This window comes from Thunnus thynnus, chromosome 16, assembly GCF_963924715.1.
Source record: "Thunnus thynnus chromosome 16, fThuThy2.1, whole genome shotgun sequence".
NCBI lineage: Eukaryota > Metazoa > Chordata > Actinopteri > Scombriformes > Scombridae > Thunnus > Thunnus thynnus.
The window spans coordinates 27,734,736-27,806,824 of NC_089532.1; the positions used below are offsets into that span (position 1 = coordinate 27,734,736).

At 39.3% G+C, this 72,089-nt stretch overlaps 4 protein-coding genes across 5 annotated transcripts; all 4 read right to left on the bottom strand.

The window, feature by feature from the left end:
• Positions 1–5,425: 5,425 nt before the first annotated feature.
• ak7b (adenylate kinase 7b) lies at positions 5,426–14,791 on the bottom strand. The gene is made up of 18 exons (XM_067614659.1): positions 14,462–14,791; positions 14,133–14,291; positions 13,915–14,023; positions 13,007–13,101; positions 12,756–12,866; positions 12,577–12,660; positions 11,538–11,626; positions 11,170–11,260; positions 10,788–10,865; positions 9,932–10,081; positions 9,637–9,765; positions 9,239–9,344; positions 8,750–8,878; positions 8,598–8,663; positions 8,213–8,410; positions 6,330–6,550; positions 5,662–5,820; positions 5,426–5,555 (listed from the first exon to the last, which is right to left on the bottom strand). The coding sequence occupies exons 1-18, from the start codon at positions 14,552–14,554 to the stop codon at positions 5,517–5,519; spliced, it is 2,106 nt and encodes a 701-aa protein (XP_067470760.1). The 5' UTR covers positions 14,555–14,791; the 3' UTR covers positions 5,426–5,516.
• A 923-nt stretch (positions 14,792–15,714) lies between these two features.
• Positions 15,715–26,998, bottom strand: galcb (galactosylceramidase b). 2 transcript variants are annotated; one of them, XM_067614298.1, is made up of 17 exons: positions 26,810–26,998; positions 26,623–26,691; positions 26,479–26,542; positions 25,430–25,543; positions 24,976–25,115; positions 24,142–24,180; positions 22,005–22,135; positions 21,418–21,573; positions 21,031–21,155; positions 19,865–19,992; positions 19,554–19,643; positions 19,376–19,468; positions 19,154–19,298; positions 18,052–18,232; positions 17,484–17,647; positions 17,316–17,392; positions 15,715–16,538 (listed from the first exon to the last, which is right to left on the bottom strand). In XM_067614298.1, exons 1-17 carry the CDS (start codon positions 26,948–26,950, stop codon positions 16,392–16,394), a joined length of 2,004 nt encoding a protein of 667 aa, XP_067470399.1. In that variant the 5' UTR covers positions 26,951–26,998; the 3' UTR covers positions 15,715–16,391. The 2 variants fall into 2 exon arrangements, with proteins under 2 accessions (XP_067470399.1, XP_067470400.1); XM_067614299.1 differs by lacking the exon at positions 22,005–22,135 and adding an exon at positions 23,802–23,929.
• A 2,354-nt stretch (positions 26,999–29,352) lies between these two features.
• LOC137200222 (GTPase IMAP family member 9-like) lies at positions 29,353–32,046 on the bottom strand. The gene has a single exon (XM_067614875.1). The coding sequence runs from the start codon at positions 31,960–31,962 to the stop codon at positions 31,156–31,158; it is 807 nt and encodes a 268-aa protein (XP_067470976.1). The 5' UTR covers positions 31,963–32,046; the 3' UTR covers positions 29,353–31,155.
• A 798-nt stretch (positions 32,047–32,844) lies between these two features.
• Positions 32,845–37,545, bottom strand: LOC137200221 (GTPase IMAP family member 9-like). The gene is made up of 2 exons (XM_067614874.1): positions 37,480–37,545; positions 32,845–34,907 (listed from the first exon to the last, which is right to left on the bottom strand). The coding sequence occupies exons 1-2, from the start codon at positions 37,499–37,501 to the stop codon at positions 33,940–33,942; spliced, it is 990 nt and encodes a 329-aa protein (XP_067470975.1). The 5' UTR covers positions 37,502–37,545; the 3' UTR covers positions 32,845–33,939.
• Positions 37,546–72,089: the final 34,544 nt, after the last annotated feature.

Consider the following 72,089-nt stretch of genomic DNA (forward strand, 5'->3'; position numbering starts at 1 on the left):
TTTAGATTGCGATCACATGGTACACATTCCTGTATTGATCTGTTTAATTTGTGTACTTGAAGGTGACAGTCCCCTCTGGGTTAGCATGTACTTTATATATGTGTGTGCAATCGCAGAACTGACAAACATCCCAAAACAAAACTGTTGACACCAGAAATCATTTGCAGTTTTGGCATTTTGATTCTTGGTAATGTGGCAGCAGAGTATTTTCAGGTGGAGGCTGTCAAACAACCATACATTCATTTTATCCTAATAACCATCCTTTTCCCTCCTCAGGCTTCTACCTAAAGAAAAGCAAAACGCTGCCACTCCTAACCTTGACACCTGCCACGGCCCGTTTTGATAAATTTACATTAAAAGAGGTGAGGCGTCTGGCGGCGGAGTCTGCCTTCCACCAGCTTTAATCAATGAAAACGTTTTTGTGGGCCTCCGGAGAGTGAGTGGAGCCGAAGATAAATATTGGCAGAAAAGAAAAATGTGTTGTCCTCCCCAATCGAGGGGGACATAATGATATTCAGAAGGAGACCCCCTGCCGAGACGCGAGGCAAACTGTTCCTAAGCAACAAGACACATTTTCCCTCTCGGAGTGCTCAGAATGGGGCTGGTGGCTGGGTTTTTGGGGAGGTGTGTGTTGGTGTGCGTTTGTAGGGGGTGGGGGGGGGGTTCCCCTGACGACTTAAACCTGCAGTTTGATGTGTGTGTCATTCTGTCTGTCTAGAAAAAGTGTGTATTTGTCTATTTGGGTATGAGCTTGTAGTTTAAAGTCTGTGTGTGTGTGTGTGTGTCATCCCTCCATGGATTAAGGGGTGTTAGGGAACAGTGACCAGCATCAGTGAGAGTGGATTCAGTCCAGATGCTGCCACACACTCAGACATACATGGCTTACTGCAGCTGATGGCTTGTATTAGTTATGATGGAAGAACATATATAACATGAGGACAAATGTTAAAGGTTATTACAGCCGTATGATTTCAGTGGTGTTGAATTATGTTCTCTTCATGGCAACAAGTCAATTTATTAATAAACAACAATGCAAGACAACCTTATATTCTCCTAAAGTCCTTATGTGCATTGCTGTTTATTAATAAACTGACTTGTTAAATGCTTAAGAATTCATGAGTTGCTTTAAAGGACGAGTTCACAATTTTTCTGTCTTAAAACATCAGTCAGGTGTCCTTATGAACAGTGAAAGAGGTTTTTCTCACTGTAATCATTCCTCCTGTTCATACTGACTAAAAAGATCCCCTTCAATGTAAGTGCAAGTGTTTTCAATGTAAGTGATGGAGGCCAAAAAACACAGAGTGTCCACACAGTCATTTAGTGCAACAATACATTTAAAAGTTGATCTGAAGCTTATATGAGGCTCCAGCAGTCTGAGTTAGTCATATCAAGTGGATATCTGCCACATTTACAGTCTTTTTAGCATCAAATTCCCTCTTTGTGTTTCCCTGTTGAGCTGCGGTGGAAGTATAGTAACAAAAAGAGACTTTGGCACTAAAAAGACTGTAACATTAAAAGATATCTACTTGGTTTGACTGAAGTTTCATATTAGATTCAGATAAACTTTTATATACATTTTTGTACAGAAGGAGGACTGTGGATTTTGTCCCCCATCACTTCCATTGTAAGTGCATTATGAAGGGATCTTCTAATGGTCAGTATGACAGGAGGAATGATTACAGCAAGAAAAACCTGTTTCAATGTTCATTTGGGAACCTGACTGTTGTTTTAAGACAGAAATTGTGAACCTGTCCTTTAAGGAGTAACTGCTGAATTTTATCTTATCTATAAGGCAAGCCTAAAATGATCTGTAGGCTACACTACAACACACTTATTGGCTTTCTCACAGAGTGAGATGAGATTATTGATATCAATCTTCTCATCTCACTCTTGGAAAGAAAGAGAATAAGTGTATTTTGGAAAACTTTGAAGTATTCCTTAGAGGTTTAAGTGGTTTAATATCTGAGTTAATTTGAGATGTATTCACTCACAGACTACTTACATCTGTGTAGGTAATCTACCTGTAGATGTTGGTAGTCTGTCCTCTAAGCCTGCAAAGTGAGGATATACTGGACCTACTGTAAAACTGAGCTATTTAAATAGATATTCCAACAGTTTAGTGTTGCTTTTTCATAACACTGGAGGTCGCACAAGAGACACATTTTTAAGAATAGTCAAAATCAAATCTGCAAAGGCCAAGATATTCTGTCCTTTAGTCCACAGAATGGGTTAAGTTCCAAAAACACTGAATTCTCATAATACTGTCTTTCGTTAGACATAGTTCATTAAACACCCGCTTCATTCAAACTGCACACTTCCGGTTTGAAACTCGCTGAGCTAAGAAAACTTTGATGGCATCACTTGACAAAGTTCCTCCAGAGCAACAGAAGACATTATACAGCTGTTACCACAGGCCAGTACATCACCAGTATGTGTAAAATCAGAGTGCCCCTAGTTTACAGTATCCTGAAGGATATACACACAGATTAAGGGATGATTAGTGCGCTCAGTTCATACAGGCTGAGCTTGAAGGTTCATTCCTGAGTTGGAGTTGGAGTTAGTCAGTGTAGAAACTTGTGAAGGCTTTTGGACTGTAAGAAAAAAAATCCCAGCAGGACTTTAAGTCCACGACTGAACAGAAAAAGAGCTGAAACTACAGACACTGAAACTTTATTACCCATGTTCTCCCTTAACTGTTCTTTCACCATCCACATTTTCTTTCAGTGTGGTGATAGTTGTACATGTGACCAGAGTTCAGAGGATAGTTGTATTTGTGCATCACATAAAAACTATTTCATCATAGATGATGAGAACACACAGAGGTCCCACAATCATCACCTTCCCAGTCAGTGACTCTCCTGACAGCTAATAGATGATCTAAGACTGACACCTAGTGGTTCAACACTGGTAGTAAACACACAAGACGAAGAAGTCAAGCCTGTTCCAGATCTGGAAATAATATCAAGCCAGAACTATCCAATCATGCAAACCTTTTAAGACTTTCTCTGAAGTCTAAAGGTCAGATGTCATCTGTAGCTTGAGGTGTCCTGACTCTAAACTTTACACTGCTAAATCAGCAGCATGTTTTTGGAATGCTGTTTCGAATGTACTTTTACAGCTCAGACAGACATCTGTGCTGCATTCTTGGCCATTACACTGTCATTATTTTATATGACTTCAGTTTTGTTTGTAGGATCCATGGCTAATAGATTAGACATGTATATTAGGCCTTTTTCATTACAACAAATATTGTCGCTGTCTTATTTACAGCCATGTAATGGTTAGGCTTGTTTTTAATTTAAGTTTTAAGATATAACAGACTGTACCAATGTGTGTCCAAGTTTTAGTTCTGTTACTTTACATCACATAGTTTGTTTACTGCAGCATGAAACATCATCTCTGATTATGTAACTGCTGTCAAAGCTACATTTTGGTTGCCTGGTAACTCAGTTACAGTTGCACATTTTGATTGGAAAAGTCAAATCAACGGACTGTTCAGATAAGTCTGCAAAAAACAAAACAAAACAAAAAAACCTAGAATAAAACATTTTTAACATTAATTTGATCATAGCACGATCAAAATGTGAGCCAAAGGTTTGGTGTGAAATATAGCACTAGGATGCATAACTCTTATACTGCATATGGTGTTATCATTTTCTATTTGTAAAATCAAGCACTGTACAGAATAAGTTATTGGATCATATAAACCAAGTCCCATTACTCATTGAAGGAGGTTAGGTTTCCCCCTGCTGGACATACAGAGGAACACATGTGATTACAAGAAATACAGGCAAACTTTTGTGGGTTTTAGAAGTCAAACGCAGATCAGTAATCCCAACTCAAGGTCCACTTACTTTATTCCAGAGCTTTAAACTCCATGACGCTTCCTTCATCAGCAGATGCAGTTTGATCAGTTGTCATGGAGAAGGATCTGTTGACATGAGAGGTCAGCAGCTGTTTTTCATTTTATCAGCTGTATAGCAGTTTTAGCTGGCTTAAAAAGCAAGTTCATTCTTAATTCAGTAAGACAGTGTAAAACTTGAATTGAGATTGTTTTGTCAAACTATTATGTCCAAAGTAAAGAATGAATCTTGGTGCTTATCTCTGATGAGTGTTTTGGACGATTTGATAGACAGTTTTGAGAGCCTCATGTGAGAAAACACTACTAGCAGATTCCCTTCTATTTAGAATTTTCTCTTTATATGTATGAACATCATGTATGGATAGTCTGCCTTCCTCCACAGGGGAAAACAACCCTGTTTGACTTAAGAAATATACTGAGTACACTTAATCTAAAGGATTCTGGAGTTTAAATACATTACCTAAATCAACTTAAATAAAATGAGGTGGAGGTTCCACATGTTGCCAAGGACGGGGAACAGTGGAGGATGCTGACTGTGACCTTTTGTCCCATAGGAGACAAAGAGGATAAATTCATTAATTCTTAATGCAAGTCTTACCTGCATTGTCTATAATACAACAAATTCTGTCATTCACCTCTGTGACTGTCTCCCATTTAAGTCATGGACCACTTTGCTTTAGCAAGAAGACTTCTGGCATTTAACTCTATATCAAACTATTCCCTCTTGAAAAGATTATACTACTACAAGTTTGTGCAGTTGAAGGTGCAGTCACACTGGATTTCATATACAGTATACAGGTGTAAAGGAAGGCCCACTTCTTTAGGAGGATGAACTCTGGTCACTGAGTGTAAATGACTCCTCACTAAGATATAAAATAAAAATATTGGTCCCATGTTTTTGACTATGAGAATATTGTCTTACCATATTTACTGTCAAAATCTGTGTTTTGCTTTGCCGGAGACTCTCCGTGTCGTGTTTGTACCTGGGACTCACAGATGGTGGATTCAAATTGTCTTGCAGCAGCTTGTGTCCCAATGTTTCCCAAATAAACTCAACTAATTTCCCCATGTGGTGATTAAGTATGTACAATGAAATAATTTGGTGTTCCGTCGCAACCAATTATGTACACTTTGGAGTCGCGAGTGGCAACATGATAGAGACACAAATTAGCTGCCATTTGTAACATTTATCCTTCCTGGAAATCGGAAAGCCAAATCAAAGCAATTATGACCCGAGCGTGTCTACTTTGGAGTTTACCAAGTTCATTATGCAAATTAACTTCCTAATTAGCTTTCGGCTTCATACACACTTTCATCTGCTTTTTTTTTTTTGGGGGGGGGGGGGGGGGGTGCTTTTAAGTAATGGCCGGCACACAAGAGTCCAAACAAAGCTGTGTGTTAATACAACAGGGGCGGAGAATGGGCCACTTACAAATCAGACCTAATCAAAATCTCAGCGTGAACCGAGGGACACTTGGCATCTGACGGATGAAATACTGTCACAAGTCCCAAAGCTGCATGTAACTGAATTCAGTCTCTAATATCCTAAAGAGCACAGGAAAATCAAGAGGAAGAAAGTCTTTTATTTCAGTCTTTTTCATTTGTGTTTCCTGTAAATCATGTATGGTGCGACCACAACAAGTTGTCTCTACTGTCAGTAGTTTAAGGGGTTGTTCTTTATCAAATACTCCGCCTGGAACGAGACAAACCAAAAGAGATGATCAGATATATATTTATGATCACAATCCTGTGGAGTCGGATTGTAAGAATTATGTAATAACCTGTGGTGAATTTATTACCAGGAAGTCCACGGGGTCCTGTGGCCGGGCTGTGCAGCACTCGATCAGGCCCTGGGTCAGAGTGGGCATGACGTGCTCCATCAGGTAGTTCCTCATTGGGACTGACTGAGCCTCCAGCAGCTCCTCCTCCTGCTGCCTCGCCTCCTCTAAACCTTTACACTGACACACACACACACCAGGCAACAAACACATACACAGTTATCTACTCATTAATCTGTCTTAGTACAACTGTGGTCATAGTCCATCATTTTTTAGCTATGATAGTTTTGTTCTTACCACTGCTGAAAAGAAGATGAGTCAAGAAACACAAGCAGTCTATTATATTTTAGAATGGGGACAATCTTCTGCCAGAAAAATTCAGTCGTGAGTGATGCATTCATCCTAGCAACATCATTTCCAGTCAACGCAGAAGCTGTGATAGTGGTTGTTAACATTGTTCATGTTGACTGAAATCATTTGATTCGAAAGTTGTTTCTTCCTCAAGTGGACTCACAGCAGCCTGTACAGCTGTGTCCATCTCATTCACAGTGAAAGCAGTTCACTGTGCTGATCATTACATTCAACATACAAATGATCTTTAACACATTGACACATTGGCTCAATTTCAGAGACCCAACAAAAATGTGACTTCAGGGGATCTTCTGCACCTCCAAACCTCCAGCACTTACCCACTCCTCCCAGCGTGCAGCCCTCTTCCCAGCCTCCTCCACCTCCCTCCGCTCCTCCTCAGCTTTCTCCTGGGCCTCTCTCTTAATCCTCTGCTCAGCCTTCCTCATCTCCTCCTCCTGCACCTCCTGGCTGCTGGGGCCGTAGTTCCTGGGTTGGCCCACCATGTCAAAGATCTTCTGCATCAGTAGCAGGCTGTCAGGTTCATCATCACTGGTGATCTCTGGAGAAGAGACAAGTAATAGAACAAATATATCAGCTATTAGTCAATCTAGGGTAGACTAACTGTTTGTGACATAAATCACAGGCAGGAGTGATGTTTTTGCTTCATCTGCATCCAAGGCATCAACTGACATAAATACCACATGTAAACCAGGTCATCATATAGTTTTACAGTGTTCCTATATACAGTTTTGTTGTATGTACAGTAGGTGGTGTTGGTTCACTGCTGTTTTGATCAAAGTACAGACAGTATATAGTAAGTGATGGAAAGACAAAATGACATGTTCAATGTCCCACTAGCAGCCTCTAGAGGTAGCCATGTTTATTACAGCCTACAATAAAAAAAAAAAGGGTTGAACTGTGTGTTTGCTGTTCTTAGAGCCTAATTTCTATCCTGAGGGTGGAACTACAGCAAATACTTAATTGTTTTATTATTCAAATTTTGAAGTATCGCTCAAACATGGGAAGAGATAAAATATTCAGTCTGTAATGATCTTACAGAATTCAAGATTCACAGTTCCTAAAATGACACTATGATCTATTGCATGCCCTGTTGCCCTCAGCATTATAGGCACTTCATTAATGTAAAATGGCCAAACTCCACCAATAATCATGAGACCAAACCATCTTAGAAGTAATGTGAAGAAGAATTTGGGATTAAATGCCATACCATAGATGGAAAAACCATGGATAAAGGTAACTGCTGACTTAGTAAAATAAATGTAAAAATGTGGTCTTGTGTATTGTGTGTTGTATTTCTTTTTCAAAATTACCTGAAATTATCTTAAAAGTTTATTTCCATTAGGTTTGACAGTTTTACATTCAAAAAATAACTTGACTTTTAAATGACGACCTGCGCAGTCGTTGCCCCGGGTTACCCGGTGTTTTGGACAGATACACCAGGAGAGGATTGCTTTGAACAGACGGTCTTAAATGAGTTATTAGTGGAGAGAGAAGCTTTAACTGATCTACAATTTTTCATGGGACTGTGTGAACTGTTTTGTCAGTATTCAACACACCAGCTAATCTACACTAGAAACTGTACAGAATATTTCACCATAACTGACAAGTTTGATGTGCAGATAAACACGGAGGTTTCTGTGGTTTTTAGTTTGCAACAGTCCGGCTCTGGTTGCACAAAATTTTAATCAGCAGATCTGCCATACGCAACTGTGCCACAGTGTGCAACTTCATTCCAATAGAGACAGCAGATGGAACAGATACCTGCTGCCTTCAGACGGCTGTAAAGGAGAGGCTGTCAGTATATGATGCTAGCTGTTGTGGATGGTGGTGAAAATCACTCATTAATTCAGTCTCACAGGCCATGACATAACCAGAAAAAAGCTTAAAAAATCTTTAAAAAAGGGAAGAATTCACTGTTTTGTTCTCAAATGATAAAACGAAGCATTCTGAACAGCTACAGCTCTGATTCACACCTCTGACTGGTTTCTTCTCCATAACAATGACAGCTGAGGGTTAAGGGTAGTGTATGTACTATCAGCCATGCCAACCTGAGAGAAAAAACATGATTTCTCACGGACAAAGTAGAAAGTAAACCTCTAGTGCTGTTAAATTATCCCAAAGATTCCTGTGATTCCTCAGTAATGCTGAACATGCAGCTCGACCAACGAACATCAGGATGTGGTCATGCTTCATGGATTACCCAGGTACAGAGGGCTGATGTCCAGCTCATCAAAGTAGTAGACAACTGTTTCATCTTCTGTATTTTTCTCTCTGTATCCATCCAGCCGTTGCAGGAAGTGCTCCTGCTCATAGTTGTACTCCTGCACCAGCCTCTCAGGCAGGTTCATCACCCGATCCTTCAGGAAGCCGTCTGACGCATCCAGACACAGCACAAACTCTGTTCCACACACAAGAACACCATTACAAACACTGGAAACTCACAGGATAAGGCCCTCTCACTAATAAATCTTGTGTGGGTTATTGCAACTTGTTTGTGCAGGCTGAAATATTTCTAGCGTTCAACAGTGTTTCCCTCCAAAAAACATAACTGACATTGCACTACAGAGGTGTTCCTGGTGTCACACCTGGCATAATCTTCTTGTTGTATGAGGAAATCTGCGATGTTCCATCTTCTGACTCATGATCTTCAGCTAAAAAAGAAAGAAAAATACACATGTGTATGTATGTATAGCATGTATCCATGTGATTGTGATGCTGTTGCAGTAGGAGCTCTCACCATAGAAGAGTTCTTTAGCTTGTTCATATGTCTTGGGAAAGCCGTCCAGAACAAAACCCTGGTTTCTGCAGGGTTTAGACATCAGCTTGTCCTTCATCACTTTCACCAACAGCTGCTCATCCAACAGTCCTAGTGGACAAATGAGCTGATGAGATGCTGATCCTGGAATGTAGCACTTCACTTTCATAAAGTTAGGGGACTTGTGACAGACTAATAGAAAATCAAAGCGGTCTGAGATATTCTAATCTTTTATTAAAGACAAAAGATGTTACAGTAGCTCCCAAAAAAGTATTTGACTGAAAAAAGGTGACATTTTGACTCCGACTGGGTCTTCATCAGGCAAATGGCCAACATGACAAAGAGCAAGATATCAAGAGTTTTAGAAAACATGTGGACTTCATTACTTGAAGCCGGTTTTATTAGGAGGGAATGAGTTCTACTGTGTTACTGGCAGAAACTAATATTTACAAGGTGAGTGTGGGTCTGTACCTGCGTTCTGCTCCATACTGTCTCTCAGGCTGCCCAGCAGCTCCTGGGCTTCTGCTGCAGAGTTCTCATCCTCTGCATCTGGATCAGCATTCCTCACAGCATCCTCCTAGAAATAAGGACAGAAATGGAATTGTGAGGACATTAAAGGATGTTCTGCATGAAAGACTCTGTAGTGATGAACCCACAGAGAATTATCACTGTAGTTCTACAGAGATTTTTAGCATGTTTTAGCTCATTGTTTTGGTTTCACAAAGAGCTGAAGGTTAGTGACTGGCTGGTGAATGTGGAGAAGCATTTAGCAGCTAATGAGAATACAGAGCTACAAGGATTTCAGATTGTTCTATTGCCCCTAAGAAAAAAAAATTGAAAATTCAGTTTGAAAGAGCAGATCAGCAAACCAGTTTTGAGATGGTCTCAGAGATGGTTTCCTTCAGTCTGATGTGATGGAGCTTGTAGTGTTCACAGATCTCTTTGGACACTGTGCTCTTCCCCACAGCAGGAGGACCCAGGACACACACACGGATGGGCTGGAGAGAACACGCTACATGGATTATTTAATGCAACTAAAAGAGTACTTAAAGATACACTGTATGTGGAGGTAGAAATATTATCATTACATTTTGATTTGGTTGGTCATTTTATTATGATTGAAACAGTTAGCACCAGTGTTTCTGCTTTCTGTCCAGCACCTACCAGCAGTCCTCTGGTCTGTCGGTACTCCTCCACCACCAGCTCTATGTTGTCCAACAGACCAGACTCACACACCCAGCGGATGGAGAACAATTCCTTTAGGTGTACAGCCTCCATACGAAGGTTAATACACATGGAATCAATTTCCATCACCTGTTGAGAGGACATGGTTAGCCTAGCTTAGCATAAGGACTAGTAGCAGAGGGAAACAGTTAGCCTGGCTCTGTCCAAAGAGGGAAAAAAGGCCTTCCAACACCTACAGGTACCATAGTACCAAACCTGGCAACCTCACCATGACAAAAAGACTCTGGCAAGCTTCAAAGTTCCAACATGTAACTCCATTTAAAACTCTGTCATTATTACATTTCTGTTTGTGTCCAGATTTAGCAAACAAGATACTTATTAACAATGTTAATTAACGAGCTTTAGAGGTGCTGCTCAGCATAATTTTTCACTTTGCACAGAGTCAGACTAGCTGCTCCCCCTGCTTCACAATAAGTATCATATTTGTACAATATGTTAGCCCTTTGTACGATATACAATCAGTGATAAAATAATAAATAAAATAAATATACATGTATGATCATTTCACAATGTTTTTTCCATATATTGTTTTCCATAATAGTGAAATGGTATGGAACTGATCTGAAACCAGATCATTTATTGATTATACATTACCTATCTATGTGTTCATGGTAAACTAACCCTGAATCTGCCATTAATGATCTAACATCTCTGCTGAGATCTTGTACATCTTTGACTCTGGTCTAGTTACTGTAGTCAGCATTACTGAGGCACAACTGTGAATAATCCAGTGTCAGCTCTGACATCAAGACAATATAATGTAGGTGCAACTAACACTCAAGTCCTGTGTGAGGAAGGCTTCCTCAAATGCCCTTTTCTGGATCTTCCCTGGTCCAAGCGCAGAGGCAACTGCCTGGTGGAGAAACATGTCAAATGTCATCACATTGTCATCTTTATATCTCAGGAAACATATCAGGCGTATATATATATATATATGTAAATATAGGTGAGTGGGTGGTCGCATAAAGTACATAAGTTGCATAAACAATTTTTTTTTACAGTGTTACATTGATCTGAAATTTCTAATTCTAGCAGATGTAACCTTCACTTGTTACATGATTACAGTATCAATCTGAAGAGGGATTTCCAACCCATTCACAGGGACATGTTTAAACCATTTACACATGTTTTGATCACCATTAACTTGCCATACACACCTTCACAATGTCCTTCATGGTGTTGTTGGAATAGTCCACAGCTAGCAGGTAGTATGGCTTGGGCTGATGCTCAATTACGTTCTGAATCACACTTTAACACAAAGAAATCATTCTGTATTTAAAATATGAGTACAGAGTTTAGAGCAAATATATATGTCACAAATTTAAGTCAATATAGTGTTTATGTAAGTGTTTAGTAAAGAAGGCTCTGTGCGATCTATATTCTCATAACAATAAATGTTCAAGGAAGCTATGTATTATTTGTGTGTGTGTGTGTGTGTGTGTGTGTGTGTGTGTGTATGTGTGTGTGTGTGTGTGTGTGTGTGTGTGTGTGTGTGTATGTGTGTGTGTGTGTGTGTGTGTCCAACCTTGCCAGGTCATTGATGTGAATCATGGGAACTATGTTGTTGCCCTCTCCAAACACAGGTATTTCATTTTCTTTGCCCAGCCACGCCATCTAACAATACAGAATATTATCCAATTAGCTGCGCGCACTTACTGTACTCAGCTAATCTAATTACACAAATTCACATTTTTGAACCAATTGACAGTGAGATGGTGAACATGAGTCTTAATGTTTATTTGTGATTTCTTATCCACCACTGTCAGCCACACTGTCAAAGAGCAACTTCCTGTAACACTTCCTGAAAGTCTTGTGTTAGATGACCTCCAGTAAGTTTTTTTTTTACATTATGGTGAATTATTATGGAGTTACATGCTGTATTTGCTTCTCAACACTTCCAGTTTACACACAGACATGCACGTAGCTGTGTAAAGATCGACTGGGTTACTTTTACTGGAGAAAAAGTCATAAATTTGATGATAATGAATCAAGATCTCAAGTCATATGAAATGTCTTTTTTCTATGATTTCAAAGTAGATTTACTGATGCTTATGGCTATCTTTATAAAAGGTAAGTTCTGCTGATTTTTACAGTGTGTGTATGATGTCTGCACATTGTTGTTTGACAGACTTATGATTTTGAGATTAAGGGGTTTGAATTTTGATGCAAATTGCATCCCTCAGCGCAAAGGCTTAACAAATTCTTTGTAGCCACTGTGCAAAATTTCCACTTGTACACCATGAATATCAAAATGAAATGAGCAGATTTGACAAGAAATTAACTGAGCATATCAATGATCCTCAGTAGATGAACTCTTTCCATTCTGCACACTTCTGAGTTTTTTCTTCTTTTTTTTTTTATAGCAACACCCTCAGGACATTTTTTTGTTTTATTGTAGACAACATATTGTGTCCCTTTATCTAATTTTTATATTGTGGCTCAAGGGGGTGCTAGTTGGGATTCACACCTGGAGTTTCTTTGATACATAGAGAGACACTCCCATATAATGATGATATACAAGGGGATAGTAAAAGCAACACTCTACAGCAGTCCTGAATTCTCACCTTGAAAAAAAAGTGGAAGACCTGCTCTCCCATCCCGTACTGAAGTCCTGATGCCACCACGTATGTAGAGAACAATGATCTGTCCTGAAAGCCATGAGGCGGGGTGTTACAGCGTCATTGAAATGTGTAAAGTACACACGAAGTAACAACTTACAAATGTACAGGAGTTTGAAACTCACAGTTTTGCCCATTTTGACCACCCTCTTCTCCAGGTCAATGTGTTGTTTGAAGTTGGGATGTGCTCTTCTTCTCCTGAAATCCTCATCAGTGAAAGGAAGCTCCAGATCATCCTGTTGCACAACATATAAAAACTGACAATGACATTCTACAACTGTCATTGAAATCTGTTCATTTTAGATGTACCAGGCCTATTAGAGTATGTGACATAAACACACAGTATAGTCCAGAGGTACTCTATGTATGCACTCACGAAGTTGACTGGCTTGCTGCATGCCCAGGTCATCACCGTAGAGACGAGGATGAATGTCTTCTGTCCAGTAAAATTGCCAATTTTGTTGTGGAGGGCTAAAAATACAACACAAAAGAGAAGTGACTACTTAATTCATTGATTCTGTTATTATTCTCCACCAGCCTAAACCTTTTCAGGTTCTGCTCATGTGTCCCTGCAACAACTGGGCAGATACCCTATAATGCTGTAATAAAACTACTGAGGTGATTTCTTGCTTTTGGGGTTTTTGACTGAGAAACCCTGATGTAAAGGTTCATAATTAACATTAATTGACATAGACTGTAACTGTGAGGAGCATTTATGTAAAATAAAAATCATGTGGCAGTATACCCTTAGAAGTAGAAGAGCCTCGAGGAACCTTTCGGGGTTCCTCCCAATTGCCACTGTGGAGGAACCTTTTCAGTTCAAAAAGGTTCCTCAAGGAACCTCTCCTGCAGGGCTATATAAGAGTGTTCACTAATATGTCTGCAGTTTCTACAGCTATTGTAACATGACATTGTAAAGATGCAAATAGTTTATACACTTCCAGTATACAGTACCAGTCAAAAGTCTGGACAAACTTTCTCATTTCAAGTGAATGGGAAAGAGTCCAAACTTTTGACTGGTGTAGTAGGTGGCAGTAAATAAAATACACATTTATACTAAACGGAATACACTTCAAAAAGACAAACAGTAGCTCAATGAAACATTACAGCAGAGATCATTTTCATTTCTGATGACAAATATGTATTTGATGCTGTTTGCAACTGACAGAACCTGCTACATACGGTAGATGTAGACCTCCAATACAACCAGTCAACCATCTGTGAACAATGTTAAGACAGTAGACACTAAACAACCCGTCAGCCCCTCAACAACCACACGCCTACCTGAAACAGCCCAGAGGGCCTCTTCTACTTGATCGGCATGCTGGGTAATGTTGTAGATGATAACATCACACTCCATCAGTTTTGGAAGAAGCTCATTCCTGTTCAGTTGCTAAACAGGAAGTAATATAAGGAATATAAAGAAAAAGTCCTGGACTTTAATAATGTTAATTTACAGTATATCACTACACTGGACAGCTTTTGTTTGATGAAATACTTACAAAGTACTCCTCCTGCATATAAGGTCTGTCCTCCTCAGACCTGTCAGAAACTGTTCCAACAATCTGAAAAGCTCCTGCTATCATCCTCTCCTCCTCTTCCTCAGTCTCCATCTCTCCATCAGAAGTAGCAGGTGCTCCAGCCACACACTCCGACAGAAACTACAAAGAAGATGAACATGTAAACGTTAACTAGTTAACTTACAGTGTGTTGCCGACCAAAGCAAAGCTGTCCACAAACGCACCAGCTGTGCCGTTAACTTTAGGCTTTAGCTACAAAGCTAGCAGCTTGACTAACTCAATGCTGATACTCCACGTTAAAATACATTTACCTTGGCAATACATTTGGACGCGTATGAGTCTATGTTGTTGATAAAAACTCGTTTAGGTGTATGTTTGGCTTTTTCCATCGTCCTCTCCGCCATATTAGCTAATATAACACTGTTAGCAGGTGTTGTTGATGTCCCGTTGCCATGGAGATGAGCTCTCGCGGTGTGATATCATGGACAGACCACACGGCAGATTTTAAGTAAAAGTGTATTTTATAAACTATCTTTATGAAGTAAAGTTGAAGAAATCTACAGAGACACATATGAAATATAATTTTCGCTTCCAGACATTACAAAATACACGAGGGTTGAGATTTTAACATAAAACTGACAACTGCACAACAAATACAAAGCAGCATCCTGATGATGACGCTATTGTATTGATCTAATGTATCACCCAGTTTTACTATTCACCAAACAGGCTAGGTGACATGCTAGCCTATGTGCTTTAATATTGTAAAATGAGTGGTCGACCTCCCATGTTAAGTTCACCGCACTGAAAACATCTTACATCCTGGTATGTCACACATAAAAACCACATATAGGCCTAGTTCTACTCTTTACACTACAGGACCTTCTCAGGGTCTCTAACCCCATATTGGGTGGTCAATATGACTCTTATCCGAAACTCTGCAGTCTTCAAAATGTGTTCAGATATGTGAACTCTTGCTAGCTAAATGCACCTGCTTTATTTTAGGAAACAAAAGATTTAGTAGAGTATTCCTGCATATTATTTGTCATTTACTGTGGCTTGTGTATCATTGTACTTGAGTTAATTAAGGATGGCTGTTACTAATCAGTATTCACAAGGTAATTTTCAGGAATTATTTGACAAAAGGGTAACTTCTATATATAGCAAAATAATAATGAGAAGTAAGCATATATTACCTGTAATTATTATTTTTAATGAAACAGCAGCATTGGTTGATTGAAACAAAAGCAGGGGAAAACATCAGCATTCACCTGGTGAATGTAATATTCACTTTCTTTTAGCTCTGTTTTGGTCTCTATCATCTCCTGAGGAAAATATCTGACTCTTTAGCTGCTAAATGCTCCACTGTAACAATTAGCTGCTGGGCAGGTAGTGTACAGTGGGGGTTTTAGAGCTTTTTTTACTTTAATGTTGAAGGTACTTCATTTTTTGTTCAAATAATTATTTCACTGTCGAACAGAACAGGTAGTTATACATGTGTGTACCAATAATACATTGAAATTAACAAGTACATACCTGATAACTGTTTTTTTCTCCCAGGAGACACTTTAACATATCACAGCAGGAAAAGGTCAGATGTCATTACATAACACTACATTTAAGTGTTCCAGTATGTTGCCATTATTATTATTAATTACACCTGCTGAGAAAAAGCACCTGTTACAACATGATACCAGCAAGTCCATATCTTTTTATGCCAATGCCTGCATGATGGTTACCTATAGGAATCACTCTGTAATAACTGTACTGTAGGGATCCTTGACCAACATTAAAATAAATGGATCTTCAATTGTGAGATTATGGGCTGTAAGAACAGGCTTTCAAACAGAGGTGAAAGCCTGTTTTTCATCCCAGTGAGGTAGTCAAACTTTATTCCAACTACACATGATTTTGAACTGTTACAAAGCAGTTTTTCAAAAACAGAAAATATAAAATGTTTTTATTCCATAAAAACCACATAGTGCAAAATAATTTACAGTGATGTTAAGACAGCAGATTTCAAGGGTACAGTGATTTATGTTACATGATGTTCCCTCAATGCTTGTTTAAAACCTTTTAAATCTTAAGAACAAAAAAATAAATTAAAAAAAAAAAAATCAAATCTGTATTTTACTTGAAGCCAGAGATATCACTCTGAGGTGTTAAATCAACGTATTGATCAAGTCAATAAATTAATCAGAACATTCACAACATAGTGTAAATCATTATTTCACAATGGAATCATTTTTCTGCCTCCACAGCAAAGTTATCAAACTGAGCCAGTTCATATGAGTGTGTTCCTATGGCGGCCCAGCCATTCTTTGGGTTCAGTACCACAGCTTTCTTCCACAGTGGATATCCATTCAGCAGCCCTGACGCATACTGGCCCTGCAGGAGAGAGATCAGAGTGACAAGCTGCAGTGGAGGGTTTTACTACATACAGTACATGTACCTGCTTTACTGGATACAGACAGTCAGTCACATGAATGTGACAATAAAGCATGCAGATGTGTTCAGTTACCATGTGATTACACTGTAACCAACATGAACAACCAGTCACTGTAGTCATTTACTAATGAGCAGAGCAACCAGCAATGTAAAGAGGTTAAACAAGATGGATTGCTCAAAAACATGTTTTATGTTTCTTTATCAATGGGACTTATAGTGTGATCTGACATATACAAAAGCTACTAACTGACATATTCAAATGTCTTGTTATGTCTGATCTATAGCCCAAGACCCAAGAATATTCACTATGTGAATTTTAGGCACTTTTGCTTAAATGACTAATCAATTATTAAAATTACATCAATTTTCTGTTGACCAACTAATCGATTACAAATCATTAGCAGCTTTACTTTAAAGTATATTTCATTGAGTTATGCTTTATTTTTGCAGGTAAGACTACAGTTATCATCACTTCAAGTCACCTAAAGCACAAAATGTGACCATAAGGGCCCTAGTTTTCTTACACAATGACCAGTGCAAAGCCTGCTATATTGATTCATGTAACGCAAAGGGCAAAGGACTGTGTGAAGAGGAATGTAAATGGCAGGGTGTGGGGAGTAAGCCAATCTCAGCCAATCACACGGGTCTTGTAGCACTGAAATAGCTGAGCTAATCGCAGTGAAGCATGACAACAGCTCAACAAATGAAAACACTTACTTTTACAGTGAGGGATAGGGTGTGCCAACCATATGCTCGGGTACCAGACTGTCCCTCAGCCAGTACCGTCTGACCCGCTGTGGACAAAACAAGACAACAAACAGATGTTTCTTTATTACTGGCCTCCATGATACAATGTGTAATGAAGCAGAGGGTGATACTACTGACCGAGATCATTGGTGACTTTGTATGTGCCATCTGCAAAGACCCAGAAGAAGACTCCTTTGGCGCTACGGACTGACTGCCCTCCTTTATCCACCCTGGCTGCTACGAAAACACCACCAGTCTTAACTTTCTCCATGAAGACATCACATGAGACGGTCAGGTTCTGCCTGCAAAACAAAACAAAAAAAAATTTGTGTAAATGCAAAGGTTCATCCTGTCCGCTGTGGCCTCTCTGCTCTGTGTGTGTGTAGCTCAGCCCCGCCCTCGGTCAAACACACACACACACACACACACACACACACACACACACACGCCTACTGCTCTTTATACATCCATGAGACAAAGACCAAGAGCAGAGTGGAGCAGAGGAGAGAGACGGAGACAGTGATGTAACCTGGTCGCTACACTACGAGTCCTGACCTCACAACCGGATTATTTTTGTATGAGTCTGTACATTTTTTATTTTAGGAAAATCCTGCGTATTATACCTTTAAACAAAAGCTGACAGGTTTCATATCTGCTAGGTTAGACCTGCAGATACCCTGTATTTGTGTGTGTAGCATGGTCTCACCACTGATAGTCTCCTATGACGCTGATGGTCTGGTCAGCGTCCGCCACCCATGTGACGGGTCTCTCAGTCAGAACCTGGCGCAAGGTGAAAACGTGAGGTCCAGGGTCGGTCAGGTTGATGTAGTACTCAAACACCCCGGTCTGGTCAGCAAAGTCTGGAGCTTCTGAGAAGGCAGGGTTTCCTACATACAGAGATGCAAAAGCACCATGAAGGTCTTTTCTTCCTCCTCATTTCAAAGTGTCATTGTAAAATTCTGTGACTGGGCCCATTTATGGATACTGTATAATTTGGGGGCCAAGCACTGAAGGTGTCCCTTTTTGTTTTGATACTCTGTTCCTTTTTGAAATGATACATTTTTAAACCTGTGTCTTTCAGTTTAATTTTATATAAATGCTCTTAGCTTAAGCTCTTGTAACCAAACTTGGTGCGTGTGTTTGGATGCTGTGTCTGAGCTTTACTGCACAGTCCTGCGATGTTCTGCCACTAGAGGGAACCAAAACCTTAACATTTTTATATCTCATTATTGAATGCACAAAATCTGCATAATCAATAAACTCTCAAATTTTCTAGTATTTGTCCACATGCTACCAAAATCACAGAGTCACAGTTTGTTTAGAGTCTGGAGATGAAATGTTGTAAAAAGTTCAGAAATACGCTCAAAATCTATGATGCATTGGTAATAAATATTTTAGCATAATATGTACTGTGCAAACAAAATGTTTTAAATTGCCAAATGTGTAATCAAACTTCATGAAAATATCAGAAAACATTTTTTGTTGATAACTAAACTAAATGAATAGACCATTGGACATAGTAATCTAGTGGTCTAAACACATGCCCTGAAACTGTAAGGTGACCTGTTCACATCCAGCCTGGCACCAAGCTGCATCCTCCTGTTTCTGCCCATCACTTGTGAACTCTTGTGGTTTTAAATGTATTATTTCCTGGTTTGTAAATGAGCATTTGTAAGTTTATTGATTCTTTACTTTCCCAAAGATCCTGTGAATGTTTTCCATTTCAGAATTGCTGGAAAAACCAAGACAAGAGAGTAATAACCAGTAGAAAACCAGTGAATACTCTGGGCTGTGTGTATGTTACTTACGGACATCAAAGTCGTCCTTGTAGACTTTGGGGAAGCGAGCGGAGGCAGGTGGTTCAGGGTAACTGCCTTTCTGTCCTGCTGTGATTGTGGTTAATGTGTAAACCTCGTCTTCAGCCAGATTTAAGGTGAATGACCCGTCTGACAGCTGAAATCATCACAACATATTTGTGAGAGACAGTTAGATAAGATGCTGTTCAAGTCTTTCTGGGACTGTCCCTTTACCTTCAGTGGAGTTAGCTTCTCGAAGAAGGAGGAAGGCTTTTTTGTTTTGAAGTTGAACTGCGAACGCCAGACTTGGAGCTCCTTGATAGAGGCCTAGGAAAAATAAATAAGCTTGAGTAAGACTGAAGTATCACTCAGTGTCTTTTAATAGTTTAGTGAAGACCTCAGAGGAACTTACAAAGGATCCCTTCAGCTGGAAGGTTGCATTCTGGGATGTCACGTTGAAGTGAGGGAGTGGAGGTCTTATGCAAACTGAATGATCATGAGTCTGTAAATGGAGGAAGAAACGAGGGAAAAAAAAGTTGTAGTGTTTTTGTAATACTGTATCATTAAGCAACATTTGGTTCTTATGTATATGTAACAACAATACATGAGCATCTATAACTTTTAGGCACTTCCAATTATGTAATGATTTCAAATGACAGAGTGCCAGAAGATAAAAAGATTAGAAGCAAAAAGTAAAAATAAAAACAGGAAAGCTGAACTTGCCATGGTTTCTATGACAACAGTGAGGTTTCCGTTTCCATCAGTAAGGGCTACATAACTTCCACCTTGTACCAGATGTCCAACAGTCTGCAGGTACGTCCATCCTGGCTGAGTGAACTGTGTGGTGTGGGCTACAAACAAAACAATTCAGTGCTATAATGTAACATTTCCTATTAACTCATTTCAAATGTTTAAATGTGAATACAACTCAGTTCATGTTTAAAAAGTCTGTTTCTGCTTTTATCTAAATAAACAGGAACTAGGGTTGTCCACTGAACTGCTATATGAAATATAACTGACCAACTCTCTGACCAACAGGAAAAAGCACAGGAAGTGTGTGAGAGTATGCAGCTTGTGAACTCTGATAACTAGGAAGCATCTCTTGCCTGTATGAGAGCAATGAAATGAAATTTGTAATTTACTGACCAACATCACAGTTTTTTGTAAAAGCAGAAGTTTGTGTGTGTTGTGGAGTAAAGTGTTCCAGTGTGTTATTAATATTCTGTCTGCAGCAGTGGAGCCTCTCTGCTGCACCATTAGTGCCATCGTTATCCAAAATGCAGTTTTCTTCACCTGACCAGACTGTTGTTTGTTAATGGTGGAGTTGCACTAACGCCTTTTTAAAGATGAACTACAAGATAAAACCAGCATGTGCTCACTCTGCACCTTCCGGTTACACTGACTTGTAGAAGATAAGAATTGCAATTCTTAAAGTTTTCCACCCAACCCTGCTGTATGCTATCAAACTACACCATCTTATAACTTTATTAACCTTTTTGACATATACAGTAATAACTAAAAGCCTCTTTACACTACAGTGCAATACATTATAATAATAATTTGCTTTCTCCTCTTATCTTTGACATGGGATGCATACATGTAGTTCATTCTTTTAAGTTTTTAGCTTAATATTATTACTGCTGGAGTGTCATGTTAGTGTGATGTTAACTAACTAACCGCAGAAAAACACTGTTGTCTATATAGTCGCATTGTTCTCAGTATCAGCTTGGAATATGAAACCACTGAAATGCAGCACCTGTGTCAATATGGGTGTCAACTGTACTCTTTCAACAATCCTCCTTTGGTGTTCAGATCAACAGAAATAACAAGTCTCACATTTGCACGATATGTCATAATATCTGTCTCTCTATGCAGGTTGTCATGCGCACCTGTGATCCAGATAGGAGACTCCACCACATAGTTGCCACTCCAGGGCTCCTGAGCTGTCATCAGCCCGTCTCGGCCGAACGGCAGCTCCTCGTAGTAGCTGGCCACCAGGTTCCAGGAGATGGTGCTGGAGGAAGAGTCAGTCAGACAGCTGCTTCTGATTTCATTTTTTATTTAGTTTTTTACACCATGAAGATAAAATATTTTCTTTTTTATATTAAAAAAAAACCAAAAACTTATATCAAACTGGATAGTTAATAGAAGTTTGAAGTGCTAGAAATGACTTGTAAGGTCAGTTAAAAACTTTTCAAACATTTCATTCATATGAAGTAAACATGATGATTAAATGTCAATCATAAAAACACAGAGTTGCTTGTGTGTTTGCTTACGCAGTCATGAGTCCGTTGACATAGTTCTGGTTGAGGATGCGTGCCCAGCAGCCTCCTCCCACCTCATCGTTGAAGGTGCTGTAGTCCTCTGAGGACCACAGCTTCTTCTGTGTCTTCAGGGCCTCGATTACTGTGTTGGTGCCTGGGTAGTGGGCCCTGAGGGGTCACACATACGAAACACAGGGGCAAGGTTCATATGATAAGAATGACACTACTTTTCATTTACGTTTAACAAGTGATAAGTTACTCATGTATTTTTCTTGAGTAACTGTGTTCACCACAAGTCTCTACAGACAGACAACAAACCATGCACCACTGCTGACAGACATAAAATCTATTAGAATAAACCGAGAAATGTGATTGGTCCTTCTTTAGGAGCTTAAAACTACCAAGAACATGGCACAATACAGGAAGATACTCATGCACACACACACCAACTAGAAACATTCAGTATTTTCAGGCACAAGTATCAAGTTAAGTGACAGATTCTCACAACAGCTGGCTGATGGTATAGCATCCAGACAGGCGAAAGAGGCCGTGCATGCAAGCTTGATTGATTGATTGACAGGCACAGAGAAGGATCCTACCCTATCACGTCTACAGCTCTGCTGAGCTCGGGGTCTAGCAGCAGACACAGGGTAATGGGCTCCCACAGGTTGTCACTGGCTATGATCCTGACCCTCTCCAAGCCGCTCTTATCCAGAGTGTACCGCAGCAGCTGGTACAGCCAGTCACGGTGACACAGGAAGACAGAGAGCAGAGGAAGAGAGGCAGCTGTGACAATTCTGACTTTGTCTGGCTTTAAAGTATTTGCTGCGACCATGTAAAGCTCAAACACCTGTGAAAACTTTTTGGGGAAATAAAGCCAATATGACACCCATGTGTTTTTATTAAATAATGGGGTTTAACACATTTTAACACTGATTACTGTGTAAACTTTAAAGCTGCATTAATTGTTTTTTGTTTGTTTGATTTTTATTCATTTAGGCCACTAGGGGGTGGCAGAAGGAGCTTGAAAACACAGCAATGACATATTATCATCTTGTGCAGTTGTTACGTCCAGTATTCACCCTTCTTTTAGCTCTGCTTTGGTCTCCACCAACCCCTGAGAAAAATATCTGGCTCTTTAGCTGCTAAACGCTCCACTTAGTTCACCAGCTAATTGCTAACTATCTGTCTGCTGAGAGTCTGTTCACTAATTCATCTGTTCCCACAGTTTGTGTTCACAAGAGATCAGCCTGATATCAGCACACAGCTAGCCAGTTAGGGCTAGCTACCAGACTGGTAAAAACACACTGAAGAAAGTAGAATCCACACACAGTTCACTTGACTGCCACCTCTCTGATGATAGCCATAGCTAACTAGCCAACCTAATTTTCTACAGTCCTGTAAACTGTGACATGTGCACGCTGTAAATATTCACATCACAGCTCACAGGACTCAGGATGGCTAACGTAGCCAGCTAACATCGACTTTAATTTTGGACGCAAAATAATGTTTTGTGCATTGCAACTCAATTCCCAACATTTGACTGTACCATTTCAAACAAGTTACCACAACCTGCATATAACATTAAACACACATGTACACGTATTTCAAAAGGACAGAACTCTCCATGCACAGCCAGTATTTTCAGTCAGGTGCTGGTTGGTCGCAGGACCATAAGGTGAAAATCAAAATTAACCACCGCACACTGAGATGACTTTACTGTGACTTTATTAGGAGCCAACAACACGTTACATGTATTCACTGAGATAAGCCATAGTTATCTAGGGTCCATTAGGATTTTAGGAATCAATATTGGATAACCAGCCCTAGTGGTAATTATCTGTGGCTGATTGATCCACCGATAATATACAATATTGATTAATGCAGCTTTAAAATAATGTATTTCTGTTTTTTTAACATGACGGCAGCAATATACTATGCAGTTTTCTACATTGAAATTGGTGAGCTATGTTAAGTGGAAAAAGTGTCATGCTTCATATGAAAATACTTTTCCATGCATATGGGCATGCATATATGCAGGTTATCAAGTTAGTTTATGATTGAACTGTCACTTATGACTCTACAAGTGCAAGAGAAAAACAGCCACAAACATTTATAGAGAGGAAGGAGTCGCTGGATGAGGAACACAAGCCCAACTCAACAAGTGCTTTAAGCAAAGACACACCCGGATGCAAAGGACATTTCACCATCTGTTCATCACATGTTTAGTTGTCATCAATTGTCCTTCAGTGAATCTGCAGCACACGGTGAAACCCACACACCTCTGCATTGTGACTGCAGTGCCATTTGGTCAATTTAGTGATTATGCAGTAAGAGTTTTAAGCATCTCATTTCGTGCAACCTTCCAAGTGTGACCTCAAGCCGACTGTACTTACCCAATCACGTCAACAGCATCATTAAGGTACGGGTCAACGATAATAGAATTGGCGATGCTCCAATCACCATCAGCTGCGATGATGCCAACGTCAGTAAGACCAACTTTATCCAGCGTGTTCCGGAGCACCTTGGCAACAAAGACATGCTCTCAGAGGAACCCAGCTAGACTTTAAAAATCATCTCAACCACTGAGAAGTCAAACTTGTATTTCTCATGTCAGACAAAACTCAATGTTGGTGGCTGTTTTTCCTCCTTTAAGTCACAGTTTAGGCTTAAGTTCATAAATAATACACAAAGACTTGCCTGGTATATCAATGAAAGATAAAAGATTAGAATTACCTTGATGTACTTGCTGTCAAAGTTTCGCTCGTTCCAAATCTAAATAAGTGAAAGTGAGTTTCAGTTACACAGGTTCATTTGTAATCAGCTGCTAGTTAACACGAAACCACTTAACACCAACATCCTACATCAATCATTACATACAAATTCATTTCAACATGGTTAAATCCAACTGAATTTTGTTAGACTTGCTTTGTGTAACAATTACACAAAACTTTGTGACCACATTAGTTGCAGTTGAGTAGTTGAGACTTTATTTTTTAATCACTGAAAGGAAGGATGGCTACAACTGGAAATAAGGGCACTAACACATAAACAAGGCATGCTGGCTATCATTCATTTTGTAGAGGAAGCAGCAGGCAGGTAGAGGCAGTTAGTGTGGAGGGCAAAGTTCACATAAATAAATGAACTGTGACCCGGAGGGGGTGAGGTAACTTATCACAGCTGATGTCTATCACGTATTTATAGTAAATAAATGTAGTTGGAAACGTATTATTTACTCCTGAAATGACATCAGATAGAGGTCCCTCAGTGGTTTGAATCACTATCAGCTGAAACAGCAATAGTTCAGTAAACTACATTTGATTGACAGCCTGATTGATCTGCTTACTTTAACACATAATGACATTATGATCAGCAATTTTGCCTTTTATTCCTTCCTAGTAAACAACACAAACTTGTACTGACCTCTACCATGAAATAAGTTGCATATATACTTTCTAGATATATTTACATGTCCATTGTTGAAGGCAAAGTCCTGATATAGAGGGCAATTCTATGATACATAACATGAAGAGTGAACAGGAATGATATTCATAGTAGATGAGTACACACCCCAATATACTCAATGTCCAGATCATGGTACTGCTTAGCCCCAAGGATCCAGTTCACCACGTATGCTGCAGTGATGTCTGGAAAGTCATAGGGCCAGTTCTTGCCATGGCCCACCCAACCAGGAAACGCCCAGGGCAAACCTGCACACACACACACACATACACACACACACACACACACGGCTGAAGATACTTTGTGTACCACCAATACACAGTAATAATTGTAAGTTAAACTTGCAAATCTTTGATATAGCAAAGAGGTAGAAGTTCCATGAGGCTTGTTATGCCAATTGATTTCAAGCTGCATGTTACTAGTATTTACAGAGGGATTGAAGCCATAATCCAGGGTTGAATGAAAAGAAGAACTGGTTTAGTGTTAATTCAAGAAATGTAAAACCTGTTTGTTTGCCCTCCCTGGAATGCAGGGCAGAAGAAAAGACAGTGTGCTTTCTTACCTATGAGTGTGATATTCGGGTTCCTCTTCTTAGCCTCTTTCATAAGCCACCACTCATAGCCTCTGAAGTAGTTTTCATCATTCTCATAGTGCATGTGCGACGGCTCCGTCCCATCTTGAAAAATATCACAGTCCAATGAGACGTCAAAACCAGAAGATAACATTACAGTTGGGTTTTTTTTTGTTGAATGATCTATGCTCTGGGTTTTTACATGGCCCTGATATAAAGCACTTTCTCTACCCTGAGCAGATAAAACTAGAATATCTAAACAGTCACGTTATACTGTACTACATCTATTCTACTGTCAGACGTGTGGAACAATTCTTTTTCTCAAGTCATCAGACTAGTCAGCACTGCGGGAAACAACATCTGTGAATATGGAGATCAATCAATCTGGCACTTACTGGGGTCACATACTACAATTAGAACTATCTGATTACTCCATTAAGTGATCAACAGAAAATTAATCAATAGTAAGGCTGCAAATAATGGTTATTTTTCATCATCAGTTAATATGTATATAGAAAATGTATCACTCATATTTTGTCCATAGATTAATTGTTATTTGTAAATTTTCCAGCAAAATGGTTCCAGCTTCTCAAACATGAGAATTTACTACTATTTCTTGTCTTACATTATAGTAAACTGAATATCTTTGGGTTATGTACTGCTGGTTGGACCAAAAAAGCAATGAGGAGACATTGTTATGGAGACATTTTTTACTGTTGACTGAATAATTATTTTAGCCCTGATACATTAATGGTTTATCAATTCATCCTTTGTCAAAAAATGCAAAAATGCCAACTATTTTCTGGCTCAAGGTTCTCAGAATGAGAGGATTTGCTGCCCTTCTCTGTTTTTGTGTCACTGTAAATGTAATATCTTTTGGTTCTGTGCGGTTGTTTGAATATAATTAACACACTGAAGCTGTCATTGTGGGTTTCCTGGAAAGTATGAGGAGAGATTTCTGCTATTTCTGATATGCTATAGTGTAAAGATGAATTAATAAACGTTCAACATTAGTTTTAGTGCTACTAAGTATCACTCACCAGTAGTTTGGGCATCTCCTCCAATCTCTACCTTCAGTATGTGCAAAGACGCCCCAAAGTTTGGCTGCAGACATCATAAAAAAGACATAAACATGAGTTTCCAAGTAGCTGCTACAGTAAACTGTATGAATGATTGTAGCCTACCTTGAAAAGGTAGTCTAATATTTGGCTGCGGTAAGGCTCAGCGTAATTGACCAGTAAACGAGACGTCGCCTAAAGAAACCAGGACACAAAATGTGACATTAGTGAAAATGATAACTGGAGTATTCAGGCAGACTTTACGTCCTCCTGTGGACACTATCGTACCAGGAAGTAGTCGAGATGAACTCACCCCTCCGCCGCTCAAGCCTCCAATTCCGTCAAAAACTCTCCCCAGTCCGTCTTTATCGTTCAGGATATAAGTCTGTGAAGAGCAGCAATGCGAAGAAAAACTTAAAAACACCACAAACACCGCCAGCACACTCTGCTCCATACTGTTCAACTGCAGTCTGCCTTCTGTACGTCACATGGTACATCACATGACAGCTCTGCGAGCGGTCACGTGCTCTCAAAAGACTTCAGTCAATAAGCAACATTAAAATATTACTAAACTCAGCATATTTCAAATATGACACAAATGTATTACACATTGAAATATATAACGCTCAAGTATTACAGTTAGTATAATTTCAAAATGAACATAATGTTTATTTTTATTTATTTTAAATTTTCAAGTTTGTTTTTTTTTTTAAATAGGCTATAGTTAGGCTACAGGAAGGACATTTGAAAAAGATGAGAGGAAACAACATCTTTCGTAAAAATAAGAAACTAGAGAGAACAGTCAACATCAAGAAGTGACTCGGACTCCCACAATGCCTCAGCATGTTATGGAAACGAGGCTCCGGAACTGCCTATCACTAGCCTTACTGAAGAATACAAATGCTCCAAGGTAAGGCTGGTCATGACCCTGACAGAAACTCAGGACGCACAATACAGGCTGCAGCTCCCAGACTGGCAGCAGGCAGAAAGTGGAACCCATCTGAGGCACCAAGTGCAGCATGGAAGAGACAGCTTTGGGCTAGGCACAAATAGACCCACATGACACAGAGCAACACCTGCCAAGAAGAGGGCTGGTGGTAAAAGTGAAACAGCAGCAGGAGTAGGCAGATTGACGTGCAAAGGCATTCTCACAAGCAAAACAGGGCCAATGGACAAGATGGGGAAACCTTGTACACCAGAAGCTTGCCTAGAAGGATCTTTGGGAAATGGAAGGAGGCAGACTTAGCCTCATCATCAGAGCCATCTACAATGTTCTTCCCAGTCCCAAGAGCCCGAGCCAGTGGCTTGGAAGACCCATCATGTCTCCTTTGCCAAACACCAGGAACCCTATGGCACATACTCACCGGCTACAAGACCAGCCTCACCCAAGGACACCACACCTGGAGGTCAAACCAGGTCCTTCAGCAACTAGCACTAGTCTTGGAAAAAAGGAGGACTAACAACAATGCCTTCTCTTCCCCAACCCCTGGCTTCTCAAACACCATGGCCTTTGTACCAGCAGGAAAGGTATTAAAGAGGTCAGCTGCAGGAAAAGAATCAAGCCTACTCTACACAGCCCAGGACTGGAAGATGAAGGTCAATCTAGACCAGAAGCTCACCTTTCCATCATTTCATTATGATAATTACAACCAGTCTCACGCCAGATGTGATCCTGTGGTCAGCCTCACAAAATGCCCTGTTCATCATAGAACTGGCAGTGCCATGGGAGGATGCAGTTGGTGAAGCATACAAACAAAAAGTACTCCGATCTAGCAACTGAAGCAGATCAAAAGGGCTGGAGAACACAGGTGTTCCCTGTGGAGGTCGGCTGCAGGGGTTTGGGGCCATGTCAACCACCAGGCTGCTGAAAGGGCAAGGACAGGTCCTCTGACAGACCATCAGGTCAATGGCAGAGGCTGCCGAACTAAGCAGCAACTGGCTCTGGCTGAAAAGAAAGGACAAGAACTGGGAGGCAAGAAGACCAACAGCCAGCCGGAGGGATAGAAGCGGAGGGGGGTGCACCTTGGACACCAGGTGTTGCTGTTGAGCCCTCCGGTGATGTCATGGGCCTATCAACGAAACACAAAGGAAGGAGGGTGCCTCAGGGTGCCACTGATTTACAGTCCACACAAACAGGTCTGAATCATTGACAGAAGAAACCTGTCAATGAAACAACCTCAACTGATCCTCTTGAAGTTCTGTTGCTGTGGGGGCCTAGAGATGAAAACACTAAGGAAGGTGGGCCCACCTGATGACCCCAGTGAAGCGTTTACCCCTACTCCCACTCAAGGAATGATTGCCAATTACAATGTGGGATTGTAAAACCAAGTCTTATGAGCTCAACTGATAGTTTTGGTTATCCTACTAGTTCAGATGAGGGTTTGACACAATGGATACTTTAACAAGCTTTTAAAATACAACACATTGTCAAAGATGAAACAAGTGGTTTCCAACCTTTTTGGCATTTGACATCTTACAAAAAGTAGTGTGTAGTCGAGGTAACATGTCAGATGTATATGAGTTGTTAACAGCTAAACTTCTCACATGGTTTCATTTCAATAAATGTTCAAATGATCCAGTATTTCACCAAAAACCAAAGATTAGAGTGTAAATCCAAAACTGAAAACAAAAACTTAGTTTTTTTGTCTCATGACCCCTCAGATTTATCTGGTGACCCTTTGAAGAGGCCCGACCCTTAGGTTGGGAACAACTGGACTAAACTAGCTAACTGTATATAAAGTAGTTCAAACTAGCTCCACCTCCAGCAGCTACAACAGTAACATGCTGCTTTCACACTGATGCTTCAGTATTAATAATCTAATGATGTCATATATAATAATATATCATCCAGAGGCACCAAACCACTACTTAAAGCTACATCAAGCTCATAATACCTATGTACTTTTTCTTAAGTAGGGTTTTTTAATGCAGGAGTTTTACTTGCAATGGAGTATTTTTACATTGCTGTGTTGGTATCTTTTCCAGAATTTTAATAGTTGTTCTAGGCTTATTTAATGTCTCAGAGGTGCAATAAAGGACCTTGTCACAGGGTGTCACTGTTGTCCACCTAAACAAGGTTTGGCTGCAGATGAACCAGCAGACAGATCAACGCAGTAAACCTTCTGCTTTGAAATGATTCATCAATATACATCGAACTTTTTAGAATCTTGGGATATAAAATATTATTGCTCCTTCTGTCAAGTTAATGTGACCCATGAATTGAATTGTGTCGGTAAATATTAGGCCTCACTTGAATGGCTAAATTTGCATTATTCTTATTTGATCAATTGTATTATGTAATACCTAAACTTAACCTAAAATTTGTTTTTGAAAGTGCTCTCTATAGAAATGTGCACAGAGCTCATTTTAAGTCATTAAAACAACATAATACCATGTCAAACATAAAATACAAAATACATACTGTACATATATGTATTTACATACATACATACATATATACATACATACATACATTTTGTCCAATTTAACAAACTTAGACCTAGTTACCTTTTTTGCAACAATCTATCTAACAGTCTACTCTGATTCTCTGCTCACTGATCCTGATCCTTCAGAGCCACAGGGGGTGGAATTTATCTCAGTATGCACTGCGCAAGAGGCAGAGTACTCTGTATGTACACATAATGTAGCTACCACTTCATAAGGACCATCAGAGAATGAGTAAACAAACTGCCCAACACATTATGAATATACATGTAATGATTTTACAAAGCTAACACCATCTTTATCCAAATCAGCCAACACACACTTTTTTCACATAAACAATGCATCAAAATCCTAGTCAACATAATAGCCATAATGTAATATGTACATAAGAGCCTAAGGCAGAATCCCCACATCCAAGTTAACATCATTCCTGAGGGCTTATAATCAAAAGTCTATACAGTATACTGAAGGCCTGCATAGAACACAATAATACAACACATACAATATACACAGTACTACTGTATCTAAAGATTGAGCAACATGTTAAAGTACTGGTCTTAGACTTGTTTCCTGGTTTGGGCTGAACCTCTGAGTTCAAATGAAGGCAAATTTTAAAATGTTTTAAAATGTGAAAAATGTTGATCACTGATTCCCAAAACCTAAGATACAACCTCAAATGTCTTGTTTTGTCTTCACCAACAGTCCACAACCCAAAGATATTCAGTTTACTGTCACAGAGGACTAGAGAAACCACAAAGTATTTACATTCAAGAAGCTGGAATCAGAGATTTTTTCTTAAAAAGTTACTCAAAGCATAATAGTAAACCCACAATTTACACTACTGTAACAGAAACTCAAACATTACAACATCTTGACAGTAAGTCAAGCATAAGAAATTTGTTATTTGTTCCCTGTTCTTTTGTTTCATCATTGCAGTGCTGGTGCAGTTATTAGCAATCATGTTACAATGCTCCTCATCAGTAAAAACTGTTAAAATAAGGAAAAATGCAGGAAAAATACTGCATTGAATCTGTGATCTGTATGTTTAGTTGTAACAGTTTGAGCTTGTGTTAACATGAATTGTCTATGATCTGAGGACTCAGCATTTAATTTTTGTGAAAATTAAGCCAAATAAAACTACTTCTAACCCTGAAGTACTTCTAGATCTATTCATCAAGTTCAACTACTTCTGAATAGCCAGAATATCTCCATTTCCTACTGCAGGAGACATTTACTGCCATCGTGTGCATCATGTTTCAATGATCCTCTCGTTGAAAAAGTAATTTCTCTCTCAACTGTAGCCTGCAGGTCGTTCCTCCTTCGCTGCTCTTCTGCCTTCAGCTCCTTCAAAAGTCTTCGTTCCTCTTTCTTTGAGGCCTTTTTTGCTTTTCTGAACATCTTTGTAGTGTAGTGCCTTCCGCCATTCTTCAGAGTCATTCTGTCAATTTTCTCCAGGAGCCTATCAGTCTGTTCCTGGTCTCTCACTTGGTTGTTGAAGACATGATATTGCCCGTAGCAAGCCTCAATTAACTCTGTGAGTTTTTCACTCTTTGAAATAAAGTCCTCAATAGTTTGTTTCTTCAGTTTGTCTCCATGTGTGAACAGAACTATTGAGTATTTAGCTGCTTCTTTGCCAAAAGTGCTTTGAATCACTCTCATGGTTTCCTCCTCCTCCTGGGTGAACCTGCCCAGTTTGAGAACCACCAAGAAGGCATGAGGACCAGGAGAAGACAGAGAAATACAACTCTCGATCTTTGCCAACACTTCTTTTTGGGTGTAATTGGTGTCAAACAGCCCTGGAGTGTCGATGACAGCGACCATTCGACCCCCGACCTCTCTCTCAGCTCTCTTGCACTGAAATGTCCAGGAAGAGGAAGACAGCTCTGACTCGAACTCCTCTCTTCCCAGGATGGTGTTTCCTGCTGCACTCTTCCCCGCTCCTGTCTTCCCGACAAGTATGATGCGTACTTCATCACTGTTCTTCTGCTTCCTAGATCCTGCCAAGATAAAATATAGCAACATCTTTGTTTTCAGTTTTGTGCTGCTGGCACTGTATGAAATATGGAACTGTAATACAGGTTTGTACTGTACATGTTCACTGATCAAACATCAAAGTATAGGTTGGGTTTTGTCTTCCCAGAATGTTGAGCAGAACTCTTTTGTAAGAATCGGAATACAACTGGCCTATAGGAAATACCTTTCCCCAAGCCATCACCATCTGTTTTAGTCATAGAAAAAAAACTTTATATAGTGCATGGAGAAGTGTAAAAAATACTAGGAAAGACAAACATAGCCAAAGTTACAGTTAAAATTAATACACTAAAAGCAAACTGAGAAATACAAAGTAAGGCATAAGGTCAAAATAAAAGGTGTTGCAATGGCTGGAATGATGTGAGACACCTTAGTGAGACGTACTTGTCACCTTTTCACCTTTAGCCTTAAGCACTGGCTGGCAGCAATGGAAAAGAAAAGCCAAAACCAGCTTCTCAAATGTGACGACTTGCTGCTTTTCTCTGTTTTATGTCATTTCAAACTCAATATTTTTATATTTTGGACTGACTGACTGACTGACTAAACAAATTACTTGAACACAAATGACAAATAACAGCAATGCCATTACAATTAAAGAAAAAAAAAACAGTCTATCCAAATGTGTATTAATCTGCCACTGAAAGTAATCCAACAAATGCATTATTGCCCCCTGTGTGAGTAACATTTGCTAACTATAAAGCCCAGCTGTTTTGAGCAATTACTTACAGGCTTTTTCTTTTAAATGAAACAATATATTTAGCAGCGGGGTAGGGCGGCCTGTGAGACAGATTAACATATTGGTGGTTTTGGTGTCTTCATCAGATTTGTTGAATAAGAAAAGCATAGAATGTTGTCTGCCTTTTTTAAAAAAACTTTATTTAATAAGGAAAAAATAATATACATCAATGTGAACATATGTTCCTAGTCCCACATATACTGTATAAACTTACATACTCATAGACATTTACATATATACAAGCATACACATTCTACTGTACACACACCTGTGCATATAAACACTTTATGATGCATAATGTACATTCACACCCACCTTCACCCTCAGTCTACCTTATCTTTGATACAGAGTTTGTCCATTGTTATAAAAGACTGAACAAAATAGTTTCTCTATAAAACCTTCATTAAACCAATAAATTGATATACAATATGCACATAGACAGTCTTACATAATTTATTTAGATACTACAAGTATGTAATCATTCAGTCACAATCTATCATGGGAAGTACTTTAATGATTTTATGGAAAAATACTATAGAGTGAACACACTGTTAAAGATGCAGCATAATACAAGTTGATTTGTATGGCCTATGTCAGGTAGAAATTATTACAGTTGTTGAAAAAAAAGATTGGATTATGTAATATTTTATGCAAATGAAGTTCTGAGTTTAAAGTCCCCCTCCAGTCAACAATGTGTTTTTCTTCTTGTTCCTTCAGTTGGATGTTGCTCTCTTCTCTGTGCAGAATGATGCATGTGCAGAGTTTGTCATCTGCTGAAGGAGGAAAGTTTCTCACAGGCATATATCTATGAGCCTGATTGGTGACATCACAAATAGTCTGGAGCCAATTGATGGCCACTATACAACTAACAGAAGTGTGATGTGGAAACTTGAAGCCTCCAGTGCACAAACACTGAGAATTGACTCTTCAGTGAAGTAGGAGACATCTTGTGTCCAGCATTTTAACTTGTTTTCATAGATTCTGGATTTTTCAATGAAGGAGAAGGAGTAGATGTCATTTGAAGAATTTTTAATATGGTAACTGAATATTTTTGTGGAAAAAATATTTCAGGCACAATTCATACTTCCAAGCAGTGGATATTTTTATGTCTAAAAACATATCTGGAGGGGATCTTGAAGCGTTTACTTAAGAACAGTTTCAAGCTGGAGTAACTGGAGTGCAGTAAAACATCAAATGTAACCATCAGTATTCAACTCTATGCTTTACTGTTCTTATTGCACATGGCATCGCTCTGAGACTCTGACCGATAAAGCACCAACACCAGCTCCGACAGCTGCTCCAGCTGCGACTCCAACTACCAAACCGACTGGGCCCGCCGCAACTCCAAGCAAACCTCCAATGGCAGCACCACAGGCTGTTGCTATAGCTACTGCTGGAGCAGCGGTGAACTCATTTGATCTTTCAGCTCGAGCTCTGGCTTCACAATTATATCTGACATGCATCCTTTTCTCCTCTGTGTGGTAGGCTATTCCTTTATATTTGGCTCTCAGTTCATCCAGCTCTTTCTGCTTCTGTTCTTCCAGCTCCTTCAGGAGTCGCTGTTTCTCCTTTTCGATGGCTGTCTCTGCTCTCGTGAACATTTCGTTGGTGTAGTAGCTTCCGCCGTTAGCCATAGTCATCTTGTCAATTTTATCCAGGAGTTTACTTGTTTGTACGGGGTCTTTCACTTCATTGTTGAAAACATGATATCGATCATTGCACTTCCAAATAAGGGCCTTCAGTTCTGGACTCTGTGAAATATAGTCTTCGATGGTCTGGTTCCTCAGCTGGTCACCGTGTGTGAACAACACCATTGTGTATTCAGCTGCATCTATCCCAAAGGTGGTCTGAATCATCTTCACAGTGTCCTGCTCCTCCTGGGTGAACCTGCCCAGCTGAAGAACCACCAGGAAGGCGTGAGGACCAGGGGCAGAAAAAGAGATGCACATCTTGATCCTCTTCAACACTTCTTCTTGGGTGTAATTTGTGTCGAACAGCCCTGGAGTGTCAATAACTGCGACCTTTCGACCACTGATGTCTCCCTTGGCTTTCTGACATTCAGCGGTTAGGGAAGATGGAGACAGTTCTGACTCGAATGCTTCTCTCCCCAGGATGGTGTTTCCTGCCGCGCTCTTCCCGACTCCAGTCTTCCCAACTAGAACAATCCTCCTCTCATTTGAATCTGTGAAATCTCCAAACCCTGTCGGACAGAAATACACCGTTCGTCATACAGTGTCGAGTCAGACAGGCTGTGTCCACACTTCAGATGAAAAAACAGATCTCAGCTGACTGCATTTTTGATGACAAGGGAGTCATACCTCACGAGACAGTATCGGTATGTACCTATCTTTCAAGCCAAAAATAACCTTACAAGGCTGAAAAAAAATCTTATCTTGATGACAATGCATTTTGATGTCATCCGACAGTTTGGAAAAGCTCTGATATCCAACAAATTGATGCATTTTCTCAACTAAGAGTATTATGTAAGTGTAAATGAATAGAAACTATAAAAAACAAAGCATTTTCTCTAATTTATTATGTTCTGACTTCATTCTTTAGTGTTTTCTTCTTTAATCTCTGTCTTTGGTTTTATGTATGGAAGCCAATTGCTGTCCCTGAAATAAATTATAATAAATTAGTAGATGATGGGTTAGGATTGATTAAAAAAAAGTCTTAGGGTTAGGGTGCCAACCATGAGCCACAATGTTCCTTGTTTGCTTCCAGGCAGGGATTGATTATTTCTCTTATGTCAGCTAGTTAAGTCAATATTTTTTCTTAAACTGCTAAAAAGTTGTATAACTTAATTACACTAACAACTTAAAATTAAGCACCATTGCCTACAAGGAATGCAAAGTTTAAGCAATGTCCTGTATCAGTCATCAGCGATATTAACATTAAATCATATAGCTATTACAAAGCAATAGTGTTAGATGTTTTTCCTTAATTCAAGTTTTGCAAACTTGCAGATGATTATCTATTAAATAAACTATGAACTTATTGTCTTTGTTGCAAATGAACAAGTGTTAACTAACTGACAGTTAGCAAATCAGCTAGCCTGGAGAGCTTGTGACTTACTAGCACCAGCATGTTCCCCACTGGCTAGCATGTTAGCAGTTAGCGAGCAATGTGTGAATTCACTGTGCCACTTCCTGGTATCACCAGGACTTCAAAATGCATTTTTACATTAAAAAAAAAAGAAAACAACTTACTGCCTCAGAATTTTGACTTAGTTATAAAAACTATGATCAATGAAATAATTGTCATTTGCTAAACTAGGATTTTTAAAAAATAAATAAATAATGAAAAAGATAAAAATTAGAAAGTGAAAGACTACGGATTTTTATGGGTAGACTTTCATGTGTTCACATTCATGGTTTTCAAAATTCAATAAATCACAATCACTGAAACAAAAGTTGAATGAGAATCATGCATTTAATTAGTCTCATTACACTCAAATTCATGTGATGAACAACTCAGTGCATCCTTAAAACACCAATACCAGTGTCAGAACCTAAAATTGTAGCTATTCTCAATGAGACTGGCTATAATTTGGTCTAGTCTGTCCTGTTTTTGTTCTCTGCTGCCAACATAAAAGAGAAAGAATCAACATGGAAAGTGTCATTTTGTGCTTCATCTTACCTAAATTGTTATTTAAAGCATCTTTGAGTATACAGAAAAAGCACTCTATAGATAAAATGTATTATTATTATTATTACATCAGGATAAGCAACTGTTGTTGATACTCCACCACCTGGTTCAGACTTAAATATCTCAAAAATTGTATCTAATAAATACAATACACTCTGACTCTGATGACCCCGACTTTTCCTTAAGTACCACTGTGAGGTTTAGATTTGTGCCTTTCAGTGAAATGTCTCGACAACTATTGGATGGATTGCCTTGATATTTTGTAAACACATTCATTCGACTCAGGATGAATTGTAATAACTGTGGGGATCCTCTATCTTTTCATGATATGCCATCATTAGGTGTCAAATATTTTGGTTTATGACTTAATACTAGCAAAACTAATGACATCTCCATCAGAGAGAGAGAGAGATTTTATTTGAATACTAACACTACCACCTAATACTTAAAAAAAATCTCATTTCCTGACAAATTGCTATGGAAGGGTTGTTTTTTTTTGTATATATGTATATAGGTGCACAAAACAGAAACATGATACATAAAAACACCCTGAACATGTCCATCAATCATGTAACACAAATTTTTGACAGAAGATAAAGTCAGTTGCACTTCTGGGCAGAGTGGCACACACATATTTAAAGTTACAGATGACAGGATATTAGGTTTTAATTAGCTTTTATTATGTATTTCTTATATCATTCATTGTAGCATTAAAAATGCCAGTGGTAATATCAATGCTTCAAGAATCAGAATTTAGTTGCCTCTGGGGGAGCTCAGGTCTCTTTTTGGGGGAGCTAAACGCCTCTTGGCACCCCCATAATTCAAACGCTGAATATTGTGCCTGAATACAGCCTCTAATAGCCGCCAGCTTGGCTGCAGTTCTTATTCCCCTTTTAACCCTAAAACTTCACATTCATCACTTAAACACTGTGTGCTCACTTAGAATAGTTGAGTTCTATCAATGGTATAAAATATTTTATGCTTTACAAACATAAAGACAAAACCTGTGTGGAATAGTGATGATCCAGTGGGACGTGTTACTGAGGTGAGATATGTGGCTGGAGTATACCAAGGTCAGAATGAATAATTACAGTCTTATGCACCGAAAAACTCCTGACTCTTACCTTGATAGTGTTTGTCGCCCATGTTGACAAGCCAAAAGGATCCTGCACTTGTGTGTCTTGTCCTGTATGAATTCCTCTTCTTGTGACTTGTAATTGCTTTATGTTTCTTATCTATGCATGGGCGTTCCCTCTGCCCTCTACATAACTGGAATTTCCAAGCACAAGGAAGTGTCACATGTTTTTCAGTCAGATCATGTGGAATGTCACATTTAAATACCCACATTTTATGTAAATATTTTATGTGTAGGAATCAGCTCATATCCACCTAAAAACATGAAAATTCCAATAATACATGTCACTTCATGTTCCAAATCAAACCAAATATATCCAAATATCCAGTTTTGAGCGAAAAGTACCTGGTCTTTTTTTTCACTTCCTTACAAGAAAGCTGGAGCTCTGTCAGGTTTGTGTGCCAGCAGCATTTTAGCATACAGGATGTTAAGTAATTACAATTATTGTTGTGTTAAAGACAAGACATTTTGTTTATCTTTATATCAAGTCTAAAACCTACTCATCTACATTGTTCACACAAGTGAGCAAGGTCAGTTAGAGAGGTCTCTCATACTCATAAACAAGATGGCACTTAAGATTTAAAGATAAAGATTTCTGATATTGTTCTTATAATTCTTTTACAAATTCAGTCAGAGCCTATGAAGAGAGGCATTACCATTCAGTGCCATATTCCACATGTTCCTACATCACCACCACCTGTCACCCCAGGTTGAGGATAGCAGTGGATTTAGTGTTTCTCCACCCTGCAGACCTGATGACACAGACTACACCGCAAGCAAACTGGATGCACATGAAAGGTATCAACACAGAAAGATAATTGACACAAATGTTTCTTAGCAATGAATGAATTTAAGAGTAAATGTAACTGAAATCTAATTGCACTTTTTGTGCACTTTGTAACATCAAAGAACTTAAATAAACTCATATGGTTCGAGGCAAAGAAGCTGTAAAGAGGTAAAGAGGCTGTTTCCTTCTACCCTCAGGCCAATAGAATCCTAAATGAGGTCAATGGCTAAGACTGCCCCACCCACCCCTACCCCCACCCCACTCTGTACTTTATATAATTGCATGTGACAAATACATTTTATTGATTGATGCCCATGGTTTTGGAATGACAACAATTATATACACACATAGATGAAATGTTTTTCAGTTTGTTTGTTTGTATCATGCATCTGTTCCAGTCATTGGGAAGGTTACTCAAGGCCAATGCTTACTGGTAAAAGGCCGGAAAAGACTATGAAACCATGCTGGAAAACTTGTCTAACTTGTCTGAACAACTTAGGAACATTGCTCAATGAGTTGACAGAAATTGGCGTCAGAAGTTTCCCTTTGTCCTTCTGGCTCTTGAAATTTCAAATCCATTTATGTAAAGTCTTTAGCATTGTGTCGACATTAACATTACAAGTATTTTCTCTTGTACTAAGCAAAATGATGGCATACATTTGTTCTCGCCATGGGAATTCCCTGAAATGATTGCTGCCTCAGTCTGCGCTGAATGTTTGGCAGCAGCCAAACCACAATAAAGATATGAGAGGTATGAACTGTATGCGAAGACAAAAGCAACTTTTCACTTTGTTATAACCTCTTGCACTTGTGCATGGAACTGACACTACCAGCTGCAAACAGTTGCTCACAAGTCTAGTTACTGTAATTGATAACATGCTGGAGATAATGGGCACTATAAAAACCCCCACAATGACTAATGAGCCATTTATCTGACTACATGAGGCAGTTTAGCTCTTATATGGTGACATTCCTACAAACGGCCCCTTGATGTCAGTATTGTCTACAAAAAAGGCTTCAGCCACTGGATTTGCTCGTTCATCCACACACATATATACTCACACACAGCGCCCATTCAAGTGTCAAGTGTCCAGTATTTACATTTCTGTGAAACTGATTGGCTCTCCAGCCAGTCTCTGTTACAACAAATAATGCATACTGCATCCCAAATTAATTTTCAGACCCACTGATTGCTGAATTATTTACCCTGTGACTTTGCATATAGTGCACAGCCTAAGAATGGCAGCAGCAAATTTTAAAACAAATTTAATATGGAAAGCACTTGGGTCCATTAGCTGTCACTCATGTAAAGAGCTGAGGATTTTAATTTGAGGGCCTCTCCAAATTTCATAGCGTATAAGAAATCTTTTTTCTCCCCTTGTTAGACTGGAGACTCAGTTGAATATTTAAAGGGGATGAAAGGTGTAAAAGCAGTTAAATTATGAAGCATTTGCATACTGTGACATTTCAGAACAGAAGTCTGTGCAGGGGGGCTGCACAGAAATGTTGCGCCTTTGTCTCCCCATCTACACTTTTCACGTTATCGGCTGTTTTTTTCAGCAGTTATTTTTCAAATCCAGAACATTTAAAATAATATTCAGTGTGTCTTGTCAAACATTTGATGAGGTAAGTACTGAAGTTTTATTCATGGAGCTGAACAGCCTGGATACAAAGAATGGATCTTTACAAGTCATAGGGGTTGTTAAGACATTTTTCTTCAACAAGAAAAATATTCTAGTAATCAGGTGAGATCTTTTCTGTATCCAGCGGTGTACTCACTTCAGTGAATTTCCAGAAATTAGTAGTAGTATCTTGATACAAGATACACAGGAATATGTTATGTAACAAATTTATGTATTAGTAAAGTCAATGGCTTTGTTGTCATTACAACATAAGAATTTAGAACTTAATAGATGCCAACATGTAAGCAGAGATTTTCTTTTGTAGCAGGCAGTTTTCAAATATAAAATGGCGATATCCACCATGGAACTGAGAAATATATATTTTTAAAGATTTTTCCAGGTGTGCACGCAAGGAGAAAACTAGCATAAGGCTGTCAAATTTCCATGAATAAAACAAGGCAAAAATGTGTTCATATTCCTTCTGAACACACCTTAGAAGGGTGTTGGCTTCCAGTACCTGATGCATCTAGCTAGCACCTAGCTTAACTTAATGCAATAAATGTGATATGGGATAAATGCTACTTTGATGCAGTTTGTTTCAACAACATATCATGGGGTTACATTTTTATATAATTAGTTAACACAAAATGAAGTAATTACACTTGACCTGCACAACCTGTTGCCAGTTCATTACCAGTATGAATTTTACAATATTCAGTTTTTGGTGAAACTGTTTAGAGGTGTTGATTCAGGTGTTATTTGGTTTGTTGCAATCTGCAACTTCACCGCTAGATGCCACTAAATCCTACACACTGCACCTTTAAAATGTGTTGGGAACATGACATGGGTGTGCATCACCACAGCAAAATGGGAAATATTATGAAATCTACAACACAGGCATCAAATTGTGTGAGGTATAAAATAATCAAATTCAAAATTTTACATAGAGCTTTATTTACAACCCGTGGATTAAAGAAAATGAATCAAACTACATCAGAAATGTGCTGGAATGGCTGTGGTGAGGTTAGCACACTCATACACATGTTGTGGCTTTGCCCTGATGTGAAGAGGTTCTGGAAGGAAGTAACTGATTATTTGTCATCACTGTTGAATGTACAGGTTCCTTATTGCCCCGCCACATGTTTACTTGGCAAAGAACTGGGAAAGATTGTACAACAAAAACAAACACAGTGCCTTGTAATGTCTGCCTTTCTGGCAGTAAAACAGACAATCTTAATGAACTGGAAAATCCAGAAAAAGGACTTTTATAGTTTGGATAACTGGCTCAAAGAATATATTGAATTATAAGCCATTGAGCAAGCAGGATACACCCTCCAACAAAATCACACTAGACCAAGTAAAGCCTGATTTTTTTTTATTTATTCAAATGTTATGTCATGTATACTACTAATATAAAACTGTAAACCCATTATTTGGTACTGAAGCTAGTCATTACATTAAAGTAACATTTAATCCCTTCATTTTTTTTTCATTTAAACCATCCTAAGCTCATAACACCATAGAGATATTTCTCATTTACTGATAGCATCAGCTCCAGGTGATTCTGCTGCACATTATTACTGTGTGATAGGAACATGTCCGGGGGTACAGTCCTGATGTCAGTGATAAATGAAGGGCCGGTGTGTGACTGACACAGCTGTGAGGGAATGTGTCACCTCACTTGCAAGGTGAGTCCCACGTACAGTATGATGACTGTATTCTTGAAATAGCATAACCTATAATAAGAGAGAAGTCCTGCAGAGAGGAGTGACAGATTAGCTGTTCTGCTATCCTCTGGGGGCTGGGGAGGGCCACAGCTCCCAGAGGAGGAGCAGGTTTGCTGGAGACTGTTCTGCCGTTCCCTGTGGGAGGATGTCAGGAAAGTGAATAGCCTGTTTGGAGAGCCAGTTTTCCTACTTCACTGCAATGAGTTGTGCACATGATGAAATACACTTAGGGACTTCTCTGCAGCTATTGTAAAGTCTGAGAAAGTAACCTCTGAGGAATGCAGCCTTATGAGACCCTGAATGCTTCAGCTAAACAAAAAACTATTAGGCCTCACAAAAAGACAAGACAGGTGGATAGCAAGAACAGTGATTTGGGCTCATTTAGAAGTTACCTAATAACATTTTTTTATCCGAGTGGTAAATACAACCAGGGAATATGGATTTTCCTGAAAGCTTCAATGCATCAGACTTGGCAGTACAGATGAGTCTGGAAAGCCCTCAAACACAGATGTTCATTGAAGGTAACTAAGCTCCGTTTTAAAGCTGTTTTGATCATGCACACTATTATTTACCCTCTTGATTTTTACTTTGCCTGCATTGTGAATATAGCTCAATCCCAGATCACCATTCATTCAAAGTGTAGGTTACATTTATTAGAAGTACTGGCATTTGCTATATTGATTTGTAAGATGAGTGTCCACATCCCATCCTATATTTTTGACCCCTGGGTTTCCATCAGGCAAAAAATCACTAAGGTTTAAGGTATAGCCTATATCAGCACAAAATAGGTTACATCATGCTGATGCAACCCTGTTGCCAGCATGTTACTGTTATAGCTGCTGGAGGTGGAACTAGTTTCAACTACTTTATATACAGTTAGCTAGTTTAGTCCAGTGGTTCCCATCCTAGGAATTGGGCCCCTCCAAAGGGTCAGCAGATAAATCTGAGGGGTCATGAGACAAAAAAACTAAGTTTTTGTTTTCGGTTTTGGATTTACACTCTAATCTTTGGTTTTTGGTGAAATACTGGATCATTTGAACATTTATTGAAATGAAACCATGTGCAAAGTTTAGAGGGAAAAATCACTATTTTATTGGAGCTGATAACAACTCATAGACATCTGACATGTTACCCCGACTACACACTACTTTTTGTAAGATGTCAAAAGCTCGGGCCCCTCCAAAGGGTCAGCAGATAAATCTGAGGGGTAGTGAGATGATTAATGGGAGAGGAAAGAAGAAAAAACAAAGTTCTTATACACAAATCTGTTTTCAGTTTTTGGACTTTTGTGACGTATTGGATCATTTTACCTCTTTCAGCATCGAACAGTTATTTGAATAAAACCATGAGAGGTTTAGAGTGTAAATCACTGTTTGGTGGAACTGCTAACAACTCATAGACATCTGAAATGTAACAAGTCACCCCGACTAGATGAGAGGTTGCAAGCCAAAAAAGTTGGTAACCACTGGTTTAATCTTTAATAATGTGCATTTTATAAACTGGCAAATTTTAATCTTTTAATCTGAAAAGTAACTAGTAACCATAGCTGTCAAAAAATATAGTAGGGTAGAGAGTATATCCCTCTGAAATGTAGTGGAGCATGAAGTTGTGGAAAATGGAAATACTCAAGTAAAGTAAAATGTTTTCTTTTGCTGCATTCAGTCCTATGAACGATACAAACTCAACATAAGCTACATACAAGCAGCTACAACTGCATCTCAGTAGTTACGTTTTTGTGTAAATAAAAGTAACAAAGTGACAACTGGACACAAAAAGATTGCAATTTGATAAGCTATTATCTGGAAATATCAGAAGTAAACATTAGTCCTGTATTCCTACCTGTCTCTAGTATTAAAGGTTTGAAAAAGCTGATCTTGCTGTGGCTCGCCTATGTCCTAAATGTCTCTAATGTTACTGAAAAGACCATTTGTATCAACAAAAAGGAAGATGTATGTCCATGAGAGGTTATGTAGGTGTGACTGTAGTGGACTGACCTGCATCAGAGGAGAGTGGAATGCTTTGTTCTCTGAATGTTATATATCAGAGCAGTATGTACTGTGCTTCAATGGAAATACATTTCTGACCTTTGTGTGAATAGAGGTTTGTGAGATGAACATATGAGTTTAACAAGCTGAGTATGTGAAAACATTTTCACTCCTGAAAAGAAAGCAGGGATATATATATATATGTGTGTGTATGTGTGTGTGTGTGTGTGAATACAGCTTTAGTTACTAGTAGATATGTAATTTCTTCAATTTTTTTTATCATACATATATATATATATATATGTCTCTGAGACCACTTTTCCACTGACTCGAGTGAGAAAGTGAATATATGCAGCTATATGCAGCAGTGGATAGGTGGATGATGGAGTCATAGCTAAAGGGTCGTCTAAATGAACTCAGTTGTTGTGAATCCATTTGCTGAGCCACAGCTCAGGGCTAGTATCTTCCCTCTCTTTAAATCGTCAGAGGAGCCTTAATTCTTGTTTGGCTCTCATGTTTCTTTACTGCCTCTACTTTGAATTTTAATGTGCTCCAGCTTTCTTTTATCTTCTGCATGCTGAAGTAAATCTAGCTGAAGTTACTGAGTGTCAAAACTCCAAGAGAGGTAATTGGACTCTCTCTCTGTGCTGGATCATGTTGTACTATTTCTAGTGACTAATAACTCTCTAATGATTTCATATAACACTAATATACATCATGCTTTCTTGAATATTTATCTCAATCAGAGGTCCATCATTTCTGAGTGATAGACACTCACACATTTACATTTCATTTGTTATTGAATCACTTGGTGCCACCTTGTGGTGAAAGGTTTTCCTTTCAGGCGAACAAATAAATAACACACATTTTTGTATAACTACAAAAAAATCAAATCTGAACACACCAATATAATACACATATTTATAGATTCAGTGTGACTTCCGCTTCACTAGAATTATGACTGCGGTACACTGTTATTATATACAGCCATAAATCTGCTTAGAAATCATAGAAAAAAGATGTTCCTCATAACTCCAAAACTTAGCCAGGAATTTGGTGTACTTTTAATGACACCAATTTGCCAAAATGTATATAGAGTATATAAGGGATACAAATTATTGTCATCATAACTATATCTTAATTCTCTCACTTCAGCATCAGAGTGTTGCCCTATCAGAAGTTAGGATTGAGCATTCAGGGTGGCCCATTCATGGTGGTTAACGTGCTGTGGCAGGCTTGTGGGAAAGAAGAAGAAAAACAGAAAAATCTCTTTTCATCACTCAGTAGCACAGTCAATAGCCGGAAGCCTTCTAGAAACTATCTGCACTGTAAAAGAAAACCGATTATGAAATGGTGAGCCACATTTAAGTTAATGTTTGTCTGGTCGTTAGATTGTTTGCTCAGTAAGTCACTGTGTGAGCTAGATGTTTAGTAGCTTAGTGTGGCCTTGGACATGGCCGGTCACAACCATGTGAAAAGGATGAATTAAAGTTGGGAATGTGATATTGTCATTATTATTAACGCATGAGGTATCATTTCGCATTGTCTCCATTTGAACTGTATATGGAACGTAACATAGCAACGTAACCTTGGTTAATAATTCAGCTACCGTAGTGTTCTGGGTTCAATTTAAAGCATAGACTTTTGGACTGATGTCTACAAACTTAAAGCAGCATGTCTGGAGCAAATAAATGTGAAACATTTACAGACAAACTGAAGCCTACAACTGGAGAGTTTTGAATAAACTGTGGAAATGTGAATGTTCAATTTGAAAGTGAATGTAGTCTAAAGTTTAAGTGTAGAGTATTGCTGGTATAAGAGGGGCTAGCATACATTGTCCTGACAAACTAAGTAGGAAACAAGGTTGAAATATTTTGTTTTTTTGACTGAATTATTCAAGTGTTCAGTTGCTTTAAATTCACAGGACAAGAATCGAGTGTTCATGAGGGTTATACCTGTGGTGAATAAATCCTACAGTATGGTTTGGGTGTAGAAAGAAAACCTCTGAATTGGTATTTTATTTAAACAAATTTTATTTTACTTTTGTGTGACATTTTCCTTTGAGAACAGGCTGATGGACGATGGCTGACAGTCATCGACCACTGAGCCCGCTACTATTGTAATATCATTTATGTATTACAGTCTTTGCTTTGGGACCTATCATTATCGTTATAGAGTACTGGGGTACTCTGCCAGAGAGGTTGGGTGGCTGGGTGACTGCACAATTTTGCTTGGTGATGAGAGCACAGTAACAGTCCTCTGTGCTGGAAAACCACAGTTGGAAAATGTAACATTAGCTTCTGAATCCAGTTAGCTGGTTAGTTAGCTCCTGTTATCTGCTGTTAGCTTCCACTAGCTCCCGTTAGCTTCTTCTCTGTCGGGTGGATGTACTCATGGTTGGAAAAGTTTTGGAAATTAGACATCTGCTTAATTAAGTAGCTTAAGCATAGGCTATAAGGAGGGAAAGAAAGGAAAGACTGGGTGAGTAGGTGAGGATAGACTGTGAATGAGTGATGTCTCCCCATGACTACTTCACTTATCTTGATTTATACAATCAGTGGAAGAATCAGAGTTTACAATATTTTTGTTAAAGACATTGCCTCTTTACCACATAGGGATACATTACAAGCTATTTAGATGCACAGCAAAGCAGCAGACACACTAATAACCATGGAGTTGGCTCAAAATTATATCTCCTTTGCACAATATGTTTACATTTTGTCAGTTTTTGTGCACTCAGATAACTTAACAGATAACTGCTACTTTAAACTTCAAGTAAAGTGTTTATATTTTTATTGATTCCTTGAGGCACTTTCTGTATTTGTTGCATTAGGTCAGCTGAATAAAACCCCTTTGAAAGCCAGTCCCCTTCTTCTACAGATCCATTTCATTCAGTAATCATATTCTGCTGACTTCTCTTCTGCTTTATTCTAAGAAATGAATGCCCCCCTGCCTGCCTGCCATTCGGTTCCCCCACAAATTACTATTTATTTCATTAAAGACTTTCCTTTTATTCTTGACAAGAACCCACAAGGCCTTTCAGTGGAAGAGCTTTTCCAATCAGGGTGAGGGAGCGGGTGAGCAGATTAATAGCTCAGCAGGAAAACGCTCTCAGGCTTCATGGTTTATCAATCTGACTTTGGGAACACACTGCCAGAAAGTTTCCCACTTTCAATGTTGACTGTGAGCGTGAGGAGAAGTGCTAAGTACTGTACTTTTTTAAAAGTTCAATACACTTAGAGGTCCAAACCTTGGTGTACTGAGGCAACACAATACTCAAATTCCCTGGCAGTAGAATGAGTGACAATCTCTTTCTCTCTTGGGCAAGAGAGCTCAGTGTACTGCAGCTAAAGAAAACATATGCAAATAGACAAAACACAGAACTGATTATGAAGTCAACCTTTTTCTCACAGACATTTCGGTTTTATATACCTGTAAGGTGCATACGTGTTATGCGTCAAATTGGTGAACATGTTTCTCAATTTGCTTGTATTTTATTTATTTGAAATTATTTTCCCCCTTAATGTTAAATGTGTTGCAAGAGTAAGGTGACATTGTTGCACAGAATGCATTTAAGAGATGGAGCACAAGTAACAAGAGGCATTCTGTAGCATCAGAGGACCATAACAAAGAATCAAGATCATTTTAAGAAGTAAATAGATAAAATAAGCAAGTTATCAACTGTTAATATTGTATATATATATACATATATAAACATATACAGGTATATATGGTATATATTTTTAAAAGGTTTCTGTTTTTGTGCATGCCATTGATGAAAATAAGTTTTATTATTTTATTAATTCATTCATTTGTTTTAATGCTGTTTTACAGATAATGTTAAGGTGCCTTCTGTTTCAAGCTCAGTTTTTCATTCATCACACAAATACTTCCATTATTTTTCATGTGTAAAACCAAGTGCAAAACCATGAATTTCTTTGAGTAAAGACTGCCTGAAACTGTGTGCTATATTGTCCCCATTTGATAATTACTGCATCTCACCTCTATGATGACAGTGTGTGGCTGATAGTTGGTAGCTGACTGTAACTGACTGTAACTGACGATGTATTTCACTATAATAAATGGTTGTCACCTGAGATTCGAGTCAACTATTTTGTGATTGAAGTCAGCAGCAGCTGAGGCACAAACACTTTTTTGCCTTTAGTTGTCTGACATGATGTCGTACTAACTTGTTCATTTCATTTCCCCAACCAGCCGGCAATGCAATGACTATACTCATAATATTTACTGTAGTGGCATTTATGTGAATGTGTTTTCATATACTGAACGCAGCCTCTCCATTGTTAAAGAAATAACATCTTATTGTGCCGCAGTAGTTGTTGCCTGATGGGACAGATGGGCCTATCATTATGCACAGACAGGAATTTCAGTGTTATTATTGTTCTTTGGGACTTGATGGTCAGTTTTAAGTTCACCAAAAAATTAATAACAATAACAATAATTTCTCTCTAAGGCCTGCCTCTAGTGGCATCTCATTTCACTTTTATTTGTCCACGTTAGTTCCTCCATCTGAATACTGTGGCTTCCTAAAATATGATGACTATGAATGACACTGACAAAAATCTGCAAAAAAGATTTACATTAACCTATATTATTTATCCAGCTGAAACAAAACATTCTATACACAGGAAACTGAAGTAACAGTGAGTAGTGCACTGACTATATTTAATCAGTTTAAAACAGCTCAGTGGTACATAGCATAAAGACATTTGAGTGTGTCCATGTATGACAGAGTTTCATTCTTCCTTTAAACTTTAAAGAAAGAATGAACGAATGAATTCCATTCCTGCTGCTGACTTACACACAATCACACAATAGTTCACACGAGTCTCAGACTGAGAACCATTTGTTATAGTGAAATACACCGTCAGTTACCGTCAATTACAGTCAGTTACAGTCAGCTACCAACTATCAGCCACAATTAACTACTTCTCTGCAAGTGCTTTTTAATATTCTCAATATGTGTTCATTTAACAAGCCAGAAGAAACGCCTTGTCTTTCAGAAATGAAGGAGCTGAGATTGGCACTGATGAAGATGAAGCATAAAAATAAAGACCTGGCTGCAAAAAACACCAACCTGTGGTGTCAGATAAACAAGCAGAGGAAATTAATAGACCTCCTTGATACTAGTTTCCACACTCAAGTGGCTACCAACAGTGCACTGATTCTGTGGACGATGAAAGGAGATTGTAAAGCATCTGTCTGGGATAAATTGGAGGATAGAAGACACACTGCAGCTGCAAGGGAAACATTTACTGTTTGTGAGCAGAACATGAGGGTTGCCTTTACAGAGCAGGGGGCAGAGCTGATGGAATGTATCTGCAGAGAGATCACGCTGAAGACTGAGTTTCAACAGACTGAAGAGGACTTTGAGCACTGAAGACGGTGATCAACAAAAAGGAAAGAGAGATCACCAAGCTGAGGAGTGAAGTGGAGGCTCTGACACAGCAGCATCAGGAGACTGTGGACAAGCTGAAACAGAGCGAGGAAGTGACAACTCTGGAAGACTGCCTCAGGACAGCGCCAGCGAAGCTGGACAGGAAGCGCAAGAGGATGAATGAGTGTGATTCTTCAGATGATGAGCAGGTAAGTGCAGTCACTTCCCCATGCCAAGAGCTCCCCTCCAAAAAAGAAGAGAAGAAGGAGCACTCAGGTAAGACAAAGAAGAAGACAAAGAGGGTGGTGGAGGATGATGTGGTTGCTGGCCCTAGCCACAGAACAACGTGGTATCCTCCATGGCCCTCTTCCACTCCTTACTCCCCCTTCTACTCTTCCCCTCCTCCTTCACCCACTACCCTTACTTTCCCCCTATTGCATTCACTCCCTTCCCTTATTAGCGGCCATCCGGCAAATGGTAAATGGTAAATGGACTGTACTTGTATAGTGCCTTTCTAGTCTTCCGACCACTCAAAGCGCTTTTTACACTACGAATCACATTCACCCATTCACACACATTCATACGCTGAATGGGTACAGGGGCTACCATGCAAGGTCCCAACCTGCCCATCAGAGGAAGCTAACCATTCACACACATTCATACACTGATGGCACAGCCATCAGGAGCAATTTGGGGTTAAGTGTCTTGCCCAAGGACACATTGGCATGTGGACTGGAGAAGCCGGGAATCGAACCGCCGAAGCTGAAGCGGACTCAACTTTGCCAAAACACAACCCAACATCATGCTGCATCGGCCAATCACATACATCCAAGCTCCTGGTGGATTACTTTGTAACGTGAAGCCGTATTTGACTGTTTACTTTGTGACCATTGCGATGAAACATAAAACATTTGCTGCTGTGATAATTTTCCAGAGTTGTAAAATCCTTTCTGTGTCTTTTGCAAACCATTGAGTGGTGTTTTGGCTTCTGATAAGTCCTTAAATGCATTCATCTTTAACTTCAATTTGAGTTCCTGGATTATACTTCATTGTCTCACTGGTACCTCAAACAACACGCCTCAACATTTGCAGTCCTCTGTGCCATATGCCAGATTGCTGACTTTGGTCTGAATGCAGCTTAACACCTGCAACCTGCTAGCTGCAGTCAATCAAACACTGACACACCCTGCTGGACTGGGAAAGCCATTGCCACTTATCAAGGCAGCAGTAACATTTCCTCCTAAATGTATTTGGCAAAACCAATAAGTGGTGTAGAAACATGTATGAGAGAGTTATCTTGTCTAGACTTCAGACCTATTACAGCAGTTGGCGGGGAGGGTAGGATGCTTATAGATCAGTAGCTCTGAGTGCTGGAAAATGGTGAAAGGAAACACTGATCAGCCTTGAAGGAAAACAACCAGTATAAGTGATACTGCTATAAATCCAGGAGATATTCATATTCATGACTACCATATCATCAGGACAGATGGCATCTGATCAATATTAATCAATGCAGATTTTATGTCACTTACTGTTCAAATATGTTTAGACACTACTATGATTTACAATATTTACAGGTAACTTTGGCCAACTGCAAGAAGATTTTTAATTCTATAGACACCAACCCAAAGCCAAGGGACAGACTGCCATTTGTCACGATGAAGGGCAGAGCTTGGTAACTACAATACATTCAAATGAGCTTTTTATTATAGCTCTGCTCTCATTTCCTTCTGGAAAATGTTTCTTCATCACCGGGAAATCACTTTTTCATGCCTTCCATTCTGTTCTCTGTGGAGCTCTACATCACTGTGACATCAGTGTGAATATGCAGTGATACTGACTAGACCCAGGAAATAACATATTTCAAAAGTGACATTTACTGGCTTTCTCTTAAAAATGTATTTCATATGACTAAGTGCTACAAAGGCAGAGGCAGAGAGCCAAACTTCACAATGTCAGTATGTATACTCCAAATATTTCATATTATCTGTGTATTCTAGTGCTTAGCTGGAAATTTAAGAATCAACCTGACACAACCATGAACTTCAAAAGGCTTTTCAGTTTCACTCTAGCAGTTGATGTTCTTTTTCCAAAAATCAAGAAATAGAAATAGAAATAGAAATAAAAATGCACTGTTAATGATAATGGGCATATAATGGACAGTGAAGTTGATAGAATTCATAGACTTTAGTCTCTATTAAGACATGGTGTAATTATAAATACTATTTTATGTAATGAACATCTCTGTTAAATAAATTGTGAGCCGTACTTTAAAAGTAGCCTATGAAATGCTTGAAAACACAGGCCTACTAGCACAGTAGCCTGTTCACATGGTGATAGTTGTTATGTTTAACAACAGTTGTTATATTTTATTTACCTTGCTGGTCATTTTAGTTCTTAATCTATTTGACATTAACGGGGGAAAAATGGCTCAGCCTTCATAAATTTCTATAAATAGCAGCGTTGGTTGGCGTGAAAATCTTTTTTTTTCCAGCTGCCAGCAAATTCCAAATTTTCTAGTTACCAAATGTCTTAGTGTTGTGATCACTTAATTTCTGGCATTATAGCATTATTGCATTGGATGGTAGATGTAAGTGTATCTCTAATAAGATCGACCACAAGCATTATCCCTGCATGAGTAAGATTTTAAATGCAAGCATTTATATTTTTTTTTAGGAGTATTTTTATATTTTGGTATTGCTACTTTTTGAGTAAAAGCAGGCCCAGCTCCAGGATGAAGAGACTGAGGAGGCTGTTAAAATTTGCAAGGGGGGGATGTTTTCATAAATTAAAATTCATTGATTTAACCATTCAATAGCCTCAGAAGTGCTTAACAACAACATGAGGCTACTTATGTGTGTTCTGGGTCTGCCCTGGGATCTCCTACTAATTGGACATGTCCGGAACACCTCCAGGAGGAGCATCCAGGAGGATCCTAACCAGGTGCCCAAACCACCTCATCTAGCTCCTTTCAGTGCAAAGGAGCAGCAGCTCTACTCCGAGCTCCCCCCGGATGTCTGAGCTCCTCACCCTATCTCTCAGGCTGAGCCCAGACACTCTCTGGAGGAAACTCATTTCGGTAGCTTGTATCCGTGATCTCATTCTTTCAGTCACTACCCAAAGCTTGTGACCACATCTGAGGGCTGGGACGTAGACTGACTGGTAAATTGAGAGCTTTGCCTTCTGGCTCAGCTCTTTCTTTACCACAACGGCCCGGTAGAACACCCGCATTACTGCTGATGCTGCACTGATCCGCCTGTCAACCTCACACTCTATCTTACCCTCCCTTGTGAATAAGACCCTGAGATACTTGAACTCCTTCACTAAATGTCTACAGTCTTTATGAGTCATGTTCATGGGTGGAAGTCAGTTTAAGAAAGTAAACTGAATTGATTTAGCTGCTGCTTCAGGCAGATGTTACTCTGAAGCTCATATTAAACTGAAAATGATGCTCTGGAGCTTCTTTAAGTTTCATGAATATGCACATCATCAATTGTGACATGTCATTCTGGCATCATTGAATGATTTCACAAAACTGTCAAATTATACTTAAAAAAACGTTTTATAAAATGGTTGAGCACTAACTTTAAGACAAGGAGTGAATGACTTTATGGACTTTCCACATAGGCTATTTATATTACTCACCCTTTTCCTCATTAGAAATGCAAACTAAATGTCTGCTTTGCTGTGCTGGTAAAACAGAAGGCAGCACCTGCAGATGCAGCACAGATGATGAGCATAAGTATATCTGACTGCTGGGATTTGTCCAGAATTAGAGACCACAGCCAGCTGCGTTCAGAATGAGAGGGACACATTTCACTGCCAGTGCAATTTCAAAGGCAAAATATAAAACAGTGGTGTAGTCACTTCCCGAAACAGTTAATTTTTTCCTCGTGCCTCTATCTACTGTATTTGGCAGATATTTCAGAGGCTTTCAGCGTCATTGACTGCATATTTTAAGTGCTTTGTCACTTCAATGGGTACATAATTTAAACAGAAAGCCACTAAATGTCACCTCTGTGATGTGTTAAGAGCCTGGTACAGTCAGCATCAGTGCATGTTCATCACTGTCCACCACAGGCAAACAAGACAGCACAGTTTGTTACTTCTCTGTCACGTTGAGGTCACACTACACATAGAATAGAATAGGAAAAAAATCAGATTTTTTTTTTTTAATCAGTGTTTGCTGGTTAGGAACGTGACAGCACTGCTCAAATAAATAGCTCATTTGAATATACAGTGGTTCCAGAGTCTGGCTCTCATTACCATCAGAAGAACTCCAGCTTGTAGCCATCACACAGTCTCTGGCTCTGTATATCTGATTAAATATTGGCACAGATTTTACACCTGCTTTTCACAGACGTTCAATTTCCTCTGCAGCCACATTAAGACAAATACAAAGTCAGTCTACTATCACCCGAGGAATACATCAATACACCATTAAAGGACTGGCATTAAAGGTGTCTCAGCAGGATTTGGAAAAACTTGTCCATGCATTTATCTTCAGTTGACTTGACTACTGTAATGGTGTCTTTACAGGTCTCTCCAAGAAATCAATCAGACAGCTGCAGCTGATACAGAATGCTGCTGCTCGATTCTTCACTAAGATTAAAGTTGATCATATAACTCCAGTTCTCAGATCTTTGCACTGGTTTCCTGTCTGTCAAATAATTGATTTTAAAATACGGCTGTTGGTTTATAAAGCACTGAATGGTTTAGGGCCAAAATACATTTCTGATCTTCTGCTACATTATGAACCAACCAGACCTCTCAGGTCATCTGGGACAGGTCTGCTTTCTGTCCCCATAGTGAAAACTAAACATGGAGAAGCAGCGTTCGGTTTTTATGATCCACATATCTGGAACAAACTTCCAGAAAACTGCAGGTCTGCTGCAACTCTCAGTTTTTTTTTTAAATCAAGGCTGAAGACTTTTCTGTCTGCTGCTGCCTTTTTTAAAATCTAATTTAAGGCTTTTGATTAATTTCTTACACTTTTCTTCCAATTTAACACTCTTTAATTGTATTTAATTGTCTTTTTATATTGCCTTCTGCTGCTTTTACTTTCGGTCTTGATGTCTTTTATGTTTTATGTAAAGTGCTTTGAAATGCCTTGTTGTTGAAATACAGCTATACAAATAAACTTGCCTTACAAGAGTGGTCATTCTCTCTGATTAATCAGGTGCTGGTAATATTCTATGAATGTCCATTCCTTCCTCCCGTATTTTGCACCAAAATACATACTGGATGAGAACAAACATCATTTTAAAGTAGTTTTCTTTGATTTTACCAGCACAAAACCAATCTGCAGCTACAAACGTTGAAATATTGGATGCTGGGACGGAATATTTAACATTTTCCTTTACATTCCTGTTCCTGTTAGATTTCATTTGTTATTTAAAAAGTTATAAACATTCATCCTATACCATCCTGTTTCTCTTTAACCATGTGAAAGCTGATAAAGGTGGATGGTCCCTAAGCAGAGCTAATATCAATTAGTTCAAGGTTCTAACAGTAAATGTTCCAAAGCAGAAAGAGGAAGTGTCTTTCTAATTATGCTTTTTTTTACTCAGTCCCATCTCAATGTATGTAATTAGTCCCACCGCAGGGTAAATAAAGGAAAGTTGTTGTGCAGTTGCTTAATATTTAAGAATAGTGTGATAAATCATTAGATTTGTATTGGAGGAAGGTCGCTGTTTGTTTCACCTCACTAATTAACAGAGGGCTTCTTTTTGATGTTGCATGAAATTGGTTGTATGGTGCCCCTTAATGCTCATTATTTAACATGTCAGAAGCACAACATTGTGAAAATTGCCTGAACCTCTGTAATTAAAAAAGGCATTTATTTTATTTTGCATTTAATCTTAAGTAATGCATAAAATTAATGATGGCGGCCAAACAAAGAGCGACTTAAGCTTGGCTGAAGGTTCTGTTGGATAAAAAAAAAAATGTGATTCAGTAGTGGGAGAGTGGATGTCCTGCTTTCCATCATAAAAAACAATGAGGTCTGTGATTCACCTCCTGCCACTTCTTCTCATCTACTTCCATCTCTCTTTTCTTTCTCCAGTCCAGCCCAGTCTTTGTCTTCAGCTCTCAGGTCCTGTGTACTATTTTCTCTCTCAATACCAGCCCTGCTGCACTTTCCTACACATAACAGATACTGTATGATACTGTGTGTGTTTGATATGAGCACAATAAAGGTGTAAAACCACAATAAGGCTGTTGAGGTGAAAACAAGAAGAATAAAGAAGGCTTGCAAAGGAAAACAAAATGCACAATGTTCTACTAATCCTTCTATTTATCCATCTATTAGCAACAGTGGACATGCACAGAGGCTTGCTAGCATACCCTCATGCATGGATATTCAAATGGGCTGCACTTATATAGCACTTTTCTAGTCTACCAACCACTCAAAGCACTTTACAACACATCCCAACATTCACCCATTCATACACTGATGGCAAAGGCTGCAATGCAAGGAGCCAACCTGCTCATCAGGAGAGATATAACGCATTTTTATTCAAAGCACTTTACAATGTTTCTAATGCTCATTCACACACACATTCACACAATGATGGCACAACCATTTGGGGCAATTTGGGGTTCAGTATCTTGCCCAAGGACACTTCGATATATGAATTGGAGGAGCTGGAGATTGAACCACGGACCCTCTGATTAGTGGACGACCCACTCTACTTCCTGAGCCACAGCCGCTCCAAATGTTTTATTAAAGATCCATATGAATCTGACATAAAGTCAGAGGTCTGGCACCAATATTGCTGCCAATTCTATGGGTGCTTGAGAGCTCAGGCACTGAGGAAATGGTGAGCACCTATGAGGAAATTATCTGTGTGATCATATCCAACCCTGTCTCCTACAAATGCACAACTCATTTTGTATTTTAGTAGCCACCTGGGTTATGTTCCATTTTTCTGGTAAGGAAAGTGTTATGTTTAGTACCATGTGGTTGATGTTGGGTGTACAATGTGCAGGATGGTGGGTTAGGTAAAGAACGTGGTTTCAGTACTGTTCGGTAGTGAACGTAATGTCTCATGCTTCAAGTCACTGTTGACTTTTTCAATATTAACCAGTTGCTGTGAGTGCGTAAATACCACCATAAAGCAGTGGTCCCACCATATAGTGACATTGGCTCTTACATGTGAAACAGGTGAGTCCAGAAGCTTAGTGACATTGGCTTATTGCAGGGCTAGTTGGTGAACTGCTGTAGCTAGCAAGTTAAGTGCCAATTTGCTAGCAGGACCAACCGGATTCGTGCTAGTTAGTCACATTAGCTCTTGCAGCTTCTTTTAAAAGATTAGAACATGAGATAAAGAATTGTTAAAAACTGACAGGGCCCAATAGATTCAATGACTTTGAGAAAGAACTTTGTCTGTATTACATCAATTGAACTGGAAAACACTTTCATAAGAGATACTGTTTCTAAAAGCACAGATAAGGAAATGGGAGAAAAATGATTCAAAGTGTTCAGTGGTGGGTGATGGACATTATAGAATGTGCCTTTATGGGTAACAGAAGCTCTGATGGACTTTATCAGTGAAGTAAGATAAAAACTTTTCACAATCACTATCACTTTCATCTGGGGCACAAGGAGGGGTTGGATTTATTAGCTGATCAACAGTCTTAAATAAAATGCTTAATAATAAAAGACTTACAGTAATGAATACTATGATTTATCCGAGGCTGCTTTCTTTGTGTAGGCTTTGACCTGACTTTAAGAGGACCAATATTATTTAGAATGGATGCACAGACAGAGATAAAACAGTCCATCAGTTGGTTGGTATGATTGTGTTCAGAGAGGAGTGGCTTATGATAATTAAAAAGTATACTGAACCTTGAGACACTTTGTTCATTAAATATGTGAGAACATGTAGAGTGGGGTTGGACAGTTTTAATGTTGTCTATTTCACAGGTTAAAACTACATTTATGGTCAGATACACTCATGTCTATTGATTCCACAGTGGGAACTCTCACACCCAGGGTGAAAACAAGGTCCAAGGTATGGCCACGGTTATGTGTTGGTCCACAAATGCTTAAGGTTAAAGGATGTAGTGATGTTTAAAAAATCTCTCACCTAGGATCTTTGGATGAGCACCAGTTCAAACCTCTTGTGTTGTAATCCAGAGTAGCTGCTGATAGAAGCCTTTTCTGTGTTCCTCAGGCCATTTAGTGTTTCTATTCATGCTCATATTGACCATATTCAATTCTCTCACTTTTTTGCATCTGATGACTCCCTTCCTTTTTTCATTTTTTTCTTTATTTAGTGCAAGATAAGTGATTAACACAAACTGAGTCCAAGATGAATGATGAACACACATATGTTATGGGAGAGTACAAACAGGAGAAGCAACAGAACCAGACAATAACCCAACAAAGCTTTAATTAATTAAAAAAAAAAAGTTCTTTCACTATTTTCTATATCCACAGATCACTTCAAATAATATCTATAAAGATGTAGATGTAGCCCATTAAATTCTGAGTTATTAATGATGACATTTTGGCCTGAGGGTTCAGTACATTTAATGATGATATTCCCTTTTGAGATATTTCATGTTTATAAATGGATATTTTTATGTGACTGCAGTGCAAGAGGAAATGTTGGCTAGTTAAAAAAAATTAAGAGAATTAGAGACATTTGCTATATTCCTCTACTGAATCATTCGTAAAATTCTCTCACACTGTCATACTTATCCTTCAGAATTTTTAAATGGTCCAACTATCTCTGCCAGGACTAGACGTTCCAAAATGTCATGATATTCCTGACCAGTGGAAAAGCTCTTATAAAGTCTCACTGCTTCTCAGTTTATCTGCAGACAATCATTTCTCTTCATCTATCTTCCTTCTTCCTCCACTAATTTGACAGGGTCTCTCCATTCCCTCTTTTTCTCCTCCTCACTGCTCTATCATCCTTTTTTCTCAAACACACACACACGTTGGAGTGCTTTATTGGAAGACATGGGTCAATATTAATTGAGGAGGACTCTATGTTTTAAGAAAGATGCTTTCATATTAAATATCCTCAGCCACATATTCTTGAATTATTACAGGGCTTTGTTGAATACTCGATTCTGATTGGTCAATACAGTCTGTGGTCTGTTATTTCAGAATAGCAGGACGCTGCTATGAATAACAGATGGTTGCTAAGGATGCAGTTCTGTTCACAGACTCTGGAGGACCATGTCCAATCTTATCAATCCACAGAAAGAAGTCTGGTAAAATTACCAACTGCAGCTCATTCGTGACACGCTGTGGCAAACAAACGTTAGAGATAATGTCTGTGATGGGGCAATATATCAATATTTTGTGTCAGATTATTGATTTCTTTAGTAAGTATTTGTGTAATCCTTAGCTTGGCGTCGGGGTCCTACATCACCCTGTCAGGGTTCATTTCACAATAATGACCCACTCGCTGTACATTATCCCTTACATGTACGCCAGTCACCAGATGGTGTTCATCCCTCCAGAGGAGGTCCAAAGAGAATCAATGCCAAGGCTGCAGAACACCATTCTTCAAAAAGATATTCCCTCATCTGGTGTTTTGATGATGGTGGTGGAGAACACTGTCTAACACATCAATCCAAAATCTCCCACAGGTGTTGAATTGGGTTGAGATCTGGTGACTGTGAAGGCAATAACATATGATTCACATCGTTTTCATACTCATCAAACCATTCAGTGACCCCTCACGTCCTGTGAATTGGGGCATTGTCATCCTGGAAGAGACCACTCCCATCAGGATAGAAATGTTTCATCATAGGATAAAGGTGATGACTCAGAACAACTTTGTATAGATTTGCAGTGACGCTTCCCTCTAAGGAGACAAGTGGACCCAAACCATGCCAGCAGAATGCCCCCAAAGCATAACAGAGCCACCAGATCTCCTCACTATAGGGGTCAAGCATTCAGACCTGTACCAGTTTTTCCTTTAATTAGTCACCTGTCTGTATGTGTATCTGAATGCAAGAAACTTTTTGTTGTAGTTCGTTTCCCAAACAACAACAAAAAAAGGCAAAGCTACACTGCTGGATTCTATCCCCAAGTACTGCAATGGACCAGCTCACTTTTGAACAGTCTCTCTGTGTTATATATCATCCTCACATCCTGCTACAGCTGTTAAAATGTGCCAAATTATGGAAGAAAAGTGCCACTGACATGCTGTTTCCATTCAACAAGTCAGTACATAGCTTTTGGAGGGTGAGGGCATGTTTTGTGTTCGGGAGCTGAAAGTATCGCTATAATAAAAAGCTTATTTGAATGCATATCAGTTTCGGAGCTCTGCCATGCATTGTCAAAAACAGATGAGGTGAGTTTGTCATTTTACTTTGAATTGAAATCATGCTGGAGTACAATATGTCAGGGATGCTCCTGAGCGTAGTTTCATCTCGTCTCGTCTGTGAGCTTTTTCTTGTGAATTTTTCCTCCCCCGGGCATTTCTTCATTCTTTCTTTTCCCTTTTTTTTTTTTTTTTTTGCCTTTTTTGCCCTTTCACATACAATGCACATACAAATTTGAATTGTAATAGGATACGGTCAACAGGAAAAAATATAATGAAAACATTTTAGAATGGCATTTAGAATGTTGGGTGGCAGGTATAAACTTCATGCTATATATATGTAAATATGCAAGGAAGGTTGACGCTATGAGTTTCAGTTCAAATAAATATTCACTGTTTTCATACTTTTTCTCACCTCTGCACTGCACAGATTCCATGTTGTATCAGCTGTGTTTTTCACACTACTTCAACACTCATCACTCTGCAATAATATGTGACTTAAGGCATGAAGAAATGAAAACATCAGCCTGTAATGTGACCGGTAACCAGCTCTAAGTGCATAAAATTTTTTTTCCCTGACTTTGGATTGAGTCAGTGAGAAAACCAGGCAGGTGGTCAAACAGTTGGTGAAGTGTTCAGTCATCCTTAAGGATGTAATTTACAATAACTGGCGAGATATGAAGTGGAAAAGCGGAGGCAGTAGGGCAGGGATGAGTCTGCTGATAAGGAGGATGAGAAAAGTCAAAACTGAGAGACTCCAGAGATCTCAATTGCTTTGGAGGTCAAAAGCTGGTGCCTGCAGCGCCTGGGGAAGAAGGCCGGCGTACATCATCCCAATGATCTTTCTCATTACATTCACTGTCTCGCTTGCCTGCCCGCTATGGGAATAAATATGACTGTATGACCGCTGCGCTGTGGACGCAACAACCCGGGCGCTGAAAGAGAACAGGAGGGAAAGAGGCAGGCGCATAAAAATAAAAATGATGTTTAAGGATTGCATGTCTTACCAGCCAACTGGGATGATAGATGGAGATGAGGTACACTGGTTTTGTGAAAGCTGCAGCTGAATTTATTGACAGAGGTCTGACTGTACAAAGACAGATCGATGATGGACAGTCCTGTACAGTCAAAATATTCAGTCTGCCTCTGCAGGATTACTGCAGGCAGAGAGCAGATGCAAAAAAATGCAAACACAAGATGGAGAGCTACACCAGGATTGTCTGAACTTACATTACAATCTGTTATATGATGCCTGATTCAAGCTGTTTTCAGTGAGTAGAGATTAACAACATTCAAAGTTATAAATAGAGTCTGTCTGAGCACATTTCCATGTGGAACAGCCGAGTCTGTCAAGGAACTGTACTTATGTTGGACAGTTAGTTTCTGTATTTGACCTTGATTAAAGCAAGCATAAGCTAAGATCTGAGACATTTACTGAAAGACCATGAGGGCCAGAAAATCAATCATGAGTTAATAATGATTTGTAGATAGCTGGTTGCTGAGTCATTAACTTCATTAACAGTGCTTGAATAGGCCTGGGGGTTTGCATCCGTAAAGTTTAGGATAAAGGCGTTGAGGTAAGGGTTAGTTTAGGGAAAGTTGATGGATTGGTCATGTCACCATTGACTTTTTCATTATTTAACCAATTTCCCTAACATTAACTTTGAGTTCTGAGTTGCCCAAACATAATCATGAAAATGGTAATCATGTGTTTTTTTTGTTTTTATGTTACAAGAAACCTGTTGCTGTTGCACATTAGTAGAACTAGTGCAGTGCCTGTACAAAACATGCCTGTTTGGAATTGGCCGATTGCTTGGCCACCAGTTTTACTGCCTGTAGCTTTCTCATCCAAACAACTTCACACTCGACAAAGCACTTCATTGGGTCCTCAGCAATATACCTGCCAAGTGTGAATCAAAGGACTTACATACAGACAGACAGAGACTCCTTCCATTTAAGTTTGATACAATCCATGCTGAATTGCTGTAAACTGACCGTCCTATCTCTCTGTGATTACAGCAGCAGAGCCCCGCCTGCATCACTCTGTACCCTGCCTCCGCCATCTTGTCTCTCCCTGGCTGCCAGAAGCATATTGCTGCTTGCAGCTTTCTTGAAAACCGCTCATCCAAACAACTTAACACTCGACGCTGCACTTCCATGGGTCCTCAGCTATACACCTGCCAAGTGTGACGTCGATTGGATGAACTGTTGTTGAGAAAATCGAAGGACATACAGACAGCCAGAGACTCCTTCCATTATAGTTAGATTGACTGAGACTGTTTCAATGCCCACTGGGAATGTTTGTTTTACAAGCATATTTCATTCATGTTTGTAGCTTGTTTAGATGCTTGTAGGTGTACTTTAATATGACAACCCTTTATTGCCTCTGATTTTCTAATGTTTAATACAGCATCAGAAAACACAGACAATCTAACAGCACAGCTGCTATCATTAACCTGTGTTTTTATTTTTGCCAGGTGATGTAGTGATCATAAAATAATGACTTTATCTGTGATAGAGAAAGATAGAGTGATGCAAGCCGGTCCAGCAAAAATAGACGCGACAAATAAAGATAACAGAACAAGGGAAAGAAACAGGGATGAGTTGAGCAGCTCACAGACCCACCAGCCAGAATGGCAGCGGACGCAGCCACTTGCTGTAGGCATTGTGGGTAATGGTGTGGAGGTCAGGGTGGTGGATAACTGTGGTTCTGTCCTGTTACAGTCCAACATTTAATGTTTATGGGGTTTTTACCCTTTAACCATAACCAAGTGTTTTAGTTACCAAACTTTAAACTACTGTAGTAGCCATGCATAGATGTTCTAAAACATTGTCATTGAGTGTTATGAAAGTAAACCAGCAGAATTCTGCAGAATTGTCCAATATCAGCATTCTCTCTGGTGATAGGATCGATATGCTAATAAAAGCCTGAATCACTACATGCGTAAACTATCATCCACCACTGTGGATTCTCTCTATGTGCCTCAATTAAACTCAGATTTTAGGAGGGTGAGTGGTGGGAAGCCTTCTCCATTTATCTCTTACCTCTCCACTCATGCTATCAAAACTGGAAAAAAAAATTGCCTTTTTATCAGGCTCATCAAAAAAAAAAAGAAAAGAAAAACAGAACAGTCCAAAATCTTGCTAGTGTGTGTGAGAGGACACATATTCTTAAAACCTAAACTGCACTGTGGCTATAAATGGAAAGTTTGTCCCAGTGGAGCTAGAGAAAGGTCAGAGGGCATTCATTTTCTAGAAGACAAATTCACAAAAATGATGTATAGACCACAGTGTTTTAACAGGCCAACAGGCGGACCATCCTCAGGCTATAGGGAGGCAATAAAACAGTTCTGTTAGCTCAAAGGAAGATGTTAACACTTTCTGTCAAAGACATGTCAGATGTCAGTGCCTCTCTCCTCCCTCTGAGCTCTGCTTTTGCTAAACATGAGCTGCTATGCTGTGCTGTGCTGTGCTGTGCCATGTGACAAATAGAAACTCTGGAGCAAAAAACAAAGAGTCTCCTAACAGCAGTGAGGAGAAAGCCGGGCTAAACCCTTTCACCGCCTCCTCCTCTTCACTAACACACAGTAAGAAGATTTACTTACATCACTGTACAGGATTCTGAGGAACATACAAAAATAAAATTTAAACTGTATTTGTCAAACGTACCAAACACATGTACTTCTTTGCTGCTTTTGGTGTGAAGCATCATTGGCTGTCGTGGCTTGATATATCAAAGAAGGTTAAATGATGTCACATTACATTACTTCTGGGTGTTTACACTCAGAAATGATGTTTTTGCTCAGTAGCCTATGTATGATTTCTTTTTAAAAGAAATAGTTTTCTAAGGTTGTTTTCACACCTGCCTTGTTTAGTGTGGTTGAATTGAACTGGGCAGCATTTACCTCCTTGGTGTGGGTCGTTTGAGCAGGTGTGAACACAGCAATCGCACTCGGGTGCAGAACAAAACAACCGGACTGAGACCTTGTGGAAGAAGTGGTCTCGGTCCGCTTACAAATGAACTCTGGTACGGTTCGTTTGTGGTATGAACGTGATTCGACCCAGCTGCAGGAAGCATTGCGCCTTTTTTGGATTCTTCTCTTCAGCGGACTGAAGGCAACACGTCTTCTTTGCCTAATCTGAAGCAACACATTGTTCTCTTCCTTGAAGTGTGTTCAAATGTGCCATTCTGCTCACATATTTTGGCAGAAATATGGCCCAAACAACTGGGTGGATTATCCATATATCACATGGGGTGAGCGCTTGGGGGGCACCAGCCAATTTCCCATGCTGGTGGGGCAAAAATGAAAATAGTTTTCATGGTCAGAAACTGGCAAATACACCATTTATAAAACACTTTATTTAGCTTTTATCATCATTATCCTTATTAATAAGAATATGAATAATAATAATAAGAAAACAGTTGAAAAGTGGCTGCTGCTGTGCGTCCTTCACAACCACAGAGCTGTGGAGAGAGAGACGCTGTCAGTATAACAGTGGTATACTTTATTGCTGATAGAAAATATGTTCAAAGATCATTTTACTAATCCACCCTCTTGTGTGGAACAAGTACACCTTCAAATTCCTGAGTGCTACGATTAATACATTAGTTTTATTTAAAGGCGAGAAGGAAAATCAAGTCCTTTATAAATGCTGTAGCGTATTTGCCATTCATGGAACACAAACTCTCCTCTCTCCACCTGCCAGCCCTACAACATTTCTGACTGATGAGCACAGTGACAGCTCCCACATGGCTTTTGCTGATACATTTTGTTTTGCTTGAAATGTTGCTGTGTGAAACCAAACCAAACCAAAGGGAAGATCCGACAAAGTGACAACTCATCCACTGATTCAGACCAAAGCAAACAAAGATGTGAAAATGCCCTAAATGTGATTAAATAAGTGCTGGCAGCAGTGACTAGGTTTTCCAAATAAAGACTACAATCAACACCCCAAATGCCCCACTTTTATTTCTTTTGGTTTCCATTTGAAGTAGTAGCTGTGATAATCTGTAGTGTTTTAGGAGAAAACTGGGACAAGACTGCAGACATGAAGTCTTATCTGAGCTATATTTCTTCATTAAATAACTTTTACAGTTTTCATATGTCACAAAAACCAAACTAAACAACAGCATTAATAAAACGGACAAGTTGAAACTTTGATGTCCAAACCTGAAAATCTTCCTTATTCTTTTATATTATAGCCGAGAGGTACATTTATTTTTTACTGTAGAATTTTCCACTGAGGGTTAAGTTTCATTTAATATGTCTATATTATTATTATGTTGTTGTTGTTGTTGTTTCAGTGTGATGTTGTTGTTATTTTGGTCACAAGATGGCAGTGTTGAGAGTTGAGTTGAGTGTTGAGAGGATGTGGATGCTAGTTAACTCAAACAGTGAAGAGATAAAGTTGCTGTATTAATTGAAGCTTGAGTTAGTTTTTGGTTTTCAGTGGTTCATCAGGAGATTATAGTGGCGTTGTCTATGTGTGGAGGATGTGGGGATCCCAGGGTTTGGATTTGGACATGCCAGATCATTATTATTATTATCATTATTATTATTATTTTATATAAAGGGCCCATAACTGAACTAGTAGTTGACTGAACAAAACATACTGACCTGAGCTACAATCTCTGTAAGAAAATAAGGCTGAGGACAAAATAAAGAAGAGATTATACTGAACACAAAAATGTAACCATCTACTAATAGTAATGTGAGGAACTTATAAAAAAATGTTTCAAAGGAACTAATGCTGTATATTTGATCAGTTTTCAAGGCCTATTTTTAATTATTAAAGTAGATTTAAGTGAATGTGATTTCAGATATTTGTTTGTACATAAAAGTATTTTATTTGTTCTAATAATAATGACAATTATAATAATGTGCTGCCTCTTGAAACATTTCAGCCCTCTGTTCAAATTATGTAGCATGTGCCAACCCAAAAAAGATACAGATTGTATTAATGAAAGTAAATTACAGCCATTAGTTTTCCAGATAGCTTGTCATGGACCAACGTATTGGCCAAAGGGGGAAAAAATTGGATAAAGAAATAGTCCAGATGCCACAAAAGCCTCATCCTCCGGGGACCAAGAATATGTACAGAACATTTCATGGAAACATCTGTGTTTGCTGTGCTGACTTGGCAGACAGACAGATTTCTCCATGAAAGAATTCCCAACCAAAGCTGAGTAAATTCCTGCTATTCTCCACACCTGACATCGGCTCAAGATCCAAATCCATGCCTGAACAGGAGTGATGGTGTTAGATGTGTTTGGAGGACTGCTAGCATCTGTCCCCTGCAGTCACAGAAACCAGTAAGGCTACAGTCTGATCAGCTTAAGGGGGAAGGGCTCAGCACAGCAGCTGCCGGAGGCTGTAAACTATCTTTAGCCTACTGTACTGCTGGAGAAGGAGCACAAGCTGAGCTCTATAGAGTTTGGGAGATAAAACTCACAGCCCACAGTCCTTACTGTACCGCCCACAGTCCTTCAACACAGCAGTACACCGCTGTTTTACTCCAGGGCTGGAGAGCTGCACTGCTCTCTGTTTCACCACTAAACATGAGGGGATTCTTTGTATTTTTACTTGCTGTTGAAGGGCAGAATGGAGGAAGCTGCAGAGAGCAACAGATGATCAACAAATAAAATCCTTTTTGAGCCTAACTGGCATGAGTGTTGTATTATTGATCCAGCAGGGAGCTGATAGTGTGCTCAAAGGCTAGAAAGCCTATACACACACACACACACACACACACACACACACACACACACACGAGAGTCCCTAATTTGTCTTGTCAAACAAGAGAAATAAAAGTGATGCTGACAGAGTCAAAGCATAACAGCTTTTTTGCCATAAATTGGTCTGTAAATCGATCGGAGCTCGGAGCAATCTCGCGCATTGATTGCATAGAGGACACATCTGAAAGTTTCCAGTCTGTTTTGTTTGTTGTTACTGTTAAGAGGGAATATGCTCAGAAAAAATAATGTGACATTGTTGATCATATGAGCCATCTTCTCACTGCTCTAAGAGGCTTAGAGCAGGCTGTGGTGTCGAGGTTGTGTTCGTTATTGGCTGCAGTGGACTGTAGCTCATGGAGATATGGCTGAACAACCAACAGAGTCACCTGAGAATTCTTTGTATTTGTACCTGCCTACCAGGAATCAACTGGAGCTAGCTGTGTGTAAAGCCAAGCTCTCCTTCGAGGGAGCCTGTAGTGTAATAGTGCTTTAATTGAACACACAAAAGTCTGGACTGTTGCTCATATTCTGCTGTTTCTTCCAAGGTTCTTAACTGTTAACACTAAAAAAGAGGCAGTGCAGCTAAAGCTTTAGGGACCGGAATCAGATCACATTGTCAAAAAATGTGTCCAGTTGTGAGAGATTCAGCACTGAGGAATGATTAGCCTTTATCTTTTTATGCACTTCAAATAATACTTTCTCATTTAAGAAAATGGGCTATGTTTAAAGCTATAATATGTAACTATTCTGCATTAAAATGTCTAAAAACAAGTAGACTTATGTATTTTGTTGAGTTGTGTACTAACACAAATGTTTACAATATGTGACCATTGAGTCACACAGCTGAGTTTAGTTTACATTATTTCTAATTGACATTGTGGGTGTATGTGATGTGCTGTGTGTAGCTTTGTATTTTGTATGGTGTGTTCTGTGTGGTTTTTTTTTTTGGGGGGGGGGGGGGTTTGTTTGTTTGTTTGTTTGTTTTTTGTCGGGATTACAGATGCAAATTAGCTTCAAGCTAACTCTGATGCAGTGCATATTTAATGTTTCAAACTGCACACTGTCCCATTCCCATTCTGACTGATGAGCCATTCAGTGATTTACAATCACTTCTTATCTCGCCAATGTGTAACTTACAGTATATCATTATCAGCAGAACTAAGATACATACTAACAGCAACTGTTTTGTATTTTCCACGGTGTGTGAAGATGATGTGCCATTGTGATGTAAGTTAGTCGGTATAACGCTATCTGTTAGCAACTACATTTTAGCACACAGATGCTGTGGGTTCAGATGTTGACGATCATGGAAATAAGATCAGCCAGAAGCACAGTGAGGGATGTCACAACGATATTTAAGTCTGTTGCCCTTCAAATAGTGTTCCCTTACGTTACGATACTGTGGTACCCTCACTACTGAGATATCAACAAAATTAAATGTACCAACATCTTGTAATTACTACTTGTGGCAGCAGAGTCGCTGTTGCTGCTGCTCAGCCAAGCAGGTAGCTCCCGGTTTGAAAAGTAAAGCCAACGTGGAAGTGCCGAGCGGCCCCGCCGTTGTGTCTGATTGTATAAAATCACTAGTAATGGCTACTCCAATGTCTCTGGGTCATTTTGAGTCGGTTCCAGCCATTTTCTATTTATGTCTATGGCAAGGGGATGGAATTGAAGTAAGCCTGCCTGCTAGTCTTTGATGCAAACACACGGTCTCTGTCTCTATCTTATGGTTGCCTCGTCCAAGATGCACCGATGGAAGAGTAAGTCATCTTTACATTTTTATCAATTACTTATTTATTTGGTGTCTGACATTTATTACAGTGGACATTTGTTAGCTTGTATACTGTGCATGTGTAATTTCCCTGAACGATCTGTTTGTGTTACATAAGTTACACTGTTAGCAATGCCAAGATGGCGCGTACAGACACAGAGCGCATATGAGACAGTGGCCATCACTGCATTTCATCTCATGGTCTTCTCATGAACGCAAATAATCTTGCTCATACATTATGGTGTATGTGATGTGCTATTGTGTGTAGCTTTGTATTTTATACGTGTCCTGTGTGTTTTTGCTTTGTACTGTTTGTTCTTGTGCTGTTATATGTTTTAGAAAATTTAGACGATTCACAAGGCAAGTTACTTACAATAACATGCTATAATAATATTTTACAATTTCTAGTCAGTTATTACTTTTCACTATAAATCACTATAGTCTATATATTGTTACTTTTATGTTTTGAGTCACAATTTCAAAACTATAGGCCAGTGAATGATTACAATGGTGTTTCAATCCTGACTTTTTTCTCCTCTGTCTTGTTTCCAAAGTGAAGATGAGGACGAGGATAATGATGATGATGATGAGGATGAAGATTACTTTCCTGGACCATCATCAAAGTCAGCATGTCCAACAAAGCGCCGTCGAGTTGGGTCTGCCACTTTGAGAGTGAGGGAGGAGCAAGAGGGGGGAGAAGATGGGTGGCATGACCGAGAGGAGAGAGATAAGAGACCAGACCCTCTCAGATTCATGCCTGCCAGGGAGCCTGGCCCCACCTGTGACACCACGGCCTCATGGTCTCCCCTCTCACTGTTTCAGCTGTTTTTCAGCACATCTGTTGTCCGCACCATCATCACCAACACGAACGCAAATGCTGCAAAGAAACTGGATTGGAGTTTGTTTGGAAACCTCTGACGGTGAGTGATTTTTACATTTTCCTGGCCATTATACTTTTCTCAGGGCTTGTAAAAGTGCCCAACAGAGGGGACTGTTGGAGGAAGGAATGGCCATACAACTTCCAATTCCCTGGTGATAGGAAGACACAGGATCGCTTTGAATCCATCTTATGGTCCCTGCACTTGAGCAACCCAGCGACCGCAAGCAGAACACTGCAGAGTACGACAGACTCTTCAAGATGAAGCCCCTGTACACTGAGATAGTGAATGCCTGTAAAGTACACTTCCAGCCTTATCAGAACATTGTCATAGATGAAAGGATGGTGGCGTCTAAGGCTCGCATAAGCATGAAGCACTACATGAAGGCAAAGCCCGCAAAGTGGGGATACAAAATATTTGTGCTTGCTGACTCCTTAATGGCCCACATGTGGAATTTTTTTGTCTATGAAGGGAAGAGTGTGCACGTTCCAGGCCAGGGTTTGAGCTACACATCAGTCATGCACCTTATGGTATTCCCCCCTCCTTGGTCGGGGCTACAGACTATTCGTTGACAATTTTTATTCCAGCCCTGCCCTCTCTGAGGAACTGTCCAGATGAAACACTGGTGCATGTGGCACAATCAGAAGAAATCAGATTGGCTTTCCAAAGACCAAACAAATGGATGGACACATGTAAAGTGACCATTTGCTCCACTGTCCATGCAGCATTCAGCGGACAGACTGTGAGGAGGAGAGTGAAAGAGGCTGGTGTGTGCCAGACGAAGGATTCTAGAATCTATTCTAGAATACAATCACAGCATGGGTGGCGTGGATCTTTCCGATGCTTTGATTGGCTACTACAGTGTCCACCACAAAACTATGAAATGGTATAAGACCTTCTTTTACCATTTCATGGACATTGCTTTAGTCAACAGCTTCCTTCTCCACAAGAAGAAGACAAAAAAGTTCACTTGCCCAGAAGCGCTTCGGGGAGAAGCTAACTGCAGAGATGCTGGAGTTTGCTAAAGCCTCAGCTCCACCTCCACCTCCAACACCAACCTTCTACATACCTGCGTACTATGAAGATAATGGTACCCAGTCCAGGAGGTACTGTCAGAGATGCCAGGATGCTGGCATGAAAAGGGTGAAGACACCTGTGTACTGCATGAAGTGCCAGGTCCCTCTGTGCTCCACTCCTAAAAGAAACTTCTTCATTGGCACAGCTGTGACGGCCCCAGAGCCTGTTGTCTCTGTTGCCTTTGGTCCTGGGGTTTGTCTGTGTGTTGCAGATCCTTGGATGGGTGGAGCCGATGTCACTCAAGTACTAACTGGGAACACCTGGCCAGTGCCCCAGAGAGTATTTAAGCCCGCCTGCCAGTCCCTCTCTGATCCCTTCTCCACTCACCATGCTGTGGTAGTTTTTTGTGTTTCCTTTTTTGTTTTGTTCTGCACTGACAACATGCACCTCACATTAGACAACACATTCATACACTTCCAAACACCACTGACACTGACTTCCACATCTCATTGTAATTATTGTCATTTACTTGAATAAATTTCAGTTTATTATTGCTGAGTTTGGGCGTGCGACTCCCTCCTTTTGTTGTGGCCTGTGAGCCGGTCATAACACAGCAAATAAGCCCTAAAGCAGTTGCCCCCCCTTTCTTTTGTTGGCCATGTGTCATCAGAAAAACCCCACCCATGAATCTGAAATCCACAGGTTAGGATATGTTGAATGTTATATTCATTGTTAATTTGTTATTTATTGTTATATTCATATTATGTATTTGTTTTATATATTGGTATATTCATACTATATATATATATATATATATATATATACTGTTTATTCATATTATATATTTGTTGTACATAGTTATATTCATTTTGTGTTTGGAACATGTTTGTATTATTTCATCTTTTCAAATGTTCGCTACAGTATGTGATATAAATCTGCTCCATTTTGAGTTAAACTTCATTGCCTTTGTATGGTTTTCTTTGAATGGGAACATGTATAGAGGTCTGGTTGATTTTCAAAACAAAGCCAAACACATATATTTACATGGAAGGAATACCTATAGTGACATGTAAGTGAAAATAAATGAGTTTTACAGTTTGGTACTTCAGAAATTCCAAATGGCACAGATGGTACCCAAATGTATCCAAATGGCCAATTTGGAAAGTCCGCCTACTTCTACTAAAATCTCTCCAACTTTGCTCGGCTTCACTTTATTAGCATCAGACTTGGCACAGGTAATGTTCAGATGTTGTGCTATGGTTTGCTAGAGGTTTTGGGCTGCAACTGCAGAATTCCAAAGGAGTTATTCACTCTAAAAGTGTCATTTTTGTTAGGCGGAAATCTTTCATTTATGCTGTGTTCCATCTTCATTTACCCTGACCCAGTAACATCTATGCTGATGCTTACACCTCTGCAGACATCTCATAAGTGTAACTTTTATTATAATAACAAGATTATTCATATAGACCTTGTAGTTGTAGAGATATACTGTAGTCTTTTTGGGTATGTCATTTTCAAGCAGGAACCAGAGGCTGAAGGATCAAGAGGTTAAACCTGCACTCTTTCTAATGGCAAGCAGGGGGTGACTCCAGTGGCTGCAAAAAGAAGTCAGATTGTATGGAAGTTTATGAGAAAATGACCCTACTTCTCACTTGATTTATTACCTCAGTAAACTGTTTCCTAATGAGTTTATGGTTTCAATGGCTAGTATCAAGTCTTCTTCAATGGATCATGATGTTCATTTTGTAAATTATGGCCCCATTTAGAGTAAAATAGATGATAAAGCAGCATATGCTTTAGGATGTGTCTACGCTGTGATTGACAAGTTGCTACCACAGCGACAACGTTGATTACATAATGTAACCATGGCGTAACCCCACATTCAATATAGGCGTAGCTACTGTTATTTCACAGTGCGTTTTTAGTTCATGAAAGTTAATTGTAACATTTTGGTCGCCTAAAAAAGTCTTGTTCAGCACTTGGTTGTGATAAAAGATCCTCTATGGAGTCGAATGTTCCATTTTTTCAGTGAGTGCATTTTGTTTTAATAGTTTTAGGCCTGTTTTGCGCTAGCAGAAATTAGCATTAGCATTAGCATAATCACTGTTAACCATAGATTGTAAATGCACCATGCTAACCAAACTAGCAGCTAGCACTATGGCCAGCTCCACCCTCTTGTCCAAATATGGTCACTTCTGGTCAAATCCAAGATGTCGATGGTCAAATCACTAAACTCAAGGCTTCAGAACAGCAGTTCACAAACCAATGGGTGACATCACGGTGACTACGTCCATATTTTTTACAGTCAATGTGCTCAGCAGAAGTTACAAAGTCTTGCTTTGACAGATTTAAAAAAAAGTAGTTTGTCTTGTTTTTTTGTAAATTCAGT

What these genes read in the sequence shown, in the direction of transcription:
- ak7b (XM_067614659.1), bottom strand. Translation starts at nt 14,554, where the DNA reads ATGGCGGAGAGGACGATGGAAAAAGCCAAACATACACCTAAACGAGTT. An exon ending in TGGTCAAAATGGGCAAAACT is followed by an intron (nt 12,661 to 12,755) that starts GTGAGTTTCAAA and finishes CATGGCTTTCAG; the next exon opens with GACAGATCATTGTTCTCTAC. An exon ending in CATCAGCCCTCTGTACCTGG is followed by an intron (nt 6,551 to 8,212) that starts GTAATCCATGAA and finishes TCTCTTCTCCAG; the next exon opens with AGATCACCAGTGATGATGAA.
- galcb (XM_067614298.1), bottom strand. Translation starts at nt 26,950, where the DNA reads ATGGAGCAGAGTGTGCTGGCGGTGTTTGTGGTGTTTTTAAGTTTTTCT. An exon ending in TTGACAGCAAGTACATCAAG is followed by an intron (nt 22,136 to 24,141) that starts GTAATTCTAATC and finishes TGGCTGTACCAG; the next exon opens with CTGCTGCGGTACACTCTGGA. An exon ending in CAAAGTCACCAATGATCTCG is followed by an intron (nt 17,393 to 17,483) that starts GTCAGTAGTATC and finishes TTTTGTCCACAG; the next exon opens with CGGGTCAGACGGTACTGGCT.
- LOC137200222 (XM_067614875.1), bottom strand. Translation starts at nt 31,962, where the DNA reads ATGTTGCTATATTTTATCTTGGCAGGATCTAGGAAGCAGAAGAACAGT.
- LOC137200221 (XM_067614874.1), bottom strand. Translation starts at nt 37,501, where the DNA reads ATGGGCGACAAACACTATCAAG. An exon ending in GGGCGACAAACACTATCAAG is followed by an intron (nt 34,908 to 37,479) that starts GTAAGAGTCAGG and finishes TCTGTCCGACAG; the next exon opens with GGTTTGGAGATTTCACAGAT.